Source organism: Jaculus jaculus, chromosome 13 (genome assembly GCF_020740685.1).
Source record: "Jaculus jaculus isolate mJacJac1 chromosome 13, mJacJac1.mat.Y.cur, whole genome shotgun sequence".
Taxonomy (NCBI): domain Eukaryota; kingdom Metazoa; phylum Chordata; class Mammalia; order Rodentia; family Dipodidae; genus Jaculus; species Jaculus jaculus.
The window spans coordinates 70,541,403-70,613,491 of record NC_059114.1 but is presented as its reverse complement, the minus strand read 5'-3'; the positions used below and the strand labels follow the sequence as shown (position 1 = coordinate 70,613,491).

The 72,089-nt window shown below is 40.2% G+C and overlaps 1 non-coding gene and 1 pseudogene across 1 annotated transcript; both read right to left on the bottom strand.

Moving 5' to 3' along the window:
* Nucleotides 1-36,583: 36,583 nt before the first annotated feature.
* Nucleotides 36,584-57,363, bottom strand: LOC101596490 (annotated as a pseudogene).
* On the bottom strand, nt 52,270-52,401 carry LOC123454374. Its single transcript, XR_006633340.1, has one exon. It is a non-coding gene; the product is annotated as a small nucleolar RNA SNORA52 (small nucleolar RNA).
* Nucleotides 57,364-72,089: the final 14,726 nt, after the last annotated feature.

Below are 72,089 nucleotides of genomic sequence, written 5' to 3'. Positions count from 1 at the left end.
AAAAAAGGAAGCCTCTGCCTCTGCCTCTGCCTCTGCCTCTGATTGCTCTCAAGCAAGTGGCAAGATGTCATTCAAACATGTGTGACTGCTTACCCTACAATTACTGGAGATTGGATCCCGAATCACCCGTACAGAAAGACCCTAATCTATTTTTGACAGCGCAAAATAGCCAAAACAATAAAAATTATCATTGCTACATGTCTTTCTTCCAGAATTCACACAAATACATCTCATTAGCATCCTTTGATGAGTACCAAGTATCCTAGCAAATGAGTGTAGAAAATGAGATTTGAAAAACTTTTTAAAAATATTTTTATTTATTTGCAAGGGGAGAGAGAGAAATGGGCATGCCAGGGCCTCTTGCCACTGCAAACAAACTCCAGACACATGTTCCACTTTGTGCATCTGGCTCTACGTGGGCACTGGGGATTGAACCTGAGCCTTCAGGCTTTGAATGCAAGCACCTTTAACTACTGAGCCACCTCTCCATCCCATGGAAAATGAAAGTTTTAACTTTTTGGCATCCGCAACACATTGGAAAGTAGGAATGAAGGTCAGCCAAGTGATATGACTCACATCCAATAAACCTGGCTAGATACACCTAACACTGTATCTCTCTTTCATACATAGCTTCACTCTTGAGGACACCATGCTATCTATGATCTATCACAGCCCCACAATACGCTATGGGGGTTCTCGTACATGGCTACCAGAACCTTTTAGGACAAGATCAAGGAGTCAGACACGTGCTATAGCAGAATCATTTATAGATGTGATCTTTACTATAAATCTGAGAAACCAATCCTCCAACATTTTGGTTTTCATTTGAGTTTTAAATGTTACGGTATAAAAGTAGTCCTAGAAAAAAAGATTTCTCACAAGGCACATCGTTTTTGCATTTCATACTTATGTAAGGATTAAAGTAAAACAAAACACATTGTGCTTATTAATTTAAACATTTTATGACAGATTTCTGTGTTTTCTTTACAATAACTTAGGAGTTTATGTAGAGATGTCATTTTCCCTTATATTTACTGATGAAGACCTTGATGAATGTGGATGACATATTTCCTACTCTGTCATGCTAGAACTTTAGTCACTAATGGATTACTGGACCTGGAAGCTGAGGAAGCCATAATTCAACAATGGACATGTAGTCAAAAGCTGCTAAACTCCTCTTGCTATTTTTGCTTTATTTTATAATAAGCATCAGGAGGGGCACAATAACCAAGAGGTAATGTTGGTTAGCAAAGATGGAGAACAGTGGGCCGGCAGACACCATGGACATTGAGGAGTCTTGAATGCTCTGTACTCCTGATTGAAGGACAACAGACAGGAAATAAAGAAATTCAACAAGTCAATAAAGGGTTTGTGGCTGGAAAGATGCCTTAGCAGTTAAGGCGCTTGCCTACAAAGCCTAGGGACCCATGTTCCACTTTCCAGATCCCATGTAATGGATGCACAAAGGTGAGGCAATTGCAAGGTCGCACATGCCCACTAGGTGGAGCAAGTGTCTAGAGTTCGATTTCAGTGGCTGGGGCCCTAGCAGGCCAATGCTCTCTCTCTCTGGCTCGCTCGCTCTCGCTCTCTCTCTCTCTCTCTCTCTCTCTCTCTCTCTCTCTCTCTCTCTCGTAATAAAAGAAAGGAAGAAGGGAAGAAATAAGGAAGGAAGGAAGGGGTTTACCCTGGAGAAAAAGTCATGCCTACAGTCAGGAAGAGAAACTAGAATCCTTGCACTTGCTAACCGTCTGTTTATGAAATGAACAAAGCTGGAGTTTGACCAAAAAATGAGGTTCAAAGACAATGTGATTTACATTCACATGATACCAATTGGGCATGAGCCAAACTGGTATTAGGAAAGCAGAGAATTATAATGCTGAGGTTTGGGCCGGAGAGATGGTTTAGCAGTTAAGGCGCTTGCCGCTGAAGCCTAAGGACCCAGGTTCCATTCCCCAGAACCCATATAAGCCAGATGCACATGGTGGTGCATGTATCTGAAGTTCGTTTTCAGAGGCTGGAGGCCCTGACTCACCCATTAATTTTTTTTCTCTCTCTCTCATAAAGAAATAAACAAATAAAATATTAGAATGCCAAGGTTTAAGGTTTAAAGAGGGTACTTGGGATGAAAAGGAATGAAGTATGAACTAACCAGACTGTGCAAGGACACAGAGCAAGCAAGATAAGGGGGAGGAAAAGGAACAAACTGCCTGCCTTGTTTGGCCTCCACCAAGTTCAAAGAGCCTTGACCTTGAGGTTCAATAGAGTTTGGCAGGGTCCTCGGCAGGCATGGTTGCAGCGGGCCAAGGCAGGCCAGGCAGCCAGCAAGAGAAAAATAAAGCACAGCTGACCAGGAGGTCTGCAGAGTCCAGCAGCTGCTAGAAAGACTCACATACTTACACTTGGGGGAAAAAAGAGCCAGGTCCCAAAATACAGAACGCTCAGGAGACCCAGTGCAATAGAAATAACCATGCCAGAGAAAAGAGCAGAAAAGCAGATGCTGGCATCAATCAATGCAAAGCTCCTATGATGGGATCTTAGATGATTTTTTTAACATTATTTTGTATTTTGAAATATTGAATTGTTTTGAAAACATCTGTTGTTGAGAAAAACTGCTTTGGTACTAAATTTTATATGTTACCTAAGCAATTAATGGGGAGCTAAATCGTAAACAAATTAGTTTGTCAAAATTGCATTCCACTAAAGCTGTTTATAAAATGATTTTTATGAAAATATAATTCTGTAAGAGATGAAGAGATGGGTCTAGAAACCTGAAATGGGTTTTGTCTCTGATAACTATTAATTGAACTGATAACATATAGAAGGAAAAAGTCTATACCTCAAATTGGTTAGTCAACTGTTTTACAATAGCAACCAAATATGCATAAGTGATGAAATACCAAATATCATGTAATATTTAGAGAAGGGAGGAACCTGTGCTCTCTCATGTGAGTTGTATGCTACGTAAGGGCAATAACAGCTTAAATTATATAGTAGAAGCTATTTAAAAATACATGACTGTGTGTGGTTATAAAGTTTATTAGGATATATGTTGCCCCTGGCAGCAAATGGATTTGTGTAATCAGCTAAAACCCATATAACACACAAGTATTGTGTGCAAAACTCTCTTCCTTCCTTCCTTCCTTCCTTCCTTCCTTCCTTCTTTCCTTCCTTCCTTCCTTCCTTTCTAAACAAATAACTTCAGGACAAATTCTTTTAAGGGCATCTCAAAGTCAAGTGTGTGTGTGTGTATACTCATAGGTACAAATAATATTCTACTTTTTGTGTCTTTTGTTTGTTTCTTTCTTTCTTTGTTTTTTCGAGGTAGGGTCTCACTCTAGCTCAGGCTGACCTGGAATTCACTGTGTAGTCTCAGGTTGGCCTTGAACTCAAGGTGATCCTCCCATCTCTGCCTCGGAGTGCTGGAATTAAAGGTGTGCGCCACCACGCCTGGCTTTGTGGGTTTGTTTGTTTGTTTGTTTGTTTGTTTGTTTGCTTGCTTGTTTGTTTGAAATAGGGTCTTGCTCTAGCCCAGGCTGACTTGGAATTCACTATGTAGTCTCAAGGTGGCCTTGAACTCACTGTGATCCTCCTACCTCTGCCTCCCCAGTGCTGGAATTAAAGGCATGTGTCACCACGCCAAGTACAAGTAATATTCTAATCAGAGGTCAAAACACAGATGCCTAACTTAGCTATCTGCAGCAAAGAGACATTTACAGACACTGTGCAATGACTATCATGAGGGAGGAAATGGCAAAAAAAAAAAAAAAACTATCTCTGAGAAACAGAGAGCTATCTGAAACCAAGGTTACCTTTCTCCTTGTCAGAAACCATGTGATCTGGTCCTGGCTCATCTCGCTCTGGGCTGGATACTTCTGCTTATCAGCCATGACTTCATAGGCTGGCCTCTCAGCACCAGTGAACCTCGCCAGATAAAATGATTTTTTTGTGCTCCTCAGGTGAAGTTTCTGAAAGGGCTGAAGGGAACTATGATTGGGTTAGCAGTGCAATATGTAATGGAGCCCTTTACTTTCTCTGGAATGATCAACTAAATCAGAGAAGACAGGTTACAAGCACAGTCATGACAGGCAAAGACAGATATGTGTAGCCTCACATCTATGTTTATGGTTAGTAACTACTTGTATAGTATTTTATAGCTTCATGATTTCACATTTTAAAATTTACTCTTAGTCTTAGTACTAATTCAGGGAGAAAACATATTTGCTTATGGGATAGTTAATACCTGGTTGTCAATTTGACAGTATTTAGAATCACCAGGAAAGCAAATCTCTGGTCATATTTGTGAGGGTTTTCCTAGGTTAGGTTAATTGACGGGCTGGAGAGATGGCTCAGTGGTTAAGGCATTGCCTACAAAACCGAATGCCCAGGTTCTATTCCCCAGAACCCATGTAAGCTAGATGCACAAGGTAGTGCATGCATCTGGAGTTTGCAGTGGCTGGTGGTCCTGGCACACCCATTCATTTTCTCTCTCTTTCTCTGCCTTTCTCTCTCTCAAATTAAAAAATAAAACTTAAAGAATTGAGGGGAGGGGAGTTGGAAGGCAGGGGGAGAAATACACAAAACTAAATCCAAAATGAATTGGTACTATAGAAGTCTTCTTCCTGGATAGCAGACTAAAAGATATAACCCTCAAAAGGATTATGGGGGGATTGTCCATTAAGAAAGGCCTTGGAGGGCTTGAGAGGTGGCTTAGAGGTAAAGGCGCTTACCTGCAAAGCTAAAGGACCCAGGTTTGAGCCCCCAGAACCCATTTAAGCCAGATTCACAAGGTGGTGCATGCATCTGGGGTTTTTTTGTTTTTTGTTTTTTGTTTTTTTTGCAAGGATTGAAGACCCTGGGGTACCAATACTCTCTATCTCTTTCTCTCTCTCCCTCTCTCTCTCTCTCTCTCTCTGTCTCTGAAATAACTAAAGTAAAATAAAATTAAAAAGAAATAAGGGCCTTGGAGATAGTGAGAAGAAGCCTAACCCTAAAACAATTGGCTCTGGTTTATAACTCCCAGTACCAGAAAGTGGTTACAACCCACATTGAGATGTTGACTGGAGAGACCTATGAGGTCCCCAAAATAAGACAGGTTTCTGTCAAAGCACTTGATTATCCACCTGAGGTGAATGGTGAGACCCTATTGCTGAAGACACCGCATGCTGCCCACACAGAACATCTAGAGATCCAGATGGAATCCGGAAGGAAGCCACTTCCCAGATGGTTAGTCTGTATGGTTCTGGAAAGTGCTAGATGAGCTGTTGGGGAAAAATGGCTAACAACATTGGATGCAAAGGGACTCTGCTATATGAAAGCAACCAGCCTGACAAGATGTACATACCTGTGTAACAGTGGCACTCAGCCTAGGTGGGTAACCAGTGATTAGCTAAGAGATACACTCAGTGGAAAGGAACCCATAGCTGGAACTGGGAACCAAGTCAGAATCTTATGAGGACCAAGATTATGGACTCCAACGAGAAGCTCATGCTAGTCTTTGGCCAAAAGAGAGGCTATACCCATCAAAGTCTCTCTAAATTAACTAGGCTTGTCCTGTTTAACCTGTGCTGATCTCACTCTCCATTTGGAGAATCTGGTTTTCTTTTTCAAAAGGCAGCGAAAACCAAGGACAACCAAAATCTGTCAATAGGAAAAGGAAAGATAGCTGACTCTCTGACAGGGGCCCAGGTGAAACCACAGAGGATTTGGAGAGCTGAGCAAGAGAAAGCTTCCATGGTGAGAGCCAAACAAGTCTGCACTGGGGTGATGGCAATAGACAGTGAGGATACCCAAAACATTCCAAAACAGAAATCCAGAATCTGCTAAGAATGCAACACTAAAGTAGACTTAAAACACACCCACCAAGCCTCAATTTTGTGGAAAAGGGAGCAGAAATATTGTAAGAGCCACAGGGTGGGAGGGAATGTCCAGCGGCATTGCCTCTACCCCAACATTAACTGATTGCTGCTCTCACAATTCATAACCCACAACCCCATGGTGAATCTGCAAGCCTACTGAGGAGGGGCTTCAGTGGAATGGGGCCAGGGAAGAGGGAAGTGATGGTACCAACAATGATGTGTCCATACAATGATTCTACTTAATAATAGTAATAGTAATAAAAGTGTTGGAGGGATGGATTAGCAGTTAAGGCATTTGCCTGCAAAGCCAAAGGATCCTGGTTTGATTCTCCAGGACCCACATAAGCCAGATGCACAAGGGGGCGCATGCATCTGGAGTTCATTTGCATTGGCTGGAGGCCCTGGTGCACCCATTCTTGCTCTCTCTCTCTCTCTCCTCCTCTTTCTCTCTTTTTTTCAAATAAATAAATAAATAAAATATATTTTTTAAAGTAATAAAAGATCAAGGTGCCAACATAGATAGTTTCTCGAGAAGATTGTCCTTCTAGCTTGCAGACAGCTGCCTTCTTGAGGTATTCTTATGAGCTATTAAGAGAACTACATCTTACTCTTCTTATAAAACCCCACCCTCTCAGATTAGGGTCCTGTCAAAGTTTGAATATAAAATATCCCCCATAAACTGAGATGTTTGAACAATTAAGTCTTACTGGTTTCACAGTCTAGAGAGGTTGTGGAACCTTTGAGAGATAGGGTCAAGGTAGAAAAAGTGGGTCACTGGGCTGGGGATGGGGTTTAATAAGCCTGACCCTATTTCCTGTCCTTTCTCTGTTTCTTGGGGCTCAGCTCACCCTTGAGCAAGCAGCCTGATCCATCTTCTCGCTGATCCTGCTGCCATGCCCTCGCCATATGATGTGCTAAATCATCAAACCAGCAGTCAAAACCTTCCCCCTTAAGTTGCTTCTTGCCAGGTTCTCGGACATAGCAATGAGAAAGGTTACTAACACAGGGCCTACCTTTATGATCCCATTTAATCTCACTTTTCCCCTCAAGACTCTATTTCCAGACACTGTCATAGTAGAGGTTAGGATTTCAACATCTGCACACAATAGCACACAAGGAGACTCTGAGGGTGTCCTTCATTCCTTCCACTCCACTGGGGAACAGAAAGGGCAAAAAAAATACATCCGAGGACAAATAGAACAAAGATTCTCCATAACAGCACTGCCAAGAAGCTATTATCATTCGTAGGAAATAAATCTGTTCAGGGTCACAGAGCTAACAAACAGCAAGCCAGGCTCTACTCCAGGCCTTCTAATTCCAAATTGAGCCTTCCATTGAGATTTCGCAGAATTTAGCTCCTCCGGGCTCATCCTTTGAATTTCCACACCGTTCTTGTCTTTCACTTTGCAGTTCATCAATGATTACCATATTCTTTTAATTTCCATTTTCTTGTGCAGAATCTTCCATCATCCTATACCTTTCCAAAGTATCAAAAATACCCAAAGATCAAGAGTCAGGGCTGGAGAGATGGCTTGGTGGTTTAGACACCTACTTGCAAAGCCAAAGGACCTTGGATTGATTCCCCAGGACCCACATAAGCCAGATGCACAGGGTGGCGTATGCATCTGAAGTTTGTTTGCAGTGTCTGGAGGTCCTGGTATGCCTGTTCTCTCCCCCAGCCTCAATAAATAAATCAAATAAAAATATGTTTTAAAAAGATGAAGAATCATGTAAGGCCAACAATACTTATCTCATTGTCTCTACATACCATATATGCTACATAACCACTCTGATCAAATAATTTCACCCAACATATTAGTGAATGCTACTATGGATAGTTCTATTATGTCTTGTTAATGCAAACCACTCATCTGTTTTCCAAAATGCCATAGTTCTCTAGCACCAAGAATTTTATTTTGTGGTTCCAAGGAATTACCTTTCCAAATATTGTTTTATTGTTTTAGATATAATCACATAAGATGGCCTATCCATACAAAACAGGAACTTTAAGTACCTTTCAGTTTCCTTCTTAACTGAGATTTGTCCTTATCGGGATTCTGCTATCCTCTTTTGTCATAGCTTCCCTGCAAATATCTGGTTTTGTCACTTCTGATTGGCAATATATAATGTCACTCTTTTTTTTTTGTAGTAAAATCAGAAATTCCTTTGCAAAAGCTCCTAGATGGACAATTACAAATATTTCTTTCATCGTCACCACCTTATACAATGCAATACCACATGTATTTGCACTCATTCAGCACATTAACAGCACAATAAACTATAAAAATCAATGTTATAATACTTATACTGAAGTCATAAAAACCATACTGCCTTTTTCCATCACGCTAAGTTGGCTGCCATTCTAAGACTCTGTGATAGATAATTATTCCTTTCTTCGAATATCCCACTCTGACCACAGGGTGACAAATATTCTTCCAGATTCCAGCGTCTGTGACCAATGCAAAAACACCTCACCCCCTTTCACATCCTTCAGTTTAGTTACCCCACCACTTTCTGCACCCTCTAACTACATCCCACTCCTCCCAGCTTTGCTTTTGTCCTAACCCAAAGGCTCCTTTTCTTCATCTTTATTGAAATTAAAGAGGAAATAAAATAACCAGGCTCAAGGATTTCTGTGCCTTTGTCATTTTCTTCTGGTAGAGGGTGATTGTTCTGCCATTTGTTTTTCATTGGCATGAAATGGGGGTTATAGTTTTATTTCAGTTACTTTCTTGTTGCTGTGAACAACAAGAAAAACCTGGCCAGAAGCAACTTAAAGAGATTTATTCTTTACTTACAGTTTTGAGAAGGATTTTCATAGAGTGGGGGAAAAGGAAGCATGGTGGCAGGAATAGGAAGCCAGCTCATCATATCAATGAGCAAGATGCAGAGAACAAACAGGAAGTAGGGTCATGCTATAAAACCTCAAGACTTGCCCACTTCATCCAAAAAGGCTCCATCACAGCCTTCCCAAGCAGTGCCATCACTTGGGGGCCAAATGTTCAAATAGATGAGCAGGAACATGTTTTACATTCAAATCACAAGTTTCCTTTAAGTTTTAGGGATATCTGGTGGCTTCAGTCCAACCCATAGTAGTTGTTTTTTTTTTTTTAATTCTTTTTTTTTAAGTTATTTTATTTATTTATTTGAGAGAGAGAAAGAGGCAGAGAGAAAAAGAGAGAGAGAGAGAATGGGTGTGCCAGGGCCTCCAGCCACTGCAAACGAACTCCAGATGCAGGTGCCCCACTATGTATCTGGCTTACATGGGTCCTGGAGAGTTGAGCCAGGATCCTTTGGCTTTGCAGGCAAATGCCTTAACCGCTAAGCCATCTCTCCAGCCCCATACTTGTTTTTGTAAATTTTGTTTTGTTTTGTTTTGTTTTCGTTTATCGAGGTAGGGTCTCACTCTGGCTCAGGCTGACCTGGAATTCACTATGTAGTCTCAGGGTGGCCTCAAACTCTCGGCGATCCTCCTACCTCTGCCTCCCGAGTGCTGGGATTAAAGGCATGCACCACCATGCCCGGCTTGTTTTTGTAAATTTTAAACACAGTCTAAAAATTAAGTAATGTCAAGGAGTATAGAGGCCAAAATAAGTCTCCTTTTCACCCTTAATATTCAACCTTTGGTTCTCCTTCCAAGCAGCAATTCCAGTGTTCTGTTTTTTTGTTTGTTTGTCTTAAAATTTTTTTTCTCTGAAGTATATATTCATAAAGACAGGCTGGGGTAAGCTGCAGCAGTAAATTCCCCTCAAATTACCAGTGACTGACTACAGTGAAGTTTGCTTCAATATTGTTGATGCTTCACCTCTTCCTGAGGTGTCAATGCATTGCTTCCAGAAGAGAGTTCCAGGACGGGTGCATAGCTGTTACTTGTCTAATGGGACTCATATTAGGCCAGAGCTAACCATAGGATCATCTTCTGTGAGCCTAGGAGAAGGGGAGAACCCTGTGCTGGCATTGCAGAAATTCTCTGGAAAGAACATGCTAATGCCAATATGGGTTAAAATAGAGGAGTTCATTATCTGGGGGGGGGGGGCAAAAGCTTGAGATAGCCCTCCAAAGAAGCTCTGGCCCCATGCTGAGGTTTTATTGCTATTTTACAGTTTTCATAGCCAAGGGGAGGGGTAAGTGAACAAACAAGATGCGACCATTTGCATATCAACCATTTCTGTCATCAGGCCACCCTAACAATGAACTCCATTTTATTTTGTGTTAGCCTAAACTGTTTTTCCTTCTTATCGTCCCTCTGAGCCCTTCCTGGACAGTTCCCTCCTTGGGATTTTTCCATCTACTGGCAAAGATAATTTTAACTCCTCAACAATTAATTCTTACAGTAACTCAGTGAATTAGTTCAACTTTTAGCTTCTTTTCTACCACACTGGTAAGCAATATTTAATCTCTAGTATATGTGCATTTTATGTAAGTAAGAGCATATCAACACAGTTTCTGTACTTCACTTTGCTTTTTCAGTTTACATGTGGTATATGATAATCCCCTATGTGTGGCTATATATAATTTATCTACCAAGTACTTGATTGTTAGATCTTTAAGTTGTTTCCAGTAATTTTTTTCTTTGTTATGAGTAAAAGCAGCAATGAATACCCTATGCAATTAATACTTACTGAGATGCATTATGGCCTTACTATGTGCAAGGAACTTCAAATCATATTGCATATTTTAATATACATACATATATATATATGTACATATGTATGTATGTATTTGAGAGACAGAGCAAGAGAGAGAGAGAGAGAGAGATAATGGGCATGCCAGGTCCTCCAGTCACTGCAAATAAACTCCAGACACATGCACCACCTTGTGCATTTGGCTTATGTGGGTGATGAGGAATCAAGTCTGGGTCCTTAGGCTTCACAGGCAGGCACCTTAACCACTGAGCCATCTTTCCAGCCTCATAGTGCAGGTTTTAACTCATTTAATATTCTTGGTGCTTCCTATGTGATAGGTGCCTTATATTATAAAATGGACTTAAACTCAGTCAGTTGGCCCCAGGTCCTATCAAATCAATTTTTGCACAATTATATATGTATACATATTATATGTTTATATGCCATATGTGGTGGTTTGAATAGAATAGATGCCCCCCCAATATATTCAGCTCTTTATTGTTTGTAGTTTGCATCTGCTGGCTACCTGGTTGGAGGCAATATCACTGGGTGATCTTAAGGTGTGGTGGTGGGTTTCAGATTTCAATCTAAAGATATGCAAGGTGCCTAGCTGGAGTTCCTGAAGTGTGCTGTGTGGCTTTTGACCTTTAAGCTTGTGTGTCTCTCCCTGTGTTTGGCACCTGTGAAGGCAGGCTAGCTTCTTCTGCCATTATGGAACTTCCCCTGGATCTGTAAGCTTCAGTAAATCCCTTCCTCCATAACTGTGCCTGATCTGGAAGTTTATCTCAGCGAACCTGAATCTGTCTGCTACGATAGATAGATAGATAGATAGATAGATAGATAGATAGATAGATAGATAGATAGATATGGTCTCCAGATTCATAGATCTATCTGAGATCTGTCTTATAAGCTTCAGGTTCATAGACTACAATAGCCATATAGAGAGGACACAGGTAAGAATCTCAAAGAATACATTGAAAATTAATATGAGTCCAGTGTCCCTCACTAGACTGTCTTTCCTCCTTCCTTTCCTAGTTTCTGAAGCCAAAATAAACATTCATCCAGGCAGGAGCCTCAGCAAAACACTGAGGAGTCCGGCTTAACAGTGTTCTTTACAAGACCTTCCCATCAAACCCACTTGCTAGCCAAGCTCCATGTGGTAGTTTGGATAGATGGCCCCCAATATGTTCACTGTTTTATTATAGTTTGTAGTTTGCATCTGCAGCCACCCGGCTGGAGGAGGTGTCACTGGGCAGATCCCTCCACAGTGAACTGTGCCAGCTACACAACGAACCAGCCAGAGAAGATGTGCTCACTAGTGCAGTCGTGTCATGACAGTTATGGGAGCAGCTAACTGCTCTCTGGTTGGATCTGAGACCCATTCCATGGAAAGGAATTCATGTCTGGTACTGAAAGCTTCGTCAAAAGCCTAGGGTTGGGAAGATCATAGATCGCCGGGGAAAGCTACTACTGTTGTTTGGCTAAATGGGTATGTTGTGTCCATTAAATTACCCTCTATTTATGTCTAGTGCTTTTTTCTTTTTGCAGATGGTAGTAACCAATGGGGAGACTCAGAACCTCAACGAGCTGAGAAGAAATGACTGTGAAGTGCTCAGTGCTGGAAAAGACATGTATATCACCCCCTTCAAGGCTCAGGGAACATTATGGAGGAGGAGATGGGTAGGACATAAGAGCCAGAGGATGGGAAGAAGTGCTGTGGAATGCTGTCTTGTGGACATAGCATGACTGCTGCATTTATGACCTCAGGGACTGCTGTTACTGCACGAGACCTATGCAATATGGGGCCCATCCACATTCCCAAATGGTAGGTGAAGGAGCGAAAAAAGACATCAAAGTACATGAAGGACTACTTGGAAAGAAGAAAGATTTCAATGGAAAGGGGTGGGTGGACACAGAAGGGGATTATGATCAAATTGCATCTCATCCATCTATGAAAATTGTCAATAGAAGAAAAGCTACTTGGGGCTGGAGAGATGGCTCAGCACTCAAAGATGCTTGCTTGCAAAGCCTGACGACCTGGGTTAAATGCCCCAGTACCCACGTAAAGCCAGATGCTCAAAGTGACACATGCATCTGGAGTTCATGTGCAGTGGCAGGAAGCCCTCGCTTCCCATTCTTTCTTTCTCTCTTCCTACATCTCTTTCTGGCTCCATTTTGCTCTCAAATATATACATATTTTTAAAAGAAAATATTTTTTTAATATTATACTTTATTTGAAAGAGAGAAATATGCAGGTACAGAGAAAAGAGAGAGTGAGGGAGAGAGAGAATGGGCATGCCAGGGCCTCTACACTGCAAACAAACTCCAGATGCATGCACCCCCTTGTGTATCTGGCTCACGTGGGTCCTGGGGAATCAAACTTGGGTCCTTTGGCTTTGCAGACAAGTGCCTTAACCACTAAGCCATCTCTCCAGCCCAAGGAAAGCTTTTTTTTAACAAAAGACTTAATTTAATGGAGCTTGTCAGTCATTAGTCCACACTTTACCTAAAGACATGCTAAGGAGGTGGGAGATTAGTTATCCCCTTAATGAGATAATGCAGGCATAGTCCCCCAAAGCCCCTCCCTCAGTCTAGCTGCTCACAGATACTTATTGCAAAGCTTGCCTGCTCTTCTGAGTTCTAACTCATAAACTGTTAACATTTTCATTCTCCCTCTCTTCTCTTTGGATGCTAGCCCAAATCCTAGGCATTCTTACCCTAACACTCTGGGGCCTTTTCACCTTTTTATTAACAAATCTCCTTTGCTTTGTTCACTCTCCATCATCTGTGTGTGACTTTTCATGGCCATGAAACAAAGAACAAAGAAAATCTGAGACAACAGAACGCCCTGTAATGTTTTTGACACAGATTACATCATGTTCTCCCTCTTGCCTCAAACCTTTGGTATTCCCATGGATTTGAAAATAAAATTAGAACTTTTACAAGAGGCCCACTCAGCTCTGTATGATCAGGGATCAGATCGTCTCACCAAACACACACGTACTTTATGCCAGCCTCTACCTAGCTTTCTAGGCTCTATTTTGTTTTTGGACACAAGCTAGTCCAACTTCAAGGTCTTTGTGCTTGATGACTGCTTACTCTACAATGTCACTTCCTCAGAGAGACCTTCACTGGCACCCTCTCTAGAATAGGCTCTACCTATCATTTTCTGTCAAATATCCTTCCTGGTAACTATCACAGTCTGAAATGTTTGCATTTGTTTACTTATTGATTTTCTTTCCTCAGAAGTGGGAACTCTAGAAATATCGTTTTATTGGTCACTATATTTCCAGTACCTAAAACAACACTCAGCTTGGGGAAAGATAGCTGACTACAAGGTAAATAATAGAAATTCAAGCATTTAAATAGGACAGGCATGGGGATAACATCCTTGAGTCACAAAGCAAGGAGAAGAATCAGGATATGACACCACATCTGTTGATTTTTTTCCTCTGTGTCATTCTGGCCTCTCTTTTCACCTCATTTCCATGATGCCAGCTAATGAGTCTCTTGAAAAAACATGTTTATCAAGGGTAGTCATGACCCTAGGGGTGTAACTTTGCTGCTGTCTGGCTAAACGTATATTCTATGCTATCCAAACTGTCCAGTAAGCACTTCTCTTAATGTACATACCCCTATATTAATGCTACTCTCACTTTTGGTAAAGAACTTTCTCTTTTCAGATGGCAGTGACCTTGGGGTGACTCAGAAGCACCATGGTGCTGGAAAGAAGTGACAGGAGTGCTCAACACTGCAATATCTCTATCACACCTTCCAAGGCTCAGGGTCCACAGTGGAAGAGGTGGCAGAAAGAATGTAACAGCCAAAGGAAAGGTAGGACTCCTTACAACGTGCTCCTCCAGACACAAAATGTCCTGGATATCCATGACCTCACAGTGCCTGACACTACCTACACAAGACCATCATAATAGAGGAAAAGATCATGACAGCAAAATGAAAGAGAAACTGATTGAGAGGGGAAGGGGAAATGATGGAGAATGAAGTTTCAAAGGGGAAAGTCGGTCGGGGGGGGGAGGGCATTACCATGGGATATTATTTATAATCATGGAAGTTGTTAAGAAAAAAAAAGAACATGTTTATGGGGCTGAGAACATGGCTTAGCGGTTAAGATGCTTACCTGTGAAGGCTAAGGACCCCAGTTTGATTCCTCAGGACCCACTAAGCCAGATGCACAAGGTGGCGCATGCATCTGGAGTTCGTCTGTAGTGACTGGAAGCCATGGCACACCCATTCCCTTTTCCTCTTTCTCTCTGCCTCTTCTTCTTCTTCTCTCTCTCTCTCAATTAAATAAATAAATAAAAATTTAAAAAAAAAAAACATGTTTGTGGGCTAGAGAGATGGATAAGAAGTTAAGAAGCTTACCTGTGAAATCTAAGGACCCATGTTCGATCTCTCTCCAGATCCCACGTAATCCAGATGCCCAAAGGTGATGCAAGTGCAAGGTTGCACAACCACACTAGGTGGCACAATTATCTGGAGTTCAATTGTAGTGGCTGAGGCCCTGGCACACCAATTATATTTCCCTCTCTCTCTCTCTTTGAAAAAAAAGTTTATTAGTATATATTAGTTATACAAAATAATGAGTTTTATTTGTATATGCATGTATATAATAAGTTTTAATTATATCCATCCCCTTATCTTCTCTTACTCCTTATCACTCCTTCTACTTTTATATCCTTTTTATTTAGATTCCTCATATTAGATAAAATAAGTGATTTTTATGTTTCTGAATCAGGCTTATTTTGCTTAATGTGATGATCTCAAGTTCCATTCATTTTCCTGCATACAAATGACATGATATGTGTTTTTTTCCCCCCTTGGTACTGGGGATTTTGATCCCAGGGTCTCATGTATGCTAGGTAAACACTTTATCACTGAGCTACATCCCCAGCCCTGATTTTGTTCTTTGTATGGCTAAATAATACTCCATTGTATAATATAGAGAAACAAATAGTTAAGTATCAATCCTCCTGTAGAATTTAAGAAAAAAATGAAAGTGACACAGAGTATTGGTAAAAACCCATCTGCATGTTGAATAGCATTTACTACAACACCCCGCACCACTGGGAACTTTAATTTCTGACTTATACTTTCCTATGGATAAAGTGATATAAAAACACTTAAAAGGTTGGATTTACCAGCTTTCACACTAAAATTGAGAAATTATCATCAAGCTGGTTTAGTGTTGTGAAACGATCCAAGCCAGGAATCCTCAGTTGCCAGAAAGCATCAACAGGAAAATCAGCTAGAAGAGCCTGGTGGCTGAGGATAGCACATGCTCCAAAATTTCTTCACAAGCCCAGAAGTTTCAGATGAAAAACAAAAATCTCTCCAGTATGGCAGTAGTAAACAACTCCACAGTGCTGGAATAAGCATCCAGCTGGACATGGCTCAGGAGAGAAAGGGATTTATTTCAAGCTCACAGATCCAAGGGAAGTTCCATTAGTGGCAGAAGAAGCCAGTTCCCATCCATAAATCCAAGCACAGAGTAACACCACAAGCATCCAGTGAACACCAAAAAGTCACAAGCACAAACTGGCAGCAAGCAGGACCCCCACTGAACTCACACTGCTCTCTACACCTTTGGGCTGGAATCTAGATTCACTCCCAAGCATACCTTTGGACTGGACCCCAGGATCCACACCCAGTGAAACCTCCTCCAGCCAGGCAGCTAGAGACCCAAGTTACAAGCTTTAATAGAACACCAGAGTCTATGGGGGATGTACATTCAACTATAACATTCCACCCCTGGCTACCATAGACTCATAACCATCTCATATTGCAAATTGCATTCAGTCCAACTTTCCCAAGTCCCCATAGTCTTTACCAATTTCAAGACTGCCCCTTAACTATGAATCCTGAAAATCAAAACAGGGTTACATACTTCCAACATATAATATCACAGAGTAAACATTTCCGTTGTTATAAGGCATAACAAGGAGATACTAGACCAATGTAAAATCAATAACAATTAGACAAACATCAAACATTTGCAGTTTTATGTCTAACATCCATAACTAGTGATGAAGTCTCTGGATTTCTAATTTCCATCCTTCCAGCTGAGCTGCATTGCCAGAAATATATATATATATCCTGAGCCAACAGTGTTCCATGATAGCCTTTACACAGTTCTGGCATATCCAAAAAATTTTCAGGTCTTCGTTGCAAACCATGGTCCATCTTTAGCACCATACACGGGCCTTTTCAGGCTTTAAAATGTGAATATCCCATGCTGCATCTCAGCAGTGGCTCCTAGAACTGTGTGCACTTCACAACCCACTTCCATGAATTTTTAATCCTTCCAAAACCAATACCAGGTGTGCACCCATACAGCCATTTGTTAATCCAAGAAGAAAATAAATTCTGTCCTTCAGTCTTTAGAATTCTTCCTTCCAGTTATCTTTCAAAAGAGTTTGTATTCCTATACATTCAGTTTTTCCGGAGTGGACATCATCTAAGCATCTTTCCATGTTTCAATGCAAGTACCTGAATAGTGGCAATCTGCTTGGTAGTAGCAGCTTTAGTAACCTAAAACCTGTCTCTGTGCCAATAATTTTAAACTTTCTTGAATTTTTTCCAACCTTAAATCATACATCTTTCAGTTCTACATTCTCTGCCAAGCACATAAGTCCATTACTTTTATATTCAACCTTGATAAAAGACTCTTTGGTCAAGGGCAGCACAATGCAGCCAGCCTTTATGCTAGTAGCCCAGTTCCAACAAAGTTCTCTGTAATCTTTTCCTACCCTTTGAAAGTACATAAGCACAGCCTCCAAATACAATTCTCTCTTCATTTATCATTTTTAAACTCTCACCAGAATAGTCCATAAAATCTGCTTTACCACCCTGTGAGGCTTCTGTAATCACAAGTACCAAATCCATACAGTATTTCTCCTCCAGCACAAAAGTTCCAAAAGACTTAAATCCACATGGTCAGATTCAGCTCAGAGAAACCCCACTCCTGGTTCCAAATTTCTGTAGTAGAAAACTTCAATGTTGCTTGGATCAACATCCAAAGAAGACACAGTTTATGGGAGGAAGGGACTTATTTCAAGCTTACAGATCCAGGGAAGTTCCATCAATGGTGGAAGAAACTGGCTCCCTTTCACAGATCCACGCAAAAAGAAAACCCACCACCAGCCAGCAAACAAATGGCAAGCTCAGACCTCTGTATACCTTTTGTCTGAAATTAGATCTGCCCCCAAACACATCTCTGGGCAGGACTCCACAATCCACCCCCAATAATACCTCCTCCAGTCAGGTGGCTGGAGACCCAAGTTATAAGCTTTAATAAAACACCTGAGTCTATGGGGTCATACATTCACACTATCACAAAGGGTAACCATCTGAGATATTTTGGGTAGATTTTACTCATGACTTATATTTGTTTCTGTGTTGATTAAAAAGCAGTGGGCCTGGCCAGGTGTGGTGACACATGCCTTTAATCCCAGCACTAAGGAGGCAGAGGTAGGAGGATCACCATGAGTTTGAGGCCACCCTGATACTACAGAGTAAATTCCAGGTCAGCCAGAGCTAGAGTGAGACCCTACTTTGAAAAAAAAAGTGATGGGCCTGGAGAGATGCTCAGTGGTTAAGTGCTTGCCTATGAAGCCAAAGAACCCCATTTCAAGGCTCAATTGCCCACATAAACCAGATACACAAGGTGGTACATGTATCTGGAGTTCATTTGCAGTGGCTGGTGGTCCCATTCTCCCTCTCTCTCTCATAAATAAATAAAAACAATTTTTTAAAGTAGTGATTTTACACTGTTACAGAGCAAATAGAACATTTTCCAACTTAGATAATTGATTACATGTATTGCCATTCATATCCCTCATATCATTGAAAATTATCTTCCTTCTTGTCAACTGAATGGAATGCTGCCATCTGGTCTTAATAGTTGTGGGGAGAGTTGCCCAGCAGGTCTCTGGGTGACTAAACATCCCAGAAATGTTTCTTAAATATGGATCATTGAATTTAGAATCACAATGAATGTTTGTTACTCAGACAAATTTCTGGCACCCTCCATGGGCTTTATCCCACATCCCCAAGGAATGGTACTGGAACCTGATTTTTAGCTTTCCCAGTGATATTTCATATCCTAAAATTATATATCTAACACATAATGGGTTCCCTCCCTTTGTTCAGCTCTGGAGGTTTCTTCCTAAAACTTTGAACTTTCCCCAAACCACCTAAACATGGCTGGGTGATAAAGCATGGCTAGATGATAAATAGCTGCCTCCATTGACATCAGAATGTCACCTGAATTCTAATTCCTCCATCATTACTAACCTATCTTTCTGCAATGCTTCTTAGTTGAAAGGAAAAAAATATACTGCTAGATAAAACAAAGTTTTACACATATTGGGTTATATTTTACTAACATACACTACTCTGTAAAGATAGCATATGCTTTCAAAAGTTCTATTAACTCTTTCAGTTTGGTTATTCATGTTACTTAATTATTGCTTCAGAGTATCAATGCTCCTGGCCTATAGAAATCACATGATTTCTAAGAGTAGATTTCTTTTTAAATTTTTTTAATGACAACTTCTATATTTGCAGACAACAAACCATGATAATACCCTCCCCTCGCCCACTTTCCCTTTCACAACTCTAAGAGTAGATTTCTTAATTCTATCATAATTTTTTTTTTCAAGGTAGGGTCTCACTCTAGTTCAGGCTGAACTGGAATTCACTATGTAATATCAGGGTGGCCTTTAACTCACAGTAATCCTCCTACCTCTGCCTCCCAAGTGCTGGGATTAAAGGTGTGCACCACCACGCCCAGCTCTATTGTAAATTTTTATATGAAGTCTTCTTACATAGGGAACACTTTAAAATTTTTTTTTCTCTATTTGAGAGAGAGAAAGAGGCAGAGAGATAATGGGCACACCATGGCCTACAATCACTGCAAACTAACTCCAGATACATGCCACCTTGTGCATCCGGTTTATATGGGTCCTGGGGAATTGAATCTGGGTCCTTTGGCTTTGCAGGCAAGTGCCTTAACCGCTAAGCCCTCTATCCAGCTCCAACATAGAGAATATTTGTACTCATAATTCATCACATGCGTGTAGTTAACTACTAGTTCACTCTTTATTGTTGTATAAATAAAAAATAATATATCTATGAGATGGGGAGGTAATATGATGGAGAATGGAATTTCAAAGGGGAAAGTGTTGGGGGTGAGGGAGAGAATTACCATGGGATACTTTTTATAGTCATGGAAAATGCTAATAAAAATTTTAAAAAAATTCAGGGGCTGGAAAAAATATATATCTAGACACTATGGAAAGAGAGCAGACAGCTCTAAGAATGGGAGAAAATATTTTAAAATCTTGTATCTGATAAGGAATTAATATTTAGAGTACATAAAATATTCTTGCAATTTAACAACAACAACAAAAAAAAACAATCCAACTTAAAAATGGACTTTAAACATTTCACCAAAAAAGATACATATATGGTCACTACATACAGAAAAATTCCTACCATCATTAACCATTGAAGAATTTCAAATAAATGCTATTATGACATACCACTTTACATCCATTAAAATGGCTTTAAATTATAAAATGGAAATTAACAAGCATTGGCAAGAATGTGGAAAAATTAGAATCCCTGTGCATTGCTGCTTTGGTTGTAAAATGATGTGGCCACTGTAAAAAATAAAAATAAAGAAACAGTATAGGAGTTCTTCATAAAATTAAATGTAACATTGAACAATTATGGTGGAAAGTAAGAACAGTATTATTTACATAGTCAGTATATATTTTGTACTTATTAACCCACTTATGGAAATTATATATGTCAAATAAGTTCATATTTTATTAACTTTGTATTTTTTAGGAGGTAATCTATCAAGAAAATTTTTCTAGGGAGGTAGTTTTCTTCTGTATTCATATGCAACACAGTTACTTCTTAGTCTAACTATCCCATTATGTTTCTTTGAATCCCCTCAAAGATTAAAGAAAATAATGAATTACTTGTAATTGTAAGATGTGTTGTTTCTCTTTTTTCTTTTCTTTTTTTTTTTTTTTTTTTAGGCAAGCCCAACAGACTTGTCTTTTTTATGATAGAGAGAGAGAGATAGAGAGAGAGGACTGGCATGCCAGAGCCCCCAGCCACTGTAATCAAAGTCCAGATGCATGTGCCACCTTGTGCACATGTGCCAAGTGCACTTGCTTCACCTTGTGCTTTGGGCTTACGTGGGATCTGGAGAGTCAAACATGGGTCCTTAGGCTTCTCAGGCAAGTGCCTTAATAGCTAAGCCATCTCTATAGCTCTCTTTTTCTTTTCTGTATCTTCAAAAGAAAGTTCAAACTTAAAACTGCCATGTAATCTGTAATAATAGAAAATACCAAATATACTCAAATTGGTATAAAAGACCAATAATTAAGTACAATGGAAGACTTGATAAACAATTTCAAGGTATGTCTTTGTTTTTGTGACCTAAATAAAATATTCTCAGTGACACAATCGATGCTTTTGCAACATATAACAGTAAGTGTTTCTGTGTGAAGTTAGAACTAGTACTAAGTTCTGTAATACTGATTATTATTTCCCTTGTGGTCACATAAATTATTTTAATATACTGATGCAAATTAATATTATATTAATATAATATATAAGTATAAATATAAAATATAAAATTAATAATATAAAAATTAATGTACTAATATATTAATATTAATTATATTAATATTTCAATAAATTAATAATTGCTCACACAATAATAATTCAATTCATTGTATTTTCACATGCTGCTTTGTCATAAGATTTTGAGTAATTTTACTTTAAAATTTCTATCAGCCTTTGTTTTTCTGTCATTACACTACCTTTTATTTTGAGCTTACATTTTTAACATAAGATTTATACAGCACAAATTAACATGTTTCCAGTGAGCCCTCTGAACAACGGCTCACAAGGACAACACACTGACTGATGCCCATAGGACTGAATGTGCAACACCCAACCTAGGAACTTTTGCTCCTACACTTGAGATCTATGTCACCAAGAGCCAGTTGCTCATCCCCAAATCTACTGGTATAATTAGTGGTAAACATACATAATAATTATAATTTAAGTATTACAAAATAGAAAATAGGGGCTGGAGGGGGATGGCTTAGCGGTTAAGGCAGTTGTCTGGAAAGCCCAAGGACCCAGGTTCAGTTCCCTGGGGCCCATGTTAGCCAGATACACAAGAGGGTGCACGCATCTGGAGTTCATTTGCAGTGGCCAGTGGCCTGAGCTCCTATTCTCTCTCTCTCTCTCTCTCGTTCTCTCTCTCTCTTTCTCTCCCCCTCTTTCTCTGTCAAATAAATAAATAAAAAGATATAAAATATGAGTGCAGGGCTGGAAAGATGGCTTAATAGATAAGGCACTTGCCTGCAAGGTCAAAGGATTCAGGCTCGATTCCCCAGGACCCATGTAAGTCAGATGCACAAGGTAGCACATGCATTTGGAGTTGTTTACAGTGGCTGGAGGCCCTGGCATGCCCATATTCTCTCTCTCTCTTTCTTTATCTTGTACATAAATAAAATATTTTCCATGTAAACCAGCTGACAGAAAGCTGGAAGAAGTCATTCTGCATGCAGTTCAATGGGAGAGAGAAAAATCACCAGTGAGGATACCCAACAGTGGACACTGCAAGCCTTATGTTTGGCCAGCCAGGCCAAATGAGCCAACTGGTGAAATAGTGGCACATCTGCCATGGTGGAAACCAACTGCCCTCTAATTTGACTGGAGGCCTACTCCATGGGAAGGAATATATCCCTGATACTGAAAACTTAAAACAGGGGTAGTCATGACCCCTAGGGGTATAACATCTGCTGCTGTCTGGAAAAATGGGTATACTATGCTTATCAAACTGCCCAGTATGCACATCTCTTAATGTGCAGATCCTTATATTAATGCTACTCTCACTTTTGGTAGAGAACTTTCTCTTTTCAGATGGCAGTGACCTTGGGGTGACTCAGAAGGCAGCATGGTGCTGGAAAGAAGTGACAGGAGTGCTCAGCACTGCAATATCTCTATCACCTCTTCCAAGGCTCAGGATCCATTGAGGAAGAGGTGGCGGAAAGAATGTAAGAGCCAAAGGAAGGGTAGGACTCCTTACAACGTGTTTCCCCCAGACACAAAATGGCCTGGATATCCATGACCTCACAGTGCCTGACACTACCTACACAAGACCATCATAAGAGGAGGAAAAGATTATGATATCTGCAGGGCTCCTTCCCGCTTAGGTAGTGCCGAGGGAAGGACCAGGCCTGCTGGTTCCTCCCTAGGGGTTGAGGGGATGATGAGCGTCGGACGACTCAGAACTCTCTCCTGGCCACCAGAGAAAAGCCACACTGAGTCGGGAGTCTTTTCCATGCAGGAACAACTCGCTTTATTACTCTGAGCAGTTGCCTATATCATGTTGGAGACGAAGGCGGGGATTTTAGGATGAGGGAAGAGGTAAGGGCCAATAGTAAACTGTAACTATTGAAATGGTAATTACAATTAACACACGGAAGTAGCAGGCCAGAAGCCATTCGGCATCCTGCTGAGTCATAGCTGGCCAGAGACAGGTCGGCAAACTCTAGCTAGGCTCAGGAAGTTCCACTAGGCCTCACGCCTGGGCCTTTCAGGGCCCAACAGACATCAAAATAAAAGAGAGACTGATTGAGAGGGGGAGGGGAAAAGTATTTAAAAATATGAGTGCAAAAGGCAGGCTTTGAAGCAACTGTGTCTACAAGACTCCAGAAAGTCTACACTTACCCTGCTCCACAATGGTGTACATACCTACTCCACATGATAAAATGCAGACCATGAAACTGAAGAGAATATAAATGAGATTATGACACATAGGGAAAATGTCCACCTCCAATCTGGGACGGATGAACATTTGCTGAATGATTTCACAAAATACAATAGAGAATTCATTTTTTTTTTAAAAAAAATTCATCTGGCTTTACATGGGCACTGGGGAATCAAACCCAGCTCCTCAGGCTTTGTAGGCAAATTCATAAAATGCAAGACTTAGTTTTAAAATGTTACATATTATCTGTATTATTTTCCCCTTTTGTCCACTTTTTTTTTGGGGGGGGTTTAGGTTTCACTCTAGCCCAGGTTGACTTCAGGCTGGCCTCAAACTCATAGCGATCCTTCTACCTCTGCCTCCTGAGTGCTTGGATTAAAGGCGTGCTCCACCATATCCATCTTGCCTGCTTCTTTTGATAGACTAACCAACAATAATGAAAATGATAGGAAAACCTTCACTGTATTACCCACAGTCTAGAGGGGCTGGCTGTTTTACTTAGTGCTGTGTTGGTATTCCAATATATGCCTAGAGCAGCAATGAGCATGGATGTATGATGATTTTTTTTTTTTTTTACACAATGAAATGTTTATTCTTGGCTTGATTGTCCAGTGTCTATTTCCAAAAGTCACTATAAAGAACAGTTTGGCCAGGCATGGTGGCACACACCTTTAATCCCAGCACTTGGGAGGCAGAGGTACGAGGATTGACATGAGTTCAAGGCCAGCCTGAGACTCCATGGTGAATTCCAGGTCAGCCTGAGCTAGAGCGAGACAATGCCTCAAAAAAAAAAAAAAAAAAAGAACAGTTTGAGTGGGCATAGTGGTACACACCTTTAAACCAAGCATGAAGGAAGCCAATTTAGGAGGATTGCTGTGAGTTCAAGGCCAGCCTAAGACTACATATTGAATTCCAAGTTAGCCTGTGCTAGAGAGAAAAAACCACCTCAAAAGAAAGAATAGTTTTCTTACACTTCTTGAACTTATCTGTGTCTATATATAAGCATACACTAGCACTGCAGAGTATCGTTTTTAAATTATCCAAACAGAATCATATATTAGTGTATCTTGCTAATATATCCTTAAGTAAATCTCCAATAAAAAATTGTGGTTCATAATTCATGAACTCATTTTACTTCAATAGCAACAAAAAAAAATTAAATACCTTGGAATAAAACTAACCAAGGATATGAAAGACCTATATAGTGAAAACATAAAAACACTCAGGAAAGGGAAGTAGTGCCAGCCTATAAGGCATGTAAATACATCACCAAGGCACTAAAATATCTCTAGTAGAATACTATACCTGAAAAATATTTTGATAAATAGCTTAGTTTATGTGTCATGCCCTTTTTTTAAATAATATCTTTTAATTCATTTCTCATTTGGCGGGGGGAGACAGAGAAAGAGACGGGGAGAGAGAGAGAGAATGGGTGTGTCAGAGCTTCCAGCTGCAGCAAACAAACTCCAGATGCATGTACGACCTTGTGCATTGGGCTTTCGTGGGTCCTGGGAAGTTGAACCTGGGTCCTTGGCTTTGCAGGTAAATGACTTAACTGCTAAGCCATCTCTCCAGCCTTCATGCCTTTTTGTTGTTGTTGTTGTTGTTTTTGTTTTTGTTTTTGTTTTTCAAGGTAGGGTCTGGCTCTGGCTCTGGCTCATGCTGACCTGGAATTCACAATGTAGTCACAGGGTGCTCTTGAACTCACGGCAATCCTCCTACCTCTGCCTCCCGAGTGCTGGGATTAAAGGCGTGAACCACCATGCCTGGCTCTTTTTGTTTGTTTGTTTTTCAGGTTAGGGTATCACTCTAGCCCAGGCTGACCTGGAATTCACTTGATGGTCTCAGAGTGGCCTTGTACTCACAGCAATCCTCCTACCTCTGCCTCCCAAGGACTGGGATTAAAGGTGTGTGCCACCACGCCCAGCTTGCCCCCATGCTTTTTTTTTTTTTTTTCCGAGGTAGGGTCTCACTCTAGCCTACACTAACCTGGAATTCACTGTGTAGTCTCAGGGTGGCCTCGAACTCATGGCGATCCTCCTACCTCTGCCTCCTGACTGCTGGGATTAAAGACATGCACCACCAGGCCCAGCTCCCCCATGCTTTTTAAGAGTAGAAAATCATTAAACTCCAAAGAATGGTGACTCCAAGTAATTGCTACATACTTGTGTTACTGAAGGGGGCATGCATGCTTTAGCTGAAGTAGAATTTTTCTGATTAGTAGAGGACAGCTTTGGCATGACCATAACAAGCATCTTTTATCATCCATTCTCTTATGATGTCCTCAGGACACAGCCACTAAACCTCATTCCCTTAGTGATTTTTCTCTCCTATTCTCTCTGCCACTTATTGAAAGCTAATCACATGCTAGCTTGTAGTGTTAATTTTCTACACATGTGTCCTGTCTTTCTAACTAGATTATGAATTACTTTAGGTCAGAGACTTATTCATGGTCATTTTATGGTACTTTGTAGTGTTTACAGTAATAAAGATTAAAAGAAAAATGAATTTAAAAATTAAATACAGCCAGAGCACATTTTTTTCAGCATGAATAGATATTTAGTGTGAATTTAGCTGTGTTCCTCAACTTTGGGCACCAGAGTAAGCAGACATACTCTATAAAGTATGTAGAATATAAACAGATTTTAAATTCCACAAGAAATCATATCCTATCCTTTTTATTTTTATTTATTTATTTTTGGTTTTTCGAGGTAGGGTCTCACAGTAGTCCAGGCTGACCTGGAATTCACTCTGTCGTCTCAGGGTGACCTTGAACTCACAGCGATCCTCCTACCTCTGCCTCCCGAGTGCTGAGATTAAAGGTGTACGCCACCACACCTGGCAATATCCTATCCTTTTTAATGCCTTACTCTAAGCATGTTCACAGTATCCAAAACAAGACTGTGTATCATTTTTTTTCTTTCTTTCTTTCTTTTTTTTTTTTTTTTGGCTTTTCAACTTTTAATGTTTTAATTAATTTATTTTTTATTAACAACTTCCATGATTGTAAGCAATATCCCATGGTAATGCCCTCCCTTCCCCTCCCCGCCACTTTTCCCTTTTAAACTACACTATCCATCATGTCCCCTCCCTCTCTCAGCCAGTCTCTCTTTTATTCTGATGTCATGATCTTTTCCTCCTATTATGATGGTCTTGTGTAGGTAGTGTCAGGCACTGTGAGGTCATGGATATCCAGGCCATTTTGTGTCTGGAGGATCACGTTGTAAGGCGTCCTACCCTTCCTTTGGCTCTTACATTCTTTCCACCACCTCTTCCTCAATGGACCCTGAGCCTTGGAAGAGGTGATAGAGCACTCCTCTGTTACTTCTCAGTACCGCGGTGCCTTCTGAGTCATCCCAAGGTCAGTGCCATCTGAAAAGAGAAGGTTCTCTACCAAAAGTGAGAGTAGCATTAATATATGGGTATGAACATTAAGAGAAGTACATGCTGGGCAGTTTGATGAGCATAGTATATACATTTAGCCAAGACTGTGTATCTTTTCTTCTTCTTTTTTTAATATTTTTTTAATTTATTTATTTGAGAGCATCAGATACAGAGAGAAAGACAGATAGAGGGAGAGAGAGAGAATGGGCGCACCAGGGCTTCCAGCCACTGCAAACGAACTCCAGATGCGTGCACCCCCTTGTGCATCTGGCTAATGTGGGACCTGGGGAACTGAGCCTCGGACCAGGGTCCTTAGGCTTCACAGGCAAGCGCTTAACCGCTAAGCCATCTCTCCAGCCCAAGACTGTGTATCTTTTATGTGAAGCTGAACTGTTTTGCTAAGACTGACAGTCATAGATACATCTTTGTTCAAAGGTACCTGCAAATGCTCAGTTCAAAGTTTTGGAAAGCACAGATTAGTAAAATTTCAGACGCATTTTTGTACCTGCTATAAAATTGTCAATTTCTTTTTTTAAATATATTTTATTTATTTATTTATTTATTTGACAGAGAATGAGGGAGAAAGATGGAGAGAATGGGTGCACCAGAGTCTCCTGCCACTGCAAAAGAACTCCAGACACATGAGCCCTCTTGTGCATATGGCTAACGTGGGTCCTGGGGAATCAAACCTGAGTCCTTTGGCTTTTCAGGCAACGACCTTAACTGCAAATCCATCCCTCCAGCCGGAAATTGTCAATTTCTTAATCGACAAGAAAAGATGTTAAGAAGTGCAGCTACCATTATCCTTGCAATAAAGGTCATCTTAATACCAAAGTAATATAAAAGAGATATAATGTAGAATAAGCCTGGATCCTTTAAATATGACACATACAGTTTAACATAACCTCACTTTAGAATCTGGGGACATATCTTTCAGTGGTAACAGGGCTCTCCCTGCAATGCTCTTGGGAGTGTGTGAGCTTTTGTGACTCTGCAGAAGTGATGATACCACACTTCTACAGCAAGGCAATCATTTATCTCTCAAGCCCCTCAAGTCATTTGCCCTTAGACACAGATACTATTTGTGAGTTGGCTATAAAGAGGCCCATATAAAGCTACGCCTTCAGACTGTGTTCCTATCTGAGCACCACCTCACAGCCTGCACCAATCAGCCAGCCACTGAGTGAACCACAGTGATGTAGGCTCCTCACTGCTCAGTCAGTCCCCAGCTGATGCCATATAAAGCAGACAAAAACCGTCCCCAAGTTCTGCCCAAATTGCATACTCGTGGGCAAAATAATTTTGTATCAGGACATTAAGTGTTTGATAGTCTGTTATTCAACACTGGGTAATAGATACACACACAAACATGGAGAAGTCATTAGCCACAGGCCTTCACTAGAAAACAAAAAGCCAGGCATGATGGCGCATCCCTTTAATCCCAGCACTTGGGAGGCAGAGGTAGGAGGATCACCGTGAGTTCAAGGCCACCCTGAGATTATATAATGAATTCCAGATCAGCCTGAGCTAGAGTGAGACCCTACTTTGAAAAACCAAAAACCAAAAAAAAAAAAAAAAAAAAAGCAATTATTAATGGACACATTGAAAAATAATAAGAAAGCAGATTTAGGAAGAGATGGTAAGCAAAGAAGTTAGTATAGTTTTTTGGTAAATCTAATTCACCACTAATTTAAAAAGTAAATGTCACCTATTTATATGGAGAAACAAACAGATGAAGCTACAATAGAGACATTGTAAAATTGGATTCATGGAGAGTGCAAAATTTATTATTGTATTAAATGGCCTGGCTATTTCTAGAAAGTACAAAGTTAGGTACATATAATATGTGAATCAATAGAATCTCTTGTTCATTGTTAGTAGGAACATCCCAGTATGGTCACTGGGAAAATAATTTAGCACTATTTTATAAAACTGAGAATCACTTTAGAAAACAAGTTAGCATGCTCTTAAAGAGTTAATCATACTTATTTTATAAAACATCCCTTCTGTTCCTGGACATAGTTCTGCAAAATTCTTCTACCGATGCTTCAGAAGATGGGCATTAGAATGTTCACAGTAGGAGTGCCCATCACAGCAAAACACTGGAAATAACTCAGATATCCTTGGATAAAGAGAATAATATTTTATACTAAGCAATGAAAATGAATGAACCTTGCATAACATGGATTAATATTAATAACATAATGTTGAAGGGGAAAAAAATCTTTCAGTACTCTTATATAAAATTTCTTTCTTTCTTTCTTTCTTTTTTTTTTTTTTTTTGGTTTTCCAAGGTAGGGTCTCACTCTGGCCCAGGCTGACCTGGAATTAACTATGCAGTCTCAGAGTGGCCTTAAACTCCTACCTCTGCCTCCCAAGTGCTGGGATTAAAGGCGTGAGCCACCATGCCCAGCTCTTTCTTCCTTTATCTATTTTTTTTTTAATTTTTAAAGTTTTTATTAGCATTTTCCATGATTATAAAAAAATCCCATGGTAATTCCCTCCCTCCCCACCCCCCCACACTTTCCCCTTTGAAATTCCATTCTCCATCATATTACCTCCCCATCACAATCATTGTATTTTTATTTATTTATTTTATTTTGTTTGGTTTTTTGAGATCGTGTCTCTCTGAAGCCCAGGCTGACCAGGTACTCATACTGTAGTCCCAGAGCAACCTTGAACTCACAACAATCCTCCTACCTCTGCCTCTCAAGTGCTGGGATTAAAGGTTTGTGCCACCATACCTGGCTTTGCTTGTTTTTTTTTTTGTTGTTGTTGTTGATGTTGTTTTGCTTGTTTATATAATTCCCTATTGATAAAGCTCTTTTTATAAATCCAAGAGTATCCAACTACAAATGTTTGAGATAAACTTATTTTCAATGTTTTAAAATATAGTTATAAAATATGTGCTCATATTTTAAAGGAGAATGGGAATGACAAATATAGACTTTAGGACAGTGGTTCTCTAGGGGACTTGAAGCAGAAGGACTGTCCCTTGATGAGATAAGAATGAATAGGTAGGTGTAATTGATCAATAGGGTTTTGATTCTTGATTTGAGTATTCATAATATTGTTAAGCTTTAAAAAATATTTTATTTTTATTTTCTTATTTGAGAGAGAGAGAGAGAATGGGCACACCAGGGCCTCTAGCCACTGTGAGCAAACTCCAGAAGCCTGCACCATCTTGGGCATCTAGTTTATGTGGGTCATGGGTAATCAAACCTTGATCCTTTGGCTTTGCAGGCAGGGGCCTTAACCACTAAGAAATCTCTATAGCTCTAGGATTTTTTTTTTTTTTTTAAGGAAAGGGCAAGGACTAAAAATAATTGTTTTTTTGAGATAGGGTCTTGCTCTAGTACAGGCTGACCTGGAATTCACTATGTAGTCTCAGGGTGGCCTCGAACTCATGGCGATCCTCCTACCTCTGCCTCTCAAATTCTGGAATTAAAGATGTGTTCCACCACACCTGGCAATTTTTTTTAAATTTTATTTATTTATTTATTTATTTATTTATTTATTTATTTATTTATTTATTTATTTATTTCAGAGAAAGTGAGAATGGGCACATCAGGGCCTCTAGCCACTGCAAACAAACTCCAGATGCATGTGCCACCATGTGCATCTGTCTTATGTGGGTTCTGGGGAATCAAACCTGGATCCTTAAGCTTTGCAGGCAAATGCTTTAACCACTAAACCATCTCTCAAGCCCTAAAATTAAATTTTAAAATAAAATAAAAAGCAAGGCTGGGCATGTAGCTCAGTAGTAGACAGCTTGCTTAGCATGCTCACAGCCCTACATTCCAACCCCTCAAAAATTAATTTATATTAAATTAAAACTAAGATAAAAAGGAAAGATCGTTTGTGAGCTAGTGGTGATAATGCGTTGTGATTAATTCAACTTTTTAAAACTTGTGATTCGAATCAAACATAGCATACAGGTAAAAATCAGTAACAGAAGAACTACCAGGAGAAAAAAGGGGGAGGGAATCACCCGTCCCATCACCATTTCTTTTTTTTTTTCACTGCAAAGTAAAGAAAATTGCTTTATGACTTAGACGGAGCCCCTCCTCACCCTTCAACGTCCAAACAGTGTAAGACACTCATCACAATTTCACATACCATCTTGGGGATTTGGGAAAGGGTTTTCGTTTGTCATGTCTGAGTTTATATTCTTAAAAATGAACATTCTAGTGAGCCTAAGCACTTATGCTACTGCACCTTAGAAACACATGGTGTAAGACTCATGCTAGCAAAAACCAGTCTGAAGATGTCATTCAACAGAAACATTTCCAGAAGCTTAGCACTTAATTGCCCTTATTAGCACCATCTGCTCATCAGCTTTGCTTGTAGGAAAGTGTTTTCATCAGATATCAACAAGTTGAAAACAAGGCAGATCACCATACTTTGCTTTGAATTCGACACCACGTCTTGCCTGCCTCTTATCACAGTTTTAAGTCATCACATTAAGTGAGTGGACCCATACAACTTAGATTACACATTTCACCCACTTTCCTCTGTGATCCTTAGGGCACACGTGTGTGTGTGTCCAGAAGTTCTTTTCTCCCCGGACCTGCCTCCCACAGATTGCTTTGCCATATGTCTGGAGAAACCCTCTCTTAATAGCTTAAATGGCATTATTCAAGCAAAACTTATTCACACAAGGCTTTTTCCCCTGAAAATCTGCTTATACTAACAAATCAGATATAGAAAACTTATTTATATGAACATGCAGAAATTATAATTCTGAATGATGATTTGAATTAAAATTATTCCTACTGCTAATAAAGTTTTTTCTTGACAGCATTTGGACAATTAAACACTAATGATAAAATATTACTACGTAGATTTCCTGCATTAAACTACTTGAATATTATGAGTTTAACCATAGATAAACATAGATATTTATGTAACAAAAAATTATAGTTAATTATTACAACACTTACCTCAGAATTTGACTTAATTTTTTTAAGGGAATTTAAAACTAAAATTTTATGAGAGAGAGAGAATTGACACACCAGGGCCTCCAGCCACTGCAACCAAACTCCAGACTTGGAAGCCTCCTTGTGCATGTGCAATGCTGTGTGCTTACGTCACCTTGTGCATCTGGCTAACATGGGATCTGGAGAGTAGAACACCGGAGTCCTTAAGCTTCACAGGCAAGTGCTTTTAATCACTAAGCTATCTCTCCGGCCCTAAAATTAAAATTTTAAAGGGGTGGGGTGGGGTGGGGAGAGAGAATGGGAGAACCAGGGCCTTCAGCCACTGTTAACGAACTCCAGACGCATGCGCCACCTTGTGCATCTGGCATACATGGGGTCCTGGGGAATTGAAACTTGGGTCCTTGGGCTTCCTAGGCAAATGCCTTAACTGCTAAGCCATCTCTCCAGCCCTAAAATTAAACTTTTAAGCAGGGCATGTCTTTTGTGTCTTCAACAATAGAGACTTATCTAGTTTTGGTGGGCAATCAAAAGGAATGGCAACAGCCAATATTGTTTTAGGGGCCTCTGTAGCCTCCCTAACCAATAATTTACAATTTGTTGGGAGGCATCTCATCCCTGAAACAGGAATATTTATTTTTATTTTTTATTATTTCAGAGGCAGAGAGAGAGAGAGAGGGAGAGAGGAGAGATAAAGACTTGGTGAGCCAGGGCCTCAGCCACTACAACGGAACTCCAGACGTTTGGGCCACCTAGAGGGTATATGTAACCTTGCACTTGCCTTACTTTTGTGCAGCTGGCTAATGTGGGATCTGGAGAGTCGAACATGGGTCCTGAGGCTTCCCAGGCAAGTGTCTTAAGTGCAAAGCCATCTCTCCAGCCCCACCAGGATTTTTTTTTATTAACACCCTACGGCTTTGAGGAACGGTTTAGTCCATTCACATAGGGGATCTTCAATAAATATTTTTTATTAATTTATTTGGGAGCAAGAGAGAGAATAGGCACACCAGGGCCTCTGCAAAGAAACTCCAGACACATGTGCTACCTTATGCATCTGGCTTATATGGCTCCTGGAGAATTGAACCTGAGTCCTTTGGCTTTGCAGGCAAGCTCCTTAACCACTCAGGCATCCCACCAGCCCTACACTAAACACTTTTAAAAAACCCACAAAAACCTTATATTTTAAAGTGGCTTACCAAATAGTAGGTTTCCATGTGACTTATTCATATGTCTTTCATTTTGGTTCATTTTCCTACCAATACCTCCTCTCCCTGGTCTTCTATCCCTGCTTAAATCTTTCCCTGTTGCTAAAGATACCACATGCTTTGGTTGCAGAATATGTAGAATCCAAGCCAGAGGCTCCCTCCCTGCTGGCTAGCTACCTTCATGCCAGAACATGGAAAGCTGTTGGGAGAGAAAAGCCAACAACAGTCCTGCTCAGCTGTGGGTCCTGTGTCCTTTACACTGACCTGCCCAGCAAGAGGTGCCCATGGCAAACTGCTAAAACTGATAAGTACTTTCAATAAAGTAGCAGAATTAAAAATAATAATAATAATACACAGAAACCAGTAGCCTTTCTATATACCAATACCAAATGTGCTGAGGATGAACACATAAAAGACCTTAGAAGAAAGCTAACCAAAGAAGTGAAGGATCTCAACAATGAGGACTTAAAAATACTCAGTAGAGAAACTGAAGAAGACACTAGGAAATTAAAAGACATTCCATGTTCGTGGATTAGAAAAACCAATCTTGTGAAAATGTCTATTTTACCAAAAGCAATCAGTGGATTTCCAGCAAACTTCTAATGGCTAATAAATAATATGTATATTTAAAAAGTGACACTTTGGACAGATGTATGCTGAGAAGATGGATAAAGTTGTGCACAGAAGCCATAGATTGTTACTGGAAAAAATTTCAGTGCCAGGGGTGGGATACCTTCTAGAGAAATTATTGGCCAGGGAGGCTACTGATGTTCCCAAAATACTACAGGCTATTTGCAAGGCTCTTGGTTGCCCACTAGAGCTAGGTGGAAAGACCCTGTTGCTGAAGACGCCACATGATTAGGCTGCAGCACACTGAAAAATCAAGCTGTAGCTGAGCTGGAAGCCTCCTCCCTATTGGTTAGCTACAAGGATTCTGGAAAGACCTATGCAACCTGTCTAGTAAGCAAAGTCATCAATGGTCTTAACCATCAGTGGACCCTGCAAGCTCTATGGTTAGCTAGCCAGGCCAATTGTACCAGCTGGCATGAGGGTGGCATTTATTTTATGTGGAAAACCAACTGCCCTCAGATTGAACTGGAAGCCTACTCCACAGGAGGGAATTTCTGCCAGGTACTGAAAACCTAATCAAAAATATATGCTTTGGTGATCATAAGCCCCAGGGAAGTACCTACTACTGTTGTTTGGCTAAAAGCATATATTATGTCCACCAAACTATCCTCTAAACACTTATGTTTAGGCCCATATGTTAATGCTACTCTCACTTTTGGTTAGAGAAGCTTCTCTTTTCAGATGGTGGTGACCACTGGGTTGACTCAAAACTGGCCAACTTGATGAGAAGAAGTGACAGTGGAGTGTTCAGCACTAAGTGACACATCTCTATCACACCCCCAAGGACACTGAAGAGGTGATGGAAAGAACATAAGAGTCAAAGGAACCCAGACTGTTCATCTAAAAATGATTCCCTTGAGTGAGATCCTTGCAAGAATCTGATGGAGGGCTGGAGAGATGGCTTAGCAGTTGAGGCACTTGCCTGCAAAGCCAAAGGACCCAGGTTTGATTCCCCAGGACCCATGTAAGCCAGATGCATAAGTTGGCACATATGATTGGAGTTCATTTGCAGTGGCTGGATGGCCTGGTGCTTTCTCTCTCTCTCTCTCTCTCTCTCTCTCTCTCTCTGTCTCTCTCATTCTCTCTCAAATAAATAAATAAAAATAAAATCTTTTTTTAAAAAAAGAAGTTGGGTCAACTCATGAGAGAAGGTGTGGGGAGAGACATCAGACCCCATCAGAGATGCAGGTGTCCCCCGCACCACCTGTATACAAAACTGCACAAGGTCTTGTGACCTCAGGAGGGAGATGGGGTATATAGAGAGTAAAAGATCCGGGAACAATGAGCTTCATATCTGTAAGTAAGCCTTGGCGGAGGCTCAGAGAGGAGCATCCACAGGCGTAACCCCAGTATAGTGAGCCCCACTATACTTGCCTTGGGAGCCTCATGCTCTATAAGTAAGTCCTCACCCCAAGGCTGAGGAAGGAGCATCTATAGGGATAATCCTGATACAATGAGAGCTCTATCTAGGTGGTTTCTTTGGAGTCTCCATGTTCTGTCAGCCTTCACCCTAAAGCTGAGGGAGGAATATTGGAAGGTTCCATGCAACCAGATGGCAATAACCTTTATTGTTTTGGGAGCCTTTGGGGTCTCCCTGGCCAACAACTCATAGGGAGGTAGGCCACCCATGACACTTGGATTGTCATTTGACAGTCATATGGTTTCTCGGAGAGCTCTCTTCCATTCATGTAGGGTTCCTTCTGTACCTAGAGATTGTTTTTCCTTTTGTTTCACTTCATTTTTTATTTTTTGTTGTTTCAAGGTAGGGTCTTTCTCTTGCCCAAGCTGACCTAGAATTCGCTATGTAGTCTTAGCTGGCCTTGAACTCACAGCGATCCTCCTCCCTCTGCCTCCTAGTGCTGGGACTAAAGACGTGCGCCACCATGCCTGGCTCTTGTTTTATTTTTTAACGTTAATTATTTTATATTAATTATAATATGTTATTCTCTTTTATCCCCCTGCTCCAGCTCCTGTTACCCTGGTGATCCTCCTCAGTGGGGTTATGGTATTTACTGAAGGGTCATGAAGGCTTCAGTCAGTCCCTGTGGGGTAGCAGGGATCAGCCTCAGGATATTCATACGCACTCTGTGGCTCTTAAAATCTTTCTGCCTCCCTCTTTGCAATGTTCCCTGAGCCATAGCAGGCCTATTGGCAGCCTGATTTAGTGTTTAATCCTCTGTAGAATCCGGATATCTGTTTTGAATGATCATTATGTTTGTTACTATCAACCGTGGGCTGGTTGTCAGGCTAGCAGTATGAGCAGTGTTCATGCCATCACTTCCCCTGCAGCTTCTCCTGGGCCATTGCAGATGTAATAGAGGTGGTACATCTCATAGTGGCCAGTAAGCTAACTTCTTGTCTTATCAACAAATCTTGATTCTCCATTTTCTCTGTCATCTGTAAAATAAGACAGATTCTCCAAACAAGAGTGAGAGCAGCTTGAGTTAAAAGGGGATATGCAAATTTGAGCTTTTTTTTTTTTTTTTTTTTTTTTTACTTTTTGGTGCGCAAGCCCACTCTTTTCAAGAGCAGTGGGGGCTTGTCTGTAGGATCTATCAGTTTCCCAATAATGGGATTCTAACTTGGTTTCCAGTACGAGATATGAATTCTCTCCCACTGAGCAGGCCTCAGGACCAATCAGAAAACAGTTGGTTATCCGCAGAGGCTGTGCGCTGCTATTGCACAAGCGTGTACTTCTTTTTTTTTTTTTTTTAATTTTATTTATTTATTTATTTGAGAGCTACAGACACAGAGAGAAAGACAGGTAGAGGGAGAGAGAGAGAATGGGCGCGCCAGGGCTTCCAGCCTCTGCAAACGAACTCCAGACGCATGCGCCCCCTTGTGCATCTGGCTAACGTGGGACCTGGGGAAGCGAGCCTCGAACCGGGGTCCTTAGGCTTCACAGGCAAGCGCTTAACCGCTAAGCCATCTCTCCAGCCCAACAAGCGTGTACTTCTTGACTGGCTGGCTGGTTTTGAAGTCTGTGGGGTCTCCTGCTTATTCATGCTGTTGGTGTCTCTTTTCCTCCAGTGTCCCCCATGGGGCTTTTCAGCACTATGAGGGCTAGCGGAGCCAGGATGATATTCTTTTTTTTTTTTCACAAACATATAGGTCTTCTTTATTAGCTGTGTAGAAAACACAACTGTATAAAGCTTATAGACAAAAACCGGCCGTATTTGAAAACAGCTGGCAGGATCAGGGTCGCACACAGGATGGTAATGAGCAGAGTCACAGACCACACTAAAGAGGTATGTACAGTCGGCCCCACCGGAACTTGCAGGGTCAGATTCTTAAGTATTGATTTATACTTCATGTTGCTCCGCTGGCAGATCTCCTTACTCTTCAAAGCACAAGGAGCTGGCACTTGTGACTGAGCCCAGCATTTCAAAATTGGGAACTCTTGGTCACAGTACATCAATAAATCCGGGTTGCTAACCACAAAACATCCTTCCTATGTGGCTGGTGATAGCGATGGTGCACAGGCAAAAAGGCTTGCAAGCAGGCAATGAATGCCCTGTGCATCTGGCATAAATAAGGACTTCAGATTCCTCGGACAAATAGTTAGGGGCTTCTATATTAAAACTTTCTGAAACCATCACTGCCTCTGTTAAGTTTTTCTCTCGTAATGAAGCCAACTCATAAGGATCCACAAAAAGTCCTGTCGGAATGTAATGTTTAATTAAGAGTCGGCAGGTCTTTAACTCCTCAATGCTTTCTCCAAATTTCACTTTTATTTAAAGGTCTCTATGGAAACCATCTTTCAAAAATTCTTACCTCAAAATAATTTCAGAGCAAGTGGGCCTGGGGAGCAGCCCGCGCACGCTGGCCTCCGCCGCTCCACACCACCGCAGGAGCTGGCCTCAGTATAATATTCTGATGTCCTGTGATTGCAGCCAGAATTCCCAAAGGAAGAAATATAAATGGCTACTACACACTTTAGCGAGCAGAGAAATGCAGATTAAAACAACTCTGAGGGCTGGAGAGATGGCTTAGTGGTTAATGTGTTTGCCTGCAAAGCCAAAGGACTCAGGTTCAAATCCCCAGGACCCACATAAGCCAGATGTACAAGGTGGCACATGTGTGTGGAATTTCTTTGCAGTGGCTAGAGGTTCCGGGGTGCCCATTCTCTCCATCTGCTTCTATCTTCTCTTTCTCAAATAAAATAAATAAATAAATAAAACAACTCTGACACTATATCTCACCACACTCAGGATGGCCTTCATCAAAAAATTGACATCAAATGCTGGCAAGGCTGTGGGGAAAGAAGAACCGTTACCTACTGCTTGTGGAAGTGGAAACTGGTACAACCACTATGGAAATGATTATGGAGACTCTTAAAGAAGAAAATAGATCTACCATTGGATCCAGTTGTACCACTCCTGGGCCAGCACCCTACAGACTCCACTCTTTTCTACCGAGATATTTCCTCAACTACGTTTATTGCTGCTGTTCCACAATAGCCACAAGCTGGAATGAGCCCAGATGACTGGTAAGCAAGTGTTCTACCACCAAGGTACATGCTCAGCCCTAACCAACTGAAGAATGGATAATGAAGATGTGGTACAGACACACAATGAAAACCTATTCAGCAGAAAGGAAAAATATCAAATAATGAAATTTGTAGAACAAATAGAATTGGAAAAATCATTCTAAGCACGGTTATTCAGGCACAGAAGGGCAAGCACTTCATGCAGCCTGTCATCTGTGGTTCCTGACTGGGATCAACTAGAGATGAGTGCAAAGGGTAGTCAACACCGAGAACATGGGCATCAAGCCAGAATGAGACCAGGAGAGAGGAGAAATAAGGAGAAAGGAGAGGAGGAGTTACTAGGGGAGAGACAGAAAATCAGAGGTGGGAAGTGTTTACAGGGACTGGGCTAGGTAGGTTGGGGAGGGAATTATACAAAAGTTAAGACAACATGAATTGGCTTCATAGCAACCCTCATCCTGCCTAGTATTCTACAAGACATAACTACCAATAAAGGGATGGGGGGGTGGGGGGACATTCCAGACAGAAAGTGAACAAATGGACTCTGGCCGATAAATCCCCAGGCCCAGAATTGGGTTGCCCCCCACAGTGAACTTGCGCTTTATTTTCCTTTAGGCCTGTTAGCCGTAAGAAACGGTGAGCCAGCACCTCTATCTCATCTTCTTTTTTATGCAATTTACCTGCCAAATCCACGGCTAACCTAGAGGATGCTAACAACCTGCCCTTTTCTCATTGTAACTCCTCTTTTAGGATAACAAGAACCCTCTGTAAAGCTCTCTCTGCTTCAGCTGTATGCCTTAATACCCACAACAATGGCCAGGCTACCTCTGCAGCTGCTTGTCAAATCTACTTAGTCTCTTAGGTGCCACACTCAAAGACTTCAATTATTTTGTAAATATACATATATATGTATGTGTGTGTATGTGTGTGTGTGTGTGTGTGTGTGTGTGTGTGTATATATATATATATATATGTACATACATACACACACACATATATATATATGTATATATTTGAAGCACAGAGAAAAAGAGAGAGAAAATGGATGTACCAGGGCCTTCTGAAGCTGCAAATAAACTCCAGGCATATGTGCCACTTTGTGCATCTGGCCTTACGTGGGTACTGGGGAAATTGAACGGAGGCTGTCAGGCTTTGCAAGCAAGCACTTTAGCCACTGAGCCATCGCGCCAGTCCTTTTCTTTCCTTTTCAAAACTCTAATATTTTATCAAATACACTTCAGTTATATTCAGATATATTTTACTCATATCATTATCATGTAATGATAGATGGTAAAGAAAATAGAAAATAAATTTTGAGTTGGGAATTTGACTCAATGGTTGAGTACTTACCTAGCAAGCTCAAGGGCCCAGGTTTAGTCCCCAGCATTTACACTTTGGAAAATAAGTTCTAGAGTTTTTTTTAAGGAGCCTTTAAGAAAATGAAAAGATGGGCTGGCTAGATGGCTTAGTGATTAAGCGCTTGCTGTGAAGCCTAAGGACCCCGGTTGGAGGCTCGATTCCCAAGGACCCAGGTTAGTCAGATGCACAAGGGGGCGCACACGTCTGGAGGTCGTTTGCAGAGGCTGGAGGCCCTGGTGTGCCCATTCTCTCTCTCTCCCTCTCTCTCTCTCTCTCTCTCTCTCCCCGCCTCTTTCCCTGTCTGTTGTTCTCATATAAATAAACAAAAATGGACAAAAAATTTTTTAAAATCAGTGGTCAATTCATCTTCCCAAGTTTGATTAGAACATTCCTTTTTAGAACCAGCTGAGGTGAAGAAGCTAAAGGTTGGAAGATTGCAAGATTGAGCTCAACCCGGGCTACATAGTGAGACCCTGTTTCACGAACCCTTCTAAAACAAAACAGAAAGAAAAAGTATTCTCCTTAATTCAGTCTCCCTAGGTTTAGTTAACCTTTCATGCTATTTGATGTATGTGTTTTTGGTTTGTCATTGTGACCCTAAATATTCCAAGAATTCTTGAGCAAGTAAAGACTAAATTAGGTCATTATTGCTTAGTTCACCTTTACATTCTTAAAATGGGTCCTGGTATGCCCATTTTCTCTCTGTTTCTCTTTCTCCCTGTGCTTGCAAATAACTATTTTAAATGATTTGGGAAAATGCCTCAGTCACGTGCACATATTTAATTAGTATAAACAATTTACATTAAATTTGTTTACCATTGTCAGTCCCAGTATGAAAACGTTTATATCTTATAACAAAATGCTTACAAACAAAATGTTTACAGTTTGTTAAGCCCTAATACAGATGGAATTTTAATTTTTGTAGGTAAATATTGAAATATTCACTACTTTTGTGTGTGTGTGTGTGTGTGTGTGTGTGTGTGTGTTTTAATTTTTATTTTTTTGAAGTAGAGTCTCACTGTAGCCCAGGCTGACCAGAAACTCACTCTGTAGTTTCAGGCTGGTTTCAAACTCCTACCTCAGCCTCTCAAGTGCTAGGATTAAAGGTGTGCACTTCCATGCCCGGCCCTTCCCTGCTTAACTGGAAAAACCAATCAAGTAAATTCTAGAATTTATTTTCCAAAGTATAAGCCTGAAGTTTTAGAAAAAAATATTATATACTGTTGTCAATTTCTTTCACAGTTGAAGACAGAATGATAATGTTACTATAGTTATTAATGTTGAAGACTATTGCATTGCTCCAATGATTCTGAGAGAATAATTTCCAATTTAGATGTTTAACTGAAATTGTCTTCTTCATAAAATGTCAGCCAATATCTATTAAGATATTATATTAGATGAATCAATACTATTTCTTCAATATTGGTCATATCAGTAAAGCTTTTAAGTGGTTAAATCCAACAACTATTCAATAGATACTCTGTTTCTGAAATAGATACACAACTTTTGAAAAAAATCAATTAACCAGTAAGTGTGTCGATATGGAAACAAAATATTCAAATATAACATTTTCAAATGATGTTACATAAGAAGCAAAGTCTTTGGTTTTAAACAACTCTAATGAGAACCTACAGTAGTTGAAAGCAAAGATTTCCCAAGCACTGTCTTGTAGATTTTAATTTTGAAATAATAACGTTTATAGCTAGATTCCTATTTCATCAGTCTTCTACACTACCAAGTCATTAGCAGATCCAATTTTCAGGCTTTCATGGTATGCCTGTGCATTACAGCTCATCTACAGATTATCTTGGGCTTCAAAATTTCTTTTTTTACAGAATATTTTATTTAATTATTTATTTATTGGAGAGAGAGAGAGAGAGAGAGAGAGAGAGAAAATGGGCATGCCAGAGCCTCCAGCCAATGCAAATGAACTCCAAATGCATGTGCTCCCTGTGCATCTATCTGGCTTAGATGGGTCCTGGGGAATTGATTGAACCTGAATCCTTTGGCTTTGCAGGCAAATGCCTTAGCTGCTAAGCCATCTCTCTAGGCCAGGCTTCAAAATTCCTAACCAGGCTTGTTTAATGTCAAATATCTGCTTTCCTTCTGCTCGAATTTTTGTCTGCTCAAATTTTTACTCCAACAAGAGACACCTGACTCTCTGACTGTATGTTAGTAAAGATTAAATATTTGTTTCAGTACAAAATACAAATTATTTAATTTGGCCCCCACACCCTCTATGACCTCATTGTCAATCACTTCCTGATTAGGAAATGAAATATTGGAACAAATGGTCCAACTGTTCTCAGCCAGAAACTACATGATTCTTCTTTCAAATTACTGCACGGTGGATGCTTTGTTTAAAGAGGTTATCTCTGATCACTCTGTGATTTTGCCCTCCACATCACTTTCTATCCCATTGCTCTCTTTTATTTTCTTCATAGCAATTATCACTGTCTGAAATTGTCAGTTTTACTTATTACTGCTCTTCTCATGCTTTCTTCCCATGTAAAACACAGGAGCAGGAAACTATTGTTTATCTCAGGGTCATGAGAGACCATCAGGTCACATCACAGTCGATATGTGTATATCCTCTGTAGGTTCCTGGTGCTGTGGTGTCAATAAACAGACAGTAGTTGGGTAAAGACCAACCTACCTTTCTCCTTCAACTTTTCCTGGTTTTCCTTCACATCTTTTTGTCTATTTGTAATCCGGGGGGTGGGGGGCGGGGGGAGATTGAAACACTGATGTAGAAAGAAATGAGTTCTCACTGAGGCGAAAAATATTCCCAGTCATTTTTCAAATCAACCACAAACATGTTTCCATGTTTGAACCTGTTTGTAGTAGACAGCTTCAGGTTGCTGGGGTGAACTTCCAGACCAGGCACAGTGATGGAGGAAGGGTTTTTATTTGAAGCTTACAGACCCAGGGGAAGTTCCATAATGGCAAAAGAAGTTGGCCACCTTTCACAGATCCAAGCTGAGAAAAAAGCCACTACCAAAAGCAAGCTAGCACACTTAGCAGGAACTCCAGGCAATGCTCAGGCACCTTGCTTGCATTTCTTAAATTGGGATTCAGATCAGCCTTAGGCTGGACCCCAGGATCCACCCACAGTGACACCTCCTCCAGCCAGGAGGCTGGAGCGCTAAATCCCAAGCTTTAATAAAACCCCTGAGTCTACTGGGGGACATCCATTCAAATGACCACACTATTTATTCTAACTCAGAAGCCTTCCAGTCATTGCCCTCAGCCTATATGCCTCTTATTGTATTTCTGAAGCTTCAGCTCTTCGTTTTGTCCCCTTGTGCAGAACTGAAAGACTCAAGCACATTTGAACTCATACACTTGTTACTGCTATTTTGGAATTTTTTTTTCACTGAACACTTCTATGAAATTTCTCCAACTTTTGCGTTTACAACCTACAACTTGCATTTATTATTAACTTTTTATAGTATTCCCCTTCCTTTCCTTTTTTATGAGAAAGAGAGAGAGATACAGAGAATTGTCACAACTGGGCCTTAGCAACTGCAAACCCCAGACCATTTTGTGTGCATGTACCACTTTGTACGCATATGTCACCTTGTGCATCTGGCTTACCTGGGCTCTGGAGAATCAAACCTGATTCTTTAGCTTTGTAGGCAAGGATCTTAACCATTAAGCCATCTCTCTAGCCCTTTTATAAACTTGTTTTAAAAAAATAATTTTGTTTATTTGAAAGAGAGAAAGAGGGAAAGAGAGATAGAGTATGGGCATGCCAGGGCCTTCAGCCACTGTAAATGAACTCCAGACACATGCACCACCTTATGCATCTGATTTACGTGGGTCCTGGGGCATTGAACCTGGATCCTTTGGCTTCATAGACAAACACCTTAACCACTAAGCCAGCTCTCTAGCTGTATAGAACTTTTTTGTTTTATATTTTTGTTTTTCGAGGTAAAGGTAGGGTCTCACTCTAGCTCAGGCTGATCTGGAATTCACTATGTAGTCTCAGGATAGCCTTGAACTTGCCGTGTTCCTCCTACCTCTGCTTCCCAAGTGTTGGGATTAAAGGCATGTGCTACCACACCCAGCTCCTCCAGCCACCACCCCCCTTTGTGTGTGTGTGTGTGTGAGAGAGAGAGAGAGAGAGAGAGAGAGAGAGAGAGAGAGAGAGAGAGAAAGCCTTTCCTTTTATTAGATGTCATTGAAGAGACAAATGAATTCTTTTAGTTCTCTAGACGACTAGTCAAGTATTCTGCACAAAGTAGGTCCTCAGTGTTAAGTCCTAGTCTGAGATAATCAGCTTTCTTTTAAAGATGAGTTCTTGATTCAGAATGTAATGTTGCTGAAGGGACCAGAATTCCACTTTAAAGGCATGTCAGTGAAAACAAACTTATATGTACCTAACCAAATGTTAGCATTGCTTATACTTAAAGATTATTGGATTATGGAGGGTTTTTTTCTTCTTTTTAAAGTCTCAGAAAATTGCTGCTGGGCTGGAGAGATGGCATAGGGTTAAGCACTTGCCTGTGAAGCCTAAGAAACCTGGTTCGAGGCTCAATTCCCCAAGACCCACATTAGCCACGTGCACAAGGGGGTGCATGTGTCTGGAGTTCGTTTGCCATGGCTGGAGGCCCTGGCACTTCTTTCTCTCTCTGCCCCTTTCCCTCTCTGCCTGTCTCTCTCAAATAAATAAATAAAAATAAACAAAATTTTTTAAAAATTGCTGCTTTTTCTTATGAAGTTTTAAATAATAATTTTAGTCAGAATAATAGTGGAAGTACATTGTATGTTAAAATGTTTTTATTTATTTATTTTGTAGAGAGAGAGTATGAACTCCCCAGTCCCTTGCCCCAGAAAGTGAACTCCAGTTACATGCACCATGTTGTACTTTTAGCTGATGCCTTTAATTGTTGAGCCATGTCCTCAACCACCAGTACAGTGTATTTTTAAAGGTAATACAATAACTAAATGTGCCATAACTAGATTTTGAAAACGTAAGTCCATTTAATCCATTTCTTTCATTTGATTCACATTCCTGAGCGTTTTCTGCATGCCAGGCACTTTCAAACATATGACCTCATCTTCATCCTGTACTTTTACTCCGTGGGATGTATTTATACAACTGGTTTTCAGATGCTGCAAAGAATTTTTCTCAGAAACATAAGAAAGGTCCACTGGGTTATACAACCAAAGTGGCAAGGGTAAGATTCAAACTTCACGGTGATTCTTTGCTCCGTCCAAGCAGGAGAAGGCATAGTCGTGCAGAGCTGAGCTCACAGCTGCTGAGGGTTCTAAAGTGGTGAGTTAGGAAAACTCTGGACACCAGATCACGCATCGCTGGGTTCAGAGGTCTTAAAGGAGCTCATCAAGCCAGTCATTAATTACGCACCCACAAGCTGTTCATCCACTTCCAAGCAAGAGGGAGATATATTCTAGGGAGCTAAGAGTCCACAGTCCTTCCCCAGTCATGGTTATGTTATCTGGTCAGATCCTAGAGTAGAGATGAGTGAATGAGGAACAAAGTGGTTTACAGGTTTCCATGTCTGTTGGTCAGATACAGTGCAGCAAACTGACCAAGAGCTCAGCCTGTACAGAAGGCAAGCGCAGGTCAACTTTCACTTCAATGCCTTCCTGGCCGAGTGACCAGGTACTCAACCATCTGTGGCTCAATATTCTTCTCTGAATAATGAAGAAAACAGTAGTAATTATCTTACAGATTTTTAAGGATTAAGTGAGCTAATGTATGTAAACCTTTAAGTTCACTACATGATTTGTCTTAGTATTAAAGCTTTTTAACATATATAACGTAACATATTCATTTCCCATTGTATCCAGCCCCCCTACCCTGCTTTCTTTCTTCCTGATGAAGTCCAGCCTGCTCTAGTGCTCTTCCATCTGCTGAGACTAACTAGGCTGAATATAACTGCCTCCCCAGCCCCAGCTTCAGCTCAGAAGTATGAGGGGAAGACAATATTAACCTGTGGTTGGCTTCCACTTGATGTGTGTATGAGTTTTATTGGTGCATTTTCAATGTACATAGTGATGGGTTTCATAAAATACTTTGACTGGGCTTGAAAGATTTCTCAGTGGTTAAGAACACTTACTTGCAAAGCCTGACAGCCTTGGTTCAGTTCTCCAGTACCCACATAAAGCCAGATGCACCAAGCGCAGGTGCATCTGGAGTTTGTTTGTAGTAGCAAGAGGCCCGGGTGTATTCTCTCTTTTTCTTCTTATAAAATTTTTAAATTTATTTATTTGAGAGAGGGGGGACAGATTAGATAGATAGAGAAAGAGAATATGAGTGAACCACGGCCTCCAGCCACTGCAAACAAACTCCACACACACACTCCACCTTGTGTGCATCTGGCTTATGTGGGTCCTGGGGAATTGAACCTGGGTCCTTTGGCCTTGTAGACAAGTGCCTTAACCACTAAGCAATCTCTCCAGCCCTTTTTCTTCTTATAAAAATTAACAATATGTTTTTACAAAAGATATTTTTATACAAGCTCATCGTGTACTTTGACCGTACTCACCCCTGCTTCCCTTTTCTTGCCCTTCCTCCCTCCTGCTAATCCTCTTTATTCCCCTACACGCTGTTGATTCCATTTTCATGTGTGTGTACATATCTGTGATTTTATGCATTTGTGTAAAATCTAGGATCCAAAACTGAAAGAAAATATGGAATATTTGTGTTTTAAAGTCTGTCCTATTTCACTTAATATCTCCAGTCGCACCCATCTTCCACATAATTTTATTCTTCTTTATATCTGAATAAAACTCCACTGTGTAGAGCTAGGGAGATGGTTCAGGAGTTGAAGGCACTTGCTTTACAAAGCCTGATGGTCTGGGTTCAATTCACCAGTACCCACAAAAAGGCAGATGCTTGAAATGGTGCAGGCATCTGTAGTAGGTTTGCAATAAGGACCCATTCACTCTTTCTCAAAAAAATATATATGCCACATTTTCTTTATTCATTCATCACATGTAGTCTGATTTTATGGCTTAGCTGTTGTGAATAGTAGTGCAATAAACATAGATATGCAAGTATTTCTGTCATCTACTGACTTGGAGACCTTCAGGTATAGCTGCAGTCTATGATAATTCTAATTTTACTTTTTAAAAGAACCTCCATTCTGATTTGCATAGTAGCTAGGCTATCTTATATCCCCACTAACAGATAAGAATCTTGCCAGAATTTATTTGTTTTCTTCATGATAAATATTCTGATTAAGGAGAGATGGAATCTCAATGTAATTTTAATTTATATTTCTCTAATGGCTATGGATGTTGGATATTTTTCATATTTTTATTGCCACTTGTTCTTTGCCGGTTGAGAACTGCCTATTTATTATATTAGCACTTTTTAAAATGGGATCATTTTGATTTTGGCGTTTCCATTTGTAAGTTCTTTACATTTTCTAGATATTAATCCCCTGTCAGATATGACACTAACAAAGATTTGCTTTATCTTCAATAGTTTATTTTCTTTGCTGTGCAGAACCTTTCAATTCCATGCAATCCCATTAGTCAATGTTTGATTTTGATTTTTTGAGCTATTGGGATCCTTTTCAGAAAGCTCTTGCCTATATCTTTTTAAAAAATTATTGACAGGAGGGAGGGAATTAACATGGGATTTTTTTTATGATCATGGAAAATGCTAATAAAAATTTTTTAAAAAACAAACAAATAAATAAATAAAATTTAAAAATAAATAAATAAATAAAGTTTTAAAATTTAAAAAAATTATTGACAATTTCCATAATTATAGAGAATAGACCATGATTATTCCTTCCCCTCCCCCACTTTCCCTTTCACAAATCCACTTTCCATCTCTTGAAGTGTTTTACCTAGTTTTTTCTCTAAAAGTTAAGGTCTTTGATCCATTTTTAAATGATTTTTATACAGGGTAAGGGATAAGGATCTAGTTTCATTCTTCTACATGTGGATATCCAATTTCCCCAGCATCATTTGTCAATGAGGCTATTTCTCTAAAGTGTGTTTTTGGTATCTTTGTCAAAAATAGAATAGGTGTAGCTATGTGTGTTGATTTCTGAATCCTTGAGTCTATCCCATTAATTCATATGTCTGTTTTTACGCCAGCAACATGCTGGGTTTTTTGTTGTTTGTTGTTGTTATTGTTGTTACTATAGCTCTGTAGTATAACTTGAAACCAGGTATGGTATTCCAACACTGTTCTTTTGCTCAGGATTGCTTTGGCTATTGGGGAGGTCTGTTGTGCTTCCATAGATATAGAAAGTATCACATAGAAAATTTATGACTCCAGCACTTGGGAGGATTGCTATGAGCTTGAGGCCACCCTGAGACTACATAGTGAATTCCAGGTCAGCCTTAGCTATAGTGAGACCCTACCTCTGAAAAAAAGAAAGAAAGAAAGAAAGAAAGAAAGAAAGAAAGAAAGAAAGAAAGAAAGAAAGAAAGAAAGAAAGAGGGAGAGAGAAAGAAGGAATGAAGGAAGGAAGGAATGAAGGAAGGAAGGAAGGAAGGAAGGAAGGAAGGAAGGAAGGAAGGAAGGAAGGAAAGAAAGAAAGAAAATTTATGACTGTGTGCTACCCTCATCTGCAAATAATTCACCAGGAGTTATTATAATTTCAACAGCTCAGAGGTGATCTCTTCTGCTCACATCTTAAAGGGTCTCTGCAGGCACCCATGCCTACAACTTATTCCTGCCATCCTCTGTTGCTCTTGTAATTATAAAATTCCCTTTGCTCTCCAATCTTTCCTACCTCTTCTGTTTTCTTTTACACTTATCATATGTTTCATGAGTTAAACAAACCAAAACTACCAAAATATTACTCAATGAAGGCACTCTGTTTTATGTCAAGGTGGTCAATCCAATTACCTTGAGCAGAGGACTTAAGTTTTGGTTTGACTCATTTTTGACAGTTTATTTTATTTGATTATAGGGTATGGGATTTTTTTTTTTTTTTTAATTTCTTTGTGAGAGAAAGAGAGAGAGGCCAAGGCAGAGAGAGAGAATGGGCAAACCAATGCCTCCTAGCCACTGCAAAGGAACTCCACACGCATGTACCACCTTGTGCATCTGGCTTCATGTGGGTACTGGGGAATTGAACCTGGGTCCTTTGGCTTTGCAGACAAGTGCCTTAACAACTAAGTCATCTCTCCAGTCCAGGGTAGGCAAGTGTCACAGTTATCTTCTTGTTGCTGGGACAAAACATCCAACCCAAAACAGGATATGGAAGAAAAGGTTCACTCTTTTTTTTGTTGTTCATTTTTATTTATTTATTTGAGAGTGATAGACAGAGAGGCAGAGAGAGAGAATAGGTGTGCCAGGGCCTCCAGCCACTGCAAGCAAACTCCAGACGTGTGTGCCCCCTTGTGCATCTGGCTAGCGTGGGTCCTGGGGAATCGAACCTCAAACCAGGGTCCTTAGGATACACAAGCAAGCGCTCAACCTCTAGGCCATCTCTCCAGCCCAAGGTTCACTCTTGTTGATGATCTCCAGGGGAAGTTTCATCATGGCAGCAAAACATGGTAGAGCAGAGGCTGTGCATCACATCTTGACACAGTAGCTGGCAGGAAGCAGCAAGAGGGTGAGCTAGCTCTGGCAAGAAAGATCCCAGATATAAAACCCCAAAGTCCACCCCTAGAAACACAACTCCTCCAACCAAATTGCTACCAGCTAGGAATTGTGTATGAGCCTTGATTATCAACATATGAGACTATGGGGGTCATTTCACATTCAAACCATCAAGGATTTATAGTAATTTTATCTGAATAACAAAATAATTTCACATCAGTTATCAAAGACTAACCATTGTACAAGGCTTAATGAAAAAGTCAATAATTTAGATAGCTTCCCAATCCTAATTTGCTCTAAAGTATATGTAAATAGACTGTAAAAAAATATCAATCTTACAGAGATAGACATTTGATAATCCATCTTTTTCTCCTTGAATCTGTATCATAAAGCAATTGTTTCTTAACTAGTATAGATCAGCAAAGACAATTTAGAGTAATTTTTAAATTTTTTCATTAAAATATAATTTTGAGGGCAGGAGAGATGGCTTAGCGGTTAAGGCACTTGCTTGCAAAGCCAAAGGACCCAGGTTTGATTCCCCAGGACCCACATAAGCCAGATACATGAAAGGGTGCATGTATCTAGAGCTCATTTGCAGTGGCTGAAGGCCTGGCACACCTGTTTTCTCTGATTCTCTCTCTCTCTCTCTCTCTCTCTCTCTGTCAAAAAATAAATAAAAATTTTAAAATGTATATAATTTTGAATTTGGTAAAAATACTAGAGTTTATCATAACAATTAGGTAAGTGGCACTAACAGGTAATTCTGAGGTATCACACAATTCTTAGAGTCTTTAAAAAGGCAACTCAGGGGCTGGAGAGATGGCTTAGCAGTTAAGCGCTTGCCTGTGAAGCCTAAGGACCCCGGTTCGAGGCTCGGTTCCCCAGGTCCCACGTTAGCCAGATGCACAAGGGGGCGACGCGTCTGGAGTTCGTTTGCAGAGGCTGGAAGCCCTGGCACGCCCATTCTCTCTCTCTCCCTCTATCTGTCTTTCTCTCTGTGTCTGTCGCTCTCAAATAAAAAATAAAAATTAAAAATTAAAAAAAAAAAGGCAACTCAGCACTGATACCTTTTATACTATAGAAATGATGAAAGTAAGGAGATAGTTCTTTACAAATACTGTATCATGGTCTTTAAGAAATGTAGTTTTATTTTGGGGGTTGTTTTTCTTTTTTGAGGCAAGATCTTGCTATGTCCTATGCTCATTATGATACTTCTGCCTTAATCTTCTGAGTGCTGGCATTACAGACATGAACCAACACACCCAGCTTAGAAATAGTTTTAAAAGACAGAGTTTGAGAGATTTCTTAGTGGTTAAGGTGCTTTCCTGCAAAGCCTAAGGACCTAGATTTGATTCCCCAGGATCCACATAAGCCAGAACCCAAGGTGGCATATGCACCTGGAATTTGTTTGCAGAAGCCCTGGTGTGCCCATTCTCCCTCTCTCTATCTGCCTCTCTCTCTCTTTCTCTCAAATAAATAAGTAAAAATATTTTAAAAAATAAAAGACAGTTTATGGTATGTATTAATTTATGATATTATTAGCTTCCACCATCTCAAAAACTGAGAATGTCATCAAATCACATTTGAAACCAGTAACTACCTGATGTCCCCACCAATGTATCTGGTAAATGCCTCAATTCATGATTGCCTTTTGTTCTGATTATAAAAGCTCATGTAACCACTTCCATGGTGGAAGATGTCATTCAGGGAACTCTGAAAAAATGTTCCTGGGCCATGGTCACTCATAATTGCCTCAAAATAAACCATCTTTTATTCATTTCGAGGGAAACGAAAAGGCAGCATCCACTGGATGAATTAAAATTATTTCTGAAACAATCAATTTAGAATTCATGGTAGGAATTGTGATAAAAACTGATGGCATAAAGTAGTATAGCAATGCATGTATTGGGATAGAATTTATACCTGGATCACAGAAGAAAAATACTACATAAATCATCATGAACATGAATCAGATATACACCAAAAACCCTTTGTCATATGGTTTATCATTTGACATGGATTTTATAATAATCCCATGAAAATTAGAACAATGTATAATGTTTGTAACTGCTAAGTCACCCTGTAAGAAAACCCTGCTACTTTACTTTTTTGCATGAGCACTACCGTAGAGAACACTTTTATTTCTTCAAAGTACACCTTAATATTACCTTATACTATACTGCAAAGACTAACATAGATATCATGGTCAAAGTGCATACTGAAAAATAGTAGTAGTTTTAAAGATTAATTATGACTCCAGACCAGGAAGCAACTGATCACATAGCCTCAGTTCTTAGTGCCATGTCACACTCAACAAGTACTTTGTGAATTTTTTACCAAGTGGTTTAATCATGTACCGAGAGCTAAATAAAAGGCAAAACAAAAATATATATTGTTTTCTTTTTCTTTTTTTTTTTTTTTAGGTAGGGTCTTGCTTTAGCACAGGTTGACCTAGAATTCACTATGTAATCTCAGGCTGGCCTCAAACTCATAGCCATCCTCCTACCTCAACCTCCCAAGTGCTGGGATTAAAGGTGTGCTCCACCATGTCCAGTGAGAAAATTATTTTTTATATTTCTCTCTCAACCACACCTTTACATTTAAAGGAACTTAGTTGAATGGAGTAATCAATTTTTATTTGTGTTTGTTGTGGTTTGAATACAAAATGACCAGCCCCCCCCCCAAAAAAAATAGCCTCATGTGTTTGAATTCTTAATCCCCAGCTGGTAGTGCTCTTCTGGAAGGTTGTGGAACCTTTAGGAGATGGAACCTTGTTGAAAGAAGCGTCTCTCTAGGGATGGGCTTTGAGGTTTTCTATCCAGACTCGCTTTCATTCATCATGTTCTACTTCCTCCCTGCTATTGTGATGATGTGTTATCAGCTCCTTACTCCTGCCATGCTTTCACTGCCATGAGAGACTACAGCCTTTGGAACTATCAGCCAAATTAAAGTCCTTCCCTAAGCTGTGCCTGGTGGGGTATTTTGTCACATCAGCAAGAAAGTAAACAGATATCGTATTAAAATTTTTGAATAATTAAAATGTAAGCATTTCAAATAATTGCATTTATAAGTACATAATCCCATCTGGATTTTTACAAATGTCTTCCAACTTTCTTACATCTTTCCCCTTAATCTTCTTGGTTGTTTGTTTTTGTTTCGCAAGGTAGGGTCTCACTAGCTCAGGCTGACCTGGTATTCACTATGTAGTCTCAGGCTAGCATTGAACTCACTGCAAGCCTCCTGAGTGCTGGGATTAAAGGCATATGCCACTGCTTCCTTTAATCTATTTTTTAACTCTGACATTTCTGCCTTCAAAATATAGTATATCCAAACTGACCATTTCTATCATACCTCCACTCCTACAAATGCAATTTCCTCTCACCTAGACAACCTCAGTAACGCTTTTTAAATTTCCCAGGTGTTTCCAGAAGTGCCATTGGCATAGGCGCCCAGAGGCCTTGCACAACTGCAGCAGGACTTCTAGGGCATTCTGGTCCACAAGCCAATCCTGGCAGGTCACAAGCTGAGTGACAGGGATTAGGACGGACCATACCTCAGAAACTTCTCACTGCTCTCCCAGTTCCCAGCCTTGTCCCCTAAAGTCAGACTACAAAGTGAGGCTTCGGAAGCAAGCTATGCCATGTTCCTCTCCTCTGCTCAGAACTATGCACTGGCGCCCTGTCTTGCTGGGAACAAATCTAAAGACGTACAAACCTCGAGTAATTCTGTTCCTGGCTACAAATATGACCTAGTCTCATAGCAACTTCTTCCTTGCTAATGTTGTTTCACACTTCTTGCTTTTCTCTAAGCATCTCCAGGCCTCTGCATTCACTGTTTTGCCTATGACACATCACCAGTATCTGCATGATTTGTTACCCCCACCTTTATTGAAAATTCTGCTCAAAATTATTTCGTCAATTGCCTTCACCTGTTTTCTTTCTTTCTTTCTTTTTTTTGGTTTTTCGAGGTAGGGTCTCACTCTAGTCCAGGCTGACCTGGAATTCACTATGGAGTCTCAGGGTGGCCTCGAACTCATGGTAAGCCTCCTCCCACTGCCTCCCAAGTGTTGGAATTAAAGGCATGGGCCACCACACCCAGCTTACCTGTTTTCTCTCTCTGCCTATAAAACCACTCCTCATGTATTCACATGGCTCCACCTTCATTTTCTTCACATCTCTCTTCTAATGCCTATCTCCACAGACAAGCCTTGCCCTGATCATCTGCCATCATTTGCCACATCTTACTTTTCCTCATTGCACTTACCACAACTGTATATTCTAAATTCAGTCACATATATGAGTTGCCTGTAAAGATTAAAAACGAGTGAATCTGAGAATCTCTAAAAGGATATGTTGGTTTTTATTTTAATTTTTATGCTTAAAAGCATGTATTTATTTTTTTATCTTTTTTTTTCTTTTTTTTGAGAACGACCAACAGAGAGAAAAAGGCAAAGAGAGAGAGAGAGAGAATGTGCACGTCAGGGCCTCCAGCCACTGCAAATGAACTCCAAATCCATGCCCCCCCCCCTTGTGCATCTGGCTAACTTGGGTCCTGGGGAATGGAGCCTCGAACCAGGATTCTTCGGCTTCACAGGCAAGGGCTTAACCGCTAAGCCATCTCTCCAGCCCTCTTTATCTTTTTTTTAAAGCCAGATGAATGTAATTTTTCCTACCACTTCAAAATCTTTAGAAAGTCAGAGAAAACATTATCATGATTAATTTTTTCTCCTGTAACCTCCAGAAGCCAAATTTAGCATTAGTTTTTAAAATTTAAAATATTCAAGTCAGGTGTAGTGACACATACCATTAGTTCCAGAATTCTGGAGGCTGAGGTAGGAGAATCACTGGGAGTTTGAGGCTATACAATGAGTTCCAGGTCAACCCTGGCAAGAGTGAGACCCTGTCTCAAAAAGAAAATTAAAATGTGCAGAATGCAAACAGCAACTTAAAACATGGAAAATCACAGAAGTATATATTGGAACTTTAATTTTTATGTGTATAAAGTGAATAAATAAGTATTACAGTCCAAACTGATAAAATGAAAGTTGAGTAAATTCACACGATTAACAACAGTATTGTCCATTTGGGAAACACGGCCGTACTAAGCAACAAACATGACTATTTACATCCTTTGATCTAATACCATTTTTGAAATTTTTTCAAAATGAACTTAAAAGAGGAAAAAGATCTTTACCAAACTATATTCTTGGAGACATTATCGAAAGCAGTGGTAGTTAATAGTAATTGTTAACATTCTAAGGCAATGAGGCACAAATGTGATATTGGCTATTAGAATACAGTTTCATGTGAAGTAGTCTAAAGCCTGGCATGTCTTTCTGGGTTTGAGGGTTTTAGAGTGGGATGTCTTTTCTGAAGAGTCCAGAGTCTGCTTAAGTTCTAGAGCTGGAAAAAAGTAGAAAAATGAGAAAATCTCTTACTGCATATAAACTAACTCTTAGACTAGAATTGAATTAGGTTTACTTTCAGTTGGAGTATTGTTAGTCTATGACAGTGTAAATAAATTTTATTTATTTGGGGGGGAATGGGCCTCCTGCCACTATGAACAAACTCCAGATGCATGTGACACTTGATGCATCTGGCTTCACATGGGCACTGGGGAATTGAACCAGGGCCTTCAGGCTTTGCTGGCAAATGCCTTTAACTGCTGAGCCATCTCTGTAGCCTTGTAAACAAATTTTAATTGTCAGGCTTTGTGAAACTACTTTTGGGAAGGCAGATGATAAGTAAACAGAATTGCTTACCAAGAAGTTGGTTGAGCTGACAACCTGAGAAAGAGGATTCATTATATTTTTGTTTATTTATTTACAAGGTGAGAGAGAAGGAAAAGGAGAGAGAAAGAATGGGTTCACCATGGTCTCTTGCCACTATAAACAAACTCCAGATGAATATATCACTTTGTGCATATGGCTTTATGTGGGAACTGGGGAATTGAACCTGGGCTTCCAGGCTTTGCAAACAAGTGCCTTTAATCACTAATCCATCTTCCCAGTCCTCATTGTATTCTTATCCTTTAAAAATATAGTTCCAGGCCGGGCATGGTGGCACACGCCTTTAATCCCAGCACTTGGGAGGCAGAGGTAGGAGGATTGCCATGAGCTCCAGGCCACCCTGAGACTACATGGTTAATTCCCGGTCAGCCTCAGCTAGAGTGAGACCCTACCAAACACACACACACACACACACACACACACACACACACGTGCACATAATTCTATAATTAAATAGGAATGGTTGTGAAAACAAACATATTTGATTATTTTCTATAAATAGTAAGAAAGATGAAGAAAATAAATTGGGGAAATATTTATATTTGTGAATGTAAATAAAAGTTGAGTATTAATAATATGCAGTGTTCTTATAATTTAGAAGTAGACAGTTGTCACAAGAACAATGTGTAACTGAAACTAAGAAAAAAAAAAAAGAGCCAAGAGTGGTGATGTACGCCTTTAATCCCAGCACTTGGGAGGCAGAGGTAGGAGGATCGCCATGAGTTCGAGGCCACCCTGAGAATACAGAGTGAATTCCAGGTCAGCCTGGGCTAGAGTGAGACCCTACCTCAGGGAAAAAAAAAATGTGTAAATGAGATGAACAATGTCAGAAGATGAAATAAGCATGGTCAATAAATGTAACAAAAGATTTTAAGCTTAATAAAGGAAATGGAAGAAAGGAAGGAAGGCCAGAAGGGAAGGAGAGAAGTTAGGAAAGGAGGAAAGCTATCATTTTAGCTTGCCAAAAATTAAAAATTTGTTATAATGATGTGTGCTGTACTTTTGTACTCTGTAGCATTACAAATGTACAATATGTTTCTGAAGGGCAGTTTGGGAATATGCACCAAATTTTCAAATAGATACATATTTTAAAACTTTTTTTAATGTTTCATTTTTATTTATTTATTTATTTGACAGAGAAAGAGGGAGAGAGAGAGTGGGTGCGCTAGGGCTTCCAGCCACTGAAAGCGAACTTCAGACACATGCGTCCCCTTGTGCATCTGCCTAACATGGGTCCTGGGGAATCAAACCTGGATCCTTTGGCTTTGCAGGCAAATGCCTTAACTGCTAAGCCATCCCTCCAGCCCCTAGATACATATTTTTGATCCACCAATTCTACTTCTAGGGATGTATTCTTAGGCATTAACTCTACAGGAAAGAACTCAAACATGTTTATACAAGGGTATTTTCTATAGAAATCTTTATTGTTGTTTAGTATATTCGAAACAATCTATTATTATTGCTTTTTGTTGTTGTTGTTTTTTGAGGTAAGGTCTCACTCTAGTCCAGGCTGACCTGGAATTCACTCTTTAGTCTCAGGGTGACCTTGAACTCACAGTGATCCTCCTACCTCTGCCTTCTGAGTGCTGGGATTAAAGGCATGTGCCACCATGACTGGTGAAACAATCTATTATTTAACAGCAATTGATTAATTAATTGTTTAAAATATTACTCAGTCACATAAAAGTAACATGCCTAAACTTAATGACATTAGGTCTCCATAGCATATTATTTCACTAAAAAGCAGTGTACAAAACAATATATACATAAGATAGATGTGAATGTATTATAAAATGGCTAGAAATTTGGTAAGATTTTAATGATGGTTCTCTGAGCTTTCAGTTTCCAGTGATTTTACTTTCTTTTTTATATCTTTGTGTGTAGTTTTGATTCTTAAAGCAGTAAATATATCCTAGAATTAAGCTCGAGAAAAAAATGCAAAACTTTCATTTGAAATATATACACATATATTTATACATACATATATACACATATATTGCAATCTTTTATATTTTAATGTTTTATGCTGATAAAAGTATTCCTCAAATTCCCCTTAAAGGATATTATGCATTATGTAAAATGTAAAACAAAAACTGATTCATTGTAATTTCTAATTTAAAATTTTTCCTCCTGAAATAAACCTAAAGATTAAAAAACATGTATATTAAAATTTTTCCTCTTCTATATCATTATCCACATTAAAAAAAAAAAAAAAGCTCTATGAGGGTTAGCCAACTTTTGTATAAGAACATTTCACTCGTTTTACTGGCTTTTGCAACCCATATATTCACCCAAGACCTTTCCCCGCCACTGGACGGTTCCATTTTCCCGCAGCGGAGGGGGGGATTTTTTTTTCTTAGAAACATACATTATTTAGCCCCATATTTAGGACAGCGACTTCACTATTACCACTGTGGTCATCAGAAAAGCAAACACTACAGTAACTGAATATATGCAAAACCTTGTGTATCTGAAGTGAAGTTTTAAATTGGGGTTTTCTTCCTCCCCGGTAAGAGCTCTGGGAAGAATGGTTTCACCGGAGGCTTCCGGCTCAGGTAAGGGCTCGCTGGGCATTCTCCCCTCTAGAGTAATGAGGAGATGCTCTGACCGCATCACATCTGTTTCTGTAGCTCCTTCGAGAAGTACAAACACTCGTTCAGCCCGCCCTCGCGAACGCTCAGAAACTGTCACAATTAGTAAGAAAAGCTCGGTTCTGGACGGCATCCCTCAGGGTGCATCTGCAGGTGCACGTGGGGCGCTGAACTTCCAGGAGAACCCTCATGTCACTTCATATTCCAGATATTTGACGCTCCTCATAATTCGGCTGTGGACCACAGTGGGAGGAAAACTATTCGTCTTGGATTTCCTTGGCTTCATGTAAATGCGTTGTTTGCAACGAAGTAGCTCGTTAAATGTGTAATTAAATATTTGATTTCTAAACTGACTTTTGTTCAAAGTAAAGAGAAAAAAAAAAAAAAAAACCTGTGCCTAGAATTTTTGGTCAATATAGTTGAAGCAAAGTCCAAAGAGAAAAGTCTGTCTAGATTTTTATAAGAAAAAAAAAATGTAGTTTTGATGAGGAAAAGTGAATTCTCAGCACCTACCTGTGCGCTTGGAACTTTATATGCCTTATCCGTGAAAAGCCCAGTGAAATTTCGTTTCAGAAAATTAATTTGTTCAAAGATGCAGAACTAGAAGTCGCAGAGTAAGGATGGGGAGCCTAAAAAGTTATTTCTAAAGCCAATGCATTTTCTGCACATCATGCTGTCTCTTAAGAACATTAACAGTTGCCTCATTTTCGATTAAAACAAATCAGCTAGAAAAATTAACTTAGAAGAGGTTATGTTATTATTAGTTTTTGGTAGAACTGAAATGAAAATGTAGGATTCAGGCTGTTTTCTAACTCTAATAAGTAAACCCATCCTGTCTCTTGTGTTTAGCCAATGTAGACTTGAAGATATGAACAGTTTTTCGTTTCATTTAAACTATGATCTTAAGAATATTAGTAATACTTCCCCTCTAGAAAATAATAATAAGCAATGACTAATAGTGATGTAGTGTACATCCTAGCTCTGTGATACCTTGGCTACAAGTAGCGGTACGTAGCCTGATATTTTAGTTTTATGTGATAATGATTTATTAAGACAGCCGGGCTTTTTTTTTTTTTTTTAATCTTTCTATAAATTCTCTTTGACTTGGGCCAATTTTCTTCAGTTTATTCATCAATGAAATAGAGACAATCGGGGCTGGAGAGATGGCTTAGCGGTTAAGGCATTTGCCTGCAAAGCCAAAGGATCCTGGTTCTATTCTCCAGGACCCACTTAAGCCAGATGCACAAGAGGGTGCATGTGACTGGAGTTCATTTGCAATGGCTGGATGCCCTTGCAGACCCATTCTCTCTCTCTCTCTCTCCCCCTCTTTCTCTCAAATAAAAATAAATAAATAAATAAATTTTTAAAAAGAAATAGAGGCAATTGTATAACACTTTAGTCATCACAGCACATTAATTTCTTAGTAAAGTCAAGGAACATCTATTGGTTTCTGATTTCAATAACATGGAAAAAAATCTGTGAAAGATTAACTGGTAAATTTTGTGGTATTTTTTTTTTTTTTAGAATGAGAGAAACAAAATCTTTTAAAAATTCTTAAGTGATATTTAAGGATTTAAGAGCATTATTATTTCAAAATGTTGATATCAGTTCCACGAGGCAGATAATATTTTAAAAATTTGACACGTTGAGTTATTATGATTAACTCTCTTAGTGTTAGACTCAAAACTAAAACTTTCTAATAGCACACATTTATTTAAAGTTGAATATGTGCTAGGCAGTATACTAAAATTTTACAAGTATTGACTCCTTTCATTTTGGTCCTTAGCCATCTGAGCTATACACAACTTTAATTTCTAATTTCAGGTTAAAAAAAAAAAAAAAACAACTAGGTCTTAGAAAGCAAAGTGACTTTATCAGAATAGGAAGTGCTGGACCCAGAGTCTGAACCATTACTGTGTACAGCTTCTCCAACTCACAAATCGACACATTTGTAGCTAGCATCCACATGGGAGAGAGAGCATGCAATGGTTGACTTTCTGGGCCAGGGTTATTTCACTTAGTATAGTCTTTTCCCGATCTATCCATTTCCCTGCAAACTTCATAATATCATTTTTCTTTACAGTAGAGTAAAACTCCATTGTTTAAATGTATCACATCTTCATGATTCGCTCGTCAGTTGAAGGGCATTCCTGCTGGTTCCGTTTTCTAGCTATTTTTTAAAAAAAATTTTAAAATTTATTTTATTTTATTTATTTGAGAGTGACAGAGAGAGAGAAAGAGGCAGAGAAAGAGAGAAAGGGCGCGCCAGGGCCTCCAGCCACTGCAAATGAACTCCAGATGCGTGCGCCCCCTTGTGCATCTGGCCTACGTGGGTCCTGGGGAAATGAGCCTTGAACCAGGGTCCTTAGGCATCACAGGCAAGCACTTAACCACTAAGCCATCTCTCCAGCCCCTGTTTTCTAGCTATTGAGAATGGCGTAGCAGCAAACATGGACGAGCAAGCATCTCGTCAGTAACGAGTGGAGTCCTTCGGATATATGCCAGGGAGTGGTATCGCTGGGTCATATGGTAAACCTATTTTGAGCTGTCCCAGGAACCTCCACTCCAAGTTCCACATCGTCTGTACCATTTTACATTCCCACCAATAATTAAAAAGTGTTCCTCTTTTCCCCACACTCTCACCAGCACTATTGTCATTTGATTTCTTTTTTTAAAGAAAAAATATTTTATTTTATTTGAGAATGAGAGAAAGAAGCAAATAGAGTGAGCGAAAGAGAAAGAGAGAGAGAGAGAGAGAGAGAGAGAGAGAATGGGCACACCAGGGCCTCTAGCCCCGCAAACAAATATAAAATATAAGCCACCTTGTGCATCTGGCTTACATGGGTCCTGAGGAATTGAACCTGGGTCCTTTGGCTTTGCAGGCTAGAGCCTTAACCACTAAGCCATCTCTCCAGCCCTCGTTTGATTTCTTGATGAGAGCCATTCTGACAGGAGTGAGATGGAATCTCAAAGTAGTTTTTTTTTAATAAAACAGGCTCAGGAGACACTCTCGTTGTACAGTCCACCGTGTGCATCCCGTCAAACTGGGTGCATGCCTGGCTGTGACTCAGCTAGAGAAACACGCTCTCCTGGAGGCCTACCCATGAGCTTCTGAATGTCACTGGTGGCTAAGGATGTAGAACATGTTTTTAGATGTGTACTGGCCATCTGAATTTCTTCTTTTGAGAACTCTTTATTCAGTTCTATAGCCCATTAAAAAAAAATTATTAGCTGGCATGGTAGCACACACCTTTAATCCCAGCACTTGGGAGGCAGAGGTAGGAGGATGACCGTGAGTTTGAGGCCACCCTGAGACTACAGAGTGAATTCCAGCTCAGCCTGGGCTAGAGCAAGACCATACCTTAAAAAAAACAAAAAAGGGGGCTGGAGAGATGGTTTAGTGGCTAAGCGCTTGCCTGTGAAGCCTAAGGACCCTGGTTCAAGGCTTGATTCCCCAGAACCCACGTTAGCCAGATGCACAAGGGGGTGCACACGTCTGGAGTTCATTTGCAGTGGCTAGAGGCCCTGGTGCACCCATTCTCTCTCCCTCTCTCTATTTGCCTCTTTCTCTCTGTCTGTTGCTCTCAAATAAACAAATAAAAATAAACAAAAGATTAAAAAAAACAAAAACCAATTTTTTATTTATGTATTTATGAGAGAAAGAAACAGAGAGAGAGAGAGAAAGAATGGGTGCACCAGGGACTCTAGTCACTGCAAATGGACTCCACATGCATATGCCACTTTGTGTATCAGGCTTTACATGGATACTGGGGAATTGAACCCAGGTCCTTAAACTTTTCAGACAAGCGTCTCAATGACTGAACCATCTCTCCAGCCCTCTAGCCCATTTTTTTTAAAGTAGAAAGCTGTATGGATATATCATATGTTAATATCATTTCCCTCCCTCCTGCCCCCTTTCAGCTGAGGGCCCTCCTCAGTGGGATTGCTGGTATTCCCCCTACATTTGCAGGCTATAAGGAGTGAGAGCATCCGTCAGTTGTTGTAAGGGGGAGAATGCCTCTGAACACTCTCTTCCACTCTGTAGCTTTTACATTCTTTCCATGCCCTCTTCTGCAAAACTCCCTGAGCCATGGCGGGTGTATTTTAAGCCTACTTTAGTGTTGTGCTCTCAGAAGGTTCTGGATTTCTATTTTGGTGCACTTTGAGTATCCCCAGTGTCTGTCTCCATCACCCTGGCGCTGGTTGACATGCATACTGGTAAAGCAGCACTTTGCTCTTCTCGGCATCTCCTCTGGGTTTCACCTGGGCCCTGGCTGATGTGCAAGGACTGTAGGTTATCTCTTTGTTCTAGCTGCCTTCTGAAAAAGAAAAATGGATTCTCCAAAGGAGACTGAAGTCAGCATAGGTTCAATGGGAGAAGCATTATTAATTGAGAGAGATTTTTTTGGTGGGTGTATCCTCTCTTTTGTCTAAAGACTAGTGGGAGCTTCTTGTTGGAGTCCATAATTTTGGTCTGTATAGGATTCTGACTCATTTCTCAGTTCCGGCCAAGGGGTCCTTTCCACTGAGCAGATGTCTTAGCCAGAGAGCCATTGGTTACCCACCTAGGCTGGGTACCAGAATCACACAGGTGTGTACCTCCTGTCAGGTAGGTTGCTCTCGTATAGCAGCATCCCCTGCTTGCTGCACAGCGATGTTGGCCCTTTTCCCCAGCAGCTCATGTAGCACTTTCCAGCACCATTCAGGCTAACCGTCTGGGAACTGGATTCCTTCCGGATTCCATCTGGATCTCTGGATGTTTGGTGTTGTCAGTATGTCATGTCTTCAGCAATAGGGTCTCACCTTTTTACCTCTGGCAGATAATCAAGTGCTTTGACAGAAACCTGTCTTGTTTTGGGGACCTCATAGATCTCTCCGATCAACAACTCAATGTGGATTGTAACTGATTTTTAGTATTGAGGGTTACCAGCCAGAGCCAAATGTTTTAGGATTAGGCTTCACCCACCCTCTTCAGGGCCCTTCTCACCCAACAATCCCTGCATCCTCCTGTGGAGGGTTGAATTATTTAGTCTGCTGTCCTGGAGAAAGGTTTCTATGGAGTGAATTCATTTTGGATTTAGTTTTGTGTGTATTTCCCCAGCCCTCCTATTCCCCTTCCCTAGCAACCTCCTATCCCTATTACCTAACCTTCAAGTTGCCTGTCAGGAATGCCTGCAACTCAGGTGTTCCAGGTTAGAAACCACAGATGAGAGAGAACATGAAGGGTTTGACTTTCTGTGTTTGTGGGAGTTCACTTAGTATCATCTGTTCCAAGTCCGTCCATTTTCCTACAAATTTCATTGTATCATTTTCCTTGCTGCTGAGTAGAATTCCATTGTGTATATGTACCATATCCAAATGATGGGGATCTGGGTTGATTCCAGTTAGTTAGTGTAGCTCAGCTTTTAATAGTTTATTTTTATTTATTTATTTGACAGAGCAAGAGGGGGAGAAAGAGAGAGTGAGAATGGGCGTGCCAGGGCCTCCAGCCACTGCAAATGAACTCCAGATGTGTGTGCCTTTTAATGCATCTAGCTAACATGGTCCTGGAGAATTGAACCTGGGTCCTTTGGCTTTGCAGGCAAACACCTTAATGGCTAAGCCATCCCTCCAGACCTAGCCTAGTTTTTAATTGTGATTAATTTATTTTTTAAAAAAATATTTTATTTTTATTTATTTATTTGAGAGAGAGAATGGGTACACCAGGACTTCCAGCCACTGCAAACGAACTCCAGATGCATGTGCCACCTTGTGTATCTGGCTTACATGGGTCCTGGGGAATCAAAACCAACGTCCTTTGGCTTTGCATGCAAGCCCTTTAACCGCTAAGCCACTTCTCCAGCCCTGTTTCATTTCTAATTTACCAAGATAATCCCTCACAGATGATTCTAGGTCCTGTCAAATTGACCATCAATATGAACCACCACACCTGGTTTATGTGGTGCTGGGGACTGAACTCAGGACCTCGGGCATGATAGGCAAGCACTCTACCAATTGAACTACCTCTTCAGCCCAAAACTTTGATTCAAATGTTTGTGATTTTTTCATATTTTTTCTTTTTTAATATTTTCTTGGGCTGGAGAGATGGCTTAGCAGTTAGGGCTCTTGCCTACAAAGCCTAAGGACCCATGTTTGTTTCTCCAGATCCCACATAAGCCAGACGCACAAAGGTGAGGCAAGTGCAAGGTTGCACATGCCCATAAGTGGCACAAGAGTCTGGAGTTGGATTGCAGTAGCTGAGACCCTGATGCACCAGTTCTCTCTCGCTCTGTCTTGCTGTCTCTAAAATAAAATTTAAAAAAAACAGTTTTATTCTTTTTATTTACTTATTTATAAGAGAGAGAACAATGGGCACACCAGGGCCTCCAGCAAACAAACTCCAGATGCATGCACCACCATGTACTTCTGGTTTACATGTGTTCTGGAGAATCGAACTTGGGTCCTTATGCTTCACAAGCAAGTGCTTTAACCACTAAGCCATCTCTCCAGCCCTCTCATTTTTTCTCTAACTCACCATGATAGAGATAGTGTATCCATCAAAATCTAAGGACTAAAAAAGCAAACTTGCCAGCCTAAAAATAAAATTACTGTTATCTCCTAAAAATAAAAATATAAAGAAGAAAAAAAGTGCTAAAAATAAAGTAGCATTGCTTGGAGAGAACTCTTTTTATACTGAGATATTTATTCTTATAGATTTCTGTCCAGGTGCTAAAACTAGGTTATCATTCTAAGTCTCATATCAATTACTTAAAGCTAAATTTTCAAGGTTATATTTGATTAAATTATATGCTTCACATAGAAATGAATTTCAAATTAATAACAGCAAAGACTAGACATAAATATAACATGCTAAGGGGCTCATCAGTTAAAAGTGCTTGCTTGCAAAGCCTGACTGTCTGGGTTCAATTCCCCAGTACCCATATAAAGCCAGATGCACAAAGTGATGCATTTGTCTGGGGTTCATTTGCAGTGGCAAGAGGCCCTATCACACCCATTCTCTCTCCCTTCCTCTCTCCCTGTTTGCAATTAAATGAACCATTTTAAAAAATAATATGTTAAGTGTAATACTTGCTAGGTCAAAATTTGACCTGCTCTTGCAATATTTTCTTTCTTCCATAAAAATCTTTCCACCTCATATTTTTAACTTTGTTGATTATTCATGAATAAACTACTTATATTTGTGCATGTTACTTTTAAAACTTAAAGGTAGGAGGAAAATGATGGTACTGACACGATATGTCCATACTAAGTTTGTTCTTTCAAGGTAGGGTCTCACTCTAGTTCAGGCTGGCCAGAAATTCACTCTATAGTCTCAGGATGGTCTTGAACTCATGGTAATTCTCCTACCTCTGCCTTTTGAGTGCTGAGATTAAAGGCATGTACCACCATGCCCAATCTAAGTTCTTCTTAATAAAAAAAAGAAAATATTGCGCTGGAGAGATGGCTTAGTGGTTAAGCACTTGCCTGTGAAGCCTAAGGATGCCAGTTCAAGGCTCGATTCCCCAGGACCCACATTAGCCAGATGCACAAGGGGGAGCATGCATCTGGAGTTCATTTGCAGTGGCTGGAAGCCCTGGCACGCCCATTCATTCTTCCTCTCTCTCTATCTGCCTCTTTCTGTTACTCTCAAATAAATAAACAAAAATAAACAAAGAAATTTTAAAAAATATCTTTAAAGGTATAAGTCATCAAAAGTATTAAAAAGATAAAAGTTGATTGTCAAGTCATAAACACAACCTTATCTGTATAGTAAAATAAAAGAATATAAGGTCAAATGATAAATAGTTGAGAGGTTTTGTTGAAAACATTTGGATGTGGAGTCTAGAATGTTGGAACAAACCTGCAATCCTAACACTGGCAAGAGAATCTTGAGCGGCAGGCCAGCCTGGGTTACACAGAAAAATCGATTCACAAAAAGATCATATATAGGGCTGGAGAGATGGCTTAGCGGTTAAGCGCTTGCCTGTGAAGCCTAAGGACCCCGGTTCGAGGCTCGGTTCCCCAGGTCCCACGTTAGCCAGATGCACAAGGGGGCGCACGCGTCTGGAGTTCGTTTGCAGAGGCTGGAAGCCCTGGCGCGCCCATTCTCTCTCTCTCCCTCTATCTGTCTTTCTCTCTGTGTCTGCCACTCTCAAATAAATAAATAAATAAAAATTAAAAAAAAAAGATCATATATAGAAATGTCTGCTCAGATTTTATCTATCTCAAAAGTAATGAGAGCCACTGAAATTCTTATTTTATTTTTTATTTATTTGAAAGTGGGAAAGAGAGAAAGAGAATGGGTGCACCAGAGCCTTCAGCTGTTGGAAATGAACTCCAGATGTACGCACCACCTTGTGCATCTGGCTTACATGGGTCCTGGGGGAATTGAACCTCGGTCCATTGGCTTTGCAGGCAAGATCCTTAACCACTAAGCCATCTCCCCAGCACCCTGAAATGTATTTTTGTTGTTGTTTTTTGAGGTAGAATTGTACTCTAGCCCAGGCTGACCTGGAATTTACTCTGTAGTCTCAGGGTGGCCTCGAACTCGTGGCAATCCTCCTACCTCTCCCTCCCAAGTGCTGGGATTAAAGACATGCGCCACCACACCCAGCCCCCTGAAATGTTTTAAACAGCAAGATTCCATTATTAAATGTGTTTCTTGTGAAGATCATTGAGGCAGCAGGAGAAAGAGTTGGGGAAAAGGGAACATCTTTGTAGAAGCCCAATAAATAAGCTGTTAAATATAAGTGGGAAATGGTGGTAGACATTTCTGTGCACATCTTGAGCTTTGGCCAAGTAATCCTGAACTTTGAATGATTCATTTTTCACATTTAGAAATTTAGAACTTCTTTTGTAATTGATTTATTGAAAATAATGATTAAAATTGGTGTTGCTGAGAATAAAGTTAAGTGGACAGATTCAACAGATGTTTAGAAGTTAAAATGAAGAGGTGGGCATTGGATTAGCATGCAGAAGGCCCTGGCATGGATTTCCAATAACTCCCTTCCCCTACCCGCCCCCACAAATGAAAGGGAGCAAGATTGATTAAGGTTTCTTGCCATTTCTCAATATCATATATTAAAATTTCTCACTTCTTTGCTTTATGATATAATGGGTTATCTTTTAATTGTAAATTAATGTTTCTATGACAATTATGTTGCAAATACTTTAACTTTGCAATGTTATTTAATATTTTAAAAGTGAGATCTCCACCTAAAATTCTTCTTTTGAGAAATATCGTTGTTTTTTTCTATTTTAATACTTTAGGATCATTTTTTCATTTGTAGGGGAAAACAACAAATGAGTTTGAGAAGAGTTCTAATTCTTTATAGCTCCCAATATAAAGTTTTATGCATTTCTTTATATAAACTTCAAATAGTTGTTAAAATTATTCTGCTGTTTGTGTTGTTCTTGTGCTATTCTAACCTATTTATTTATTTTATTTAAGAGAGAGAAAGAGGCTGATAGAGAGAGTGGGTGTGCCAGGGCCTCTAGCCACTGCAAACAGACTTTAGACCCATGTGTGACCTTGTGCCTCTGGCTTATGTGAGTACTGGGAAATTGAACCTAGGTCCTTAGACTTTGCAGGCAAGTGCCTTAATGGCTAAGCCATCTCTCCAGCTCTCCTATGCTATTCTAAATGCAATTGATTTACTTTATGATAGTAAGCTGACAAGATTATGAAACCATGTTAGAATAACACGCATGCTTATTCAGGTCTCAATGCTTGGTAAGTAAATAACCAAATTGTGTATCTCAGGTGGTCCAGGGTGGTCTTGAATTTGCTATGTAGCCAAGGCTTCTTTGAACTCCTGATCCTCCTGCCTTCACATCTAGTATGCGGGGATCACAAGCATTTACCACCATGCCCAGCTCCCCACTACCCTTCCAGTATTGTGGATTGAACCTAGCACCTGGTACATGCTAGGCAAACACTGAGCTATATTCTCAGCCCTGTTTACTTTTTATTTGGAGACAAGGTCTGACTTAGATGCCCAGATTAGCCTCAAACTGGCAGGCCTTGACTCTGCAATCCTCCTCCCTCAGCCTCTTGAATAGCTGAGACACACAGAATAGTCTACAGTGTCACAACCAGCCAAGAACCGAACTTTGAGCCAAAATCATTTTGTTCAATGTTTTTAGCGAGATATCTTCATTTGCTGAACTTACGCCTGCAGAGAAAATGAGAACTGATGGATTTGTGAAGGAACTAAGTTATTAATGTTCAAACCAAAACACTGGGATTGGGTATATGTTACTTGGCATGTGTGTTGGTGTTCCCTTCCAGAGCTGTCCTGTACAAAATGGAACTGCTGAGCTATTTAGGAGAAATAAAAATCTCAATTTTAAAGGAAATTCACAACTTTTCATTAGCATGAGTTATGCTATATGTTTCTGCAGCTGACTAGTGTTTAAATCTCCAAGCATCTGCCTTGTCAATATGGCTCTACTTCAAGAGCAACTGATTGAGTTGAAAGCAAACTTTGCTCACCAAGAACCCATAGCATTCCTGAGGTTTTAAAAAAAAAATGAATATAGACAACACATGCTCTGTTTTGAAATTTATAGCTTTGTGGCCAAATTCTTATTTGTGTCTTCCAGTTCTGTTAATTTATATTCTTTCCTGACTATGGAAATCAAATTCAAAAGTCACTTTCACCAACTAAACCTGAATTGAAAACTCAGATGAGTTCTGTGTACTAGTCACATTTTTTCAAATTTATTTTATGTTATTTGCAAGCAGAGAGACAGATAGAGAGGAGACAGAGGGAGAATGGGTGAACCAAGGCCTCTAGCCACTGCGAACCAACTCCAACGCATGTGCCCCCTTGTGCATCTGGCTGACGTGGGTACAGGGGAATAGAACCTGTGTCCTTTGGCTTCACAGGCAAGCATCTTAACCGCTAAGCCATCTCTCCAGCCCCCAACTAGTCACATTTTGAACAACTCTTTAAAAGATCTAGGGCTGGAGAGATGGCTTAGCGGTTAAGCGCTTGCCTGTGAAGCCTAAGGACCCCGGTTCGAGGCTCAGTTCCCCAGGTCCCACGTTAGCCAGATGCACAAGGGGGCGCACGCGTCTGGAGTTCGTTTGCAGAGGCTGGAAGCCCTGGCGCGCCCATTCTTTCTCTCTCCCTCTATCTGTCTTTCTCTCTGTGTCTGTCGCTCTCAAATAAATAAATAAATAAAAATTAAAAAAAATAAATAATAAAAAAATAAAAGATCTGTGCGGGTGTGCATGCGCGCGCGCGCGTGGGCAGATGTGCACATAGGGTCAAAGGACAGCTTTGGGTGTTGGTTCTAGTCTTCCTGAAGTCCAGATGCATGCACTACTCTGTGCATCTGGCTTTACATGAGTATTAAGGAGTTGAACCTGGGCTATCAGGGTTTGCAAGCAAGAGCCTTTAACAGCTGAGCATGGTGTGGCGTCCTAGACTGCTGCATGCACCTATCTAGTTGTCCTAACACCTGTTGAACAGCCTCTTGAGCAAAATTTAATCTGCTGTGTATCAGTATTCTTACTGATTTTCAAATTAAAACTTGTACAGTTTTGTACTTTTAGAGCTCAGCATGTTTTTTGTTTGTTTTTTTTTTATGTGAGAGAGACAGAATTGGTGCACCAGGGCCTCCAGCCACTGCAGTTGAACTCCAGACGCATGTGCCTCTTTGTATGCACGTGCAACCTTGAGCACTTGCGTCACTGCACATCTGGCTTACACGGGACCTGGAGAGTTGAACTTCAGTCCTTAGGCTTCACAGGCAAGTGCCTTAACCACTGAGCCATCTCTCCAGCCCTCAGCATGTGTTTTATATGACTACCTTGGAAATAAAGAAGTCCTTCTTACATGTTTTAGGAATAAAGTGGTAGGTGGTGAGACATTAAGCTTTAATAGCTCACATTTTCCTTAGTGTTCCTTATAATCTTTTGGCTCTTTTTTATTAAAATTTGTATTTATTTGCAAGCAGAGAGACAGAAATTACACAGAGAGAGAGAAAGAGAGAGAAATGAGTGCACTAGAGCCTCTAGCTGCTGCAAATTCTGGATGCATGCCCCACTTTGTGCATCTGGCTTTATGTGGTTAAAGGGGAGTAAAATCCAGGTTGTCAGACTTTGCAGGCAAGCACCTTAACCACTGAGTGACCTCTCCTGCCCCAGCTCTTTATTATCAACTTTCTTAATGTTCAAACTTGTGGCTTCAGTTACATATATGATGGGTTGTATATCTTTTACATTTAGTTCTGTTTCCCGGATATACACACATATTTCCAACTATCTAGTCAGACATCTGAGTCAATAGACCTCTCAAATTTAACTTATTCAAAACCAAATTTATTCTCTGTGCTATAAGCCTGAACTTTCTCCTATCTCACATAAACAAGTGGATATATATTTCTAAATTATATGTAATTTCCAGGTTCACCACATTTTCATTATCTTTGAGTAATATAATTACATTTTACTGTTAACTCACATTTATCCCAAAAAAATTTTATTTACCTGTGTGAGATAAAACCCAAACTTGAGAGTGCCATATCCTACCCTCCTACCTAATATGCATTATATATAAACTGATTTTTAGATCATTAAGTTTGTGAATACATGTATATTTTTATATGCTTTGCCCCATTAGAATGGCTAATTTCTGTTAGCTATTCGGAAAATTATTTCACTCATATTTAAAATTTATTTCTTGTGACGATTATATCTTTCATGTATCTTTGGTAATTTGATAGCACTTTAAAAAAATCTTTATGTATTTGCAAGCATAGATATAGAATGGGCACACCAGGGCCTCCTGCCACTGCAAATGATCTCCAGATGCATGCATCACATTGTGCATCAATCAAGCCTGGGCTTTCAGGCTTTGCAAGCAAGCACTTTTAACTACTAAACTATCTGCCTGGCCCTGATAGCACTTTAAAAAAATAATTTTTATTTATTTATTTGAGGCCAGGGCCTCTAGCCACTGCAAATGAACTCCAGACACATGCACCACCTTGTGCATCTGGCTTACCTAGACCCTGGGAAACAGAACCTGGGTTCTTAGGCTTCACAAGCAAACACCTTAACCACTAAGCCATCTTTCCAGCCCCCTGATAGCACTTTTGATATAACTTATTGCCTGTCTTAAATTTGATACGCTCTTCTACAGTGTTGGCTATATTAGGAAAAGACAGGCTATTCATTTTATATTCACTATTTCTAGCCCATAGATGCCTCATATATGCTCACTGAAAGATTTATAGTTTCCTAAGATTGTTGTACATTCTTCTTTGTTGTCATCTTTTTCTTATGAGAAAGTCTTACTATGTAGCTCAGACTGGCCTTGAACTTGCCATCCTTCTGTCTCAGCTGCCCAAGTTGCTGTGGTTAGGTGTGCACCACTACATCTCTTTTGTACGTTCTTGTAGAAAGAACAACTGCCAACTTTGGATATACAATCCATATTTCCTTCAAGAAGCACATACTCGGGGCTGGAGAGATGGCTTAGTGGTTAAGTGCTTGCCTGTGAAGCCTAAGGACCTTGGTTCAAGGCTTGATTTCCCAGAACCCACATAAGCCAGATGCACAAGGGGGCGCCTGCGTCGGCAGTTCCTTTGCAGTGGCTGGAGGCCCTGGTGCACCGATTCTCTATCTGCCTCTCTCTCTCTCTGTCTGTTGCTCTCAAATAAATAAATCAAAATAAACAAACAACAAAAAAAGGAGCGCATACTCTTATGATATTCCATTTTACAGAGTCGGGGGTGGCGGCACATGCCTTTAATTCCAGCACTCAGGAGGCGGAGGTAGGACAATCACAATGAGTTCAAGGCCACCCTGAGACTACATAGTGAATTCCAGGTCAGCCTGAGCTAGTGAGACCTACCTTGAAAACCAAAAAATAAACAAAGCCTAAGTTGTGTAAAAAGTTTTGCAATGTATATATGTGAACAATAAAAAGGGCTGGAGAGATGTTTCAGTGGCTAAAGGCACTTGCTTGCAACGCCTACAGGCCTGGGTTTGATTCCTAGTACCCATGCTCACGTAAGGCCAGCTGCACCAAGTGGCACATGAATCAGGAGTGCATTTGAAATAGCAGGAGGGAGCTGAAGGGATAGCTTAGCAGTTAATGTGTTTGCCTGCAAAGCCAAAGGACCCAGGTTCAACACCCCAGGACCCACATTAGCCAGATGCACAAGATAGGGCATGTGTCTGGAGTTTGTTTGCAGTGGCTGGAGGCCCTGGTGTGCCCATTCTCTCTCTCCCTCTTTCTTTCCATCAAATAAATAAATAAAAACAAAAATTTTAAAAATGAAGTACCAGGAGGTCCTGGCATGTCCATGTTCATTCTCTCTCAAATAAATACTTTTGCATATATAAAATACAGTGAATTGCAACTGTAATTCTTCCAAATTAAACAACAAAAGCTTTCTCCTTACATTAAGCAAAAGTTTTGCCTAGATATGTTTATGAAGAATCATCTGAATGAACAGGAGAAAGCTGTCAGAGGTGCTTTTAGAAGCAGTACAGGATAAGAGGATAAATCTGAACTACTAAAGAAATTTAGGCTTGGGTGCTTTTTTCAAATAGGAAATATTTAAAATACCTAAATAGGGGCTGGAGAGATGGCTTAGTGGTTAAGCGCTTGCCTGTGAAGCCTAAGGACCCTGGTTCGAGGCTCGGTTCCCCACGTTAGCCAGATGCACAAGGGGGCGCACACGTCTGGAGTTCGTTTGCAGAGGCTGGAGGCCTTGGCGCGCCCATTCTCTCTCTCTCCCTCTATCTGTCTTTCTCTCTGTGTCTGTTGCTCTCAAATAAATAAATAAAAAATTTTTAAAAATAAAATACCTAAATCGCAATGCTTAAAACAAATTTCTGAGTGGGTGCAAGTTTCTGAC